A 67,540-nucleotide genomic window follows, 5' to 3' on the forward strand; every position below is an offset into this window, starting at 1 on the left:
TTCTATTTATTAGAAATTAACTAGTTACTATTATTAATATTAATAAGAATATTAGTAATATTCTTATTCTAGAATATTCGCTTAGAAATCAAATTTACTACTCTAGTAATATATCTTTCTAGAATATTCTATACTTACTATAGACTCTTTATAATTACTATAGTATAATAAACTATATAATATAAGTATTTATTACCTAATACTTATATAAGTAAGTATAGCTTAAGGGGTAACTCTTAGTTTCTAAGCTAGAGGTATAATCTTAAGTACCTCTATAAAGAGGATTTACGCTTCTTTATAGGCTTTACTTCCTCCGAAAGAAGACCTTTAATCTCTTTAAGATTAATTACTATATTATTTAAAACTACCTTTATTCTAGAGGTAGGTAGACTACTCTTTTTAAGTAAGTTAATTTCTTCTTAGACTATACTAGTAACCTCTAAAGCTATATAAGCCAAAGCCCGGAATTTCGTAAGATACTACGTTTAATTAGTAGTATACTAGATAGAAATAAGTAGTAGAATATATAGAAGTAGAGTATAGAGGCTTTCTATCTAAGTCTTTTTTAAGACTCTAGCTATAGGCTACGGCAAAGCTCTTATAATAGAAGCGAGTATAAGTTAGAACTAGGCGGTAAAAGTATAAACCCTCTATATAGGCGAAGTAGCGATTACTACCTAAATTATAGTAGTAGTAGCTAATCTTAGTCGTTCGACTATTTAAGAGAGACCGAAGGTAACTAGAGTAAGGCTCTTTATACTTAGTAGTATAAGTACGTTTCTAACCTTTAGCCGTAGCCGTAGGACGAGAAGAGACCGGAGTAGGAGACTATAATAATTAGCTACTTAGTTCTATAAAAGTAAGTATAAAAACTTATAGAAAATAAACTCGAAAGACTTAGAGAGCCTCTACTACTAAGATCCGGATTAAAATTATTCTCTAGACTATTACTACTACTACTACTACTAATACTAATACCTAATAACTCTTTCTTTCTTACTAAAAGGTAATAGTACTCCTTATAGTTACTAGCTTTAAAGGCGACGTTTATCTAAGTAGAGATAAGCTTAATCTCTAGTAGTTCTAGTAGCTCTAAAGGAGTACGGTTTTTACGCTTAATTTAAGTACTAGGATCTTTCTCTAGAATAGAAGGTATAACTAGTTTATCCTAACTAGTAGAAAGAACGGCGACACGGTAAGTATTATATCGCGTAATAGTTACGCGAGTAGTAGCGAGTTACTTAGTAGTAGCGAGTTACTTAGTAGTTTAATATCTCTTTAGTATAGTAAAGACTAATTAATTAATTAATTAGTTAGAACTAGAAATAGGAGGTAAGAATAATAGAGGATAAGAGCTAATTTTAATAAGATCTAGAGGGTAAGTATTACTTATATACTTCTAGGAGCTTACCTCTTTAGAAGCTAAGCTTATATTGTTTACTTAAGAATAATAGGATAAATTATAATTAGTTAAGTTCGGTAAGCGATATAATATTATATTTCTAAGTATAATAGCTAAAGCTAAGCTTAGAAATATACTATTTTAATACTTATAGGGGGTAGAAATATAAAAGGCTAAGAATAGTAAAGTATAGTTAGATAGATAGATAGTTCTTTAGAAGATAATATTAAGCGAGAAGTATTTAGGTTTCCGCTATTTAGCTATATTTAGATAGCTCCTATAGGTTCCTACGATATATAATTACTAGACAATACTAACCTAAAGCTACGTTTAATAGGTAAGCACTACTTTAAGTAGTTTCTAAGCTTACCTAGGGGGTATGTCGTAGACTAGGTTAGTTACGTAGGCAATATAGTTTAGGTGCGCTACAAGAGAGTAGCTCAGGCTACTTACTGGCACGTGCTAAGCATAGGACTATATATATTAGATGCTTAGCTGTCCTAAACCTAAGGGGTTAGACTTATTTAATATACTAAACCTCTATCCTGCCTATATGCTGCGTAATAATAGAAATACTAGTTACCGAAGTTAACTACGTCCCTAGTCTTAAATCTACCTTATTATCTACTAGAGTTCTAACCTCTAAAGGTTAGAAAGTAGAGTTTAATAAGAATATTACTTATATATCTAATAAAGATATTACTATACTAGCTAAGTAGAATAATAACGCTTACTACTTAGATTTAAGTATAGACTATAATAAACTAGAAAACCTAGTTTATAAAGTAGATTCTAGTATTAAGAATCTTAATATAGATTTACTATATAAGAGGTTAAATTATATAAATAAAGATTATCTTATTAAGACTATAGAAAACACTATAGGCTATAAACTAGATAAAACTAGTAAAACCGAATTAGATAACTATAATTCGTATATACTAGGTAAAATAACTAAGAATATTAGTTATAAACCTCTAGATAGTAATAAGGAACTACTAAGTTATTTTGACTTAGATATAGCCGGTCCTTTTAGAATATAAAGTTTACTAGGTAAAAAGTACTTTATAACCTTTACCTATAGACGTACTAGGGCTGTCTTTATATACGCCTTAAAATATAAGTCGGAGGCTATAGATAAGTTAATAGAACTAAATAACTTACTAAGAAACTAACTTAATATATCTATTAAAGGTTTACACTCCGATAACGCTCTAGAATTTAAGAGTAATAAATAGACTAGTTATTATACTAATAACGGTATATATAACAATTATAATAGTCCTTATAGTCCCGAATAAATAGGAATAGCCGAAAGGCTAAATAGATATATTATAGAAAGGTAAATTACTTTATATAACGAAAAGAATATACCTCTATTCTTATAGCCTTACTTAATTAAATCTATAGTATATATTAAAAATCGTACTTATAATAGTACTACTAAGACTATCCCTTATACCTCTATCTTTAATACTAAGCCAGATATTAGTAGTATTAAAATCCTAGGTTCTCTTACTTATACTTTAATATCTAAAGAAGTAAGAAATAAACAAGAACTAGGTAAGTTAGCTAACAAAGCTAATATAGGTATACTAGTAGGGTAGAAGGTATAATAAAAGCGGTCTTCTATTTATAACCTTCTTTAATCTATATTAGGTTAAAGGCGTTCTTCTAGTCGACTTTAGTAAATATCCTTACTTTAGCTAGCTTGTCCTATAAGTACTAGGTATTAGGTAATAGATATTAGTCTCTAATAGTAATTTTATTTACTCTTTAGAAGTCTCTATAAGGTCTTTCTTTATTATCGCTAGGTTTATTAGCGACTAGTATATTAGATACTATTAGCGATTTAGATACTTTAATCTAGCCTTTCTTAAGTACTATTTTAATATATTTCTCTAGTATTCTAGCGGTATCTAAATAGTAGCGTCTTAAGGTTTCTAAGAGATACTTTACCCCTTCTTTAAAGTTAATTTTATAGTCCTATAGTTAATATTTAAGTAAGGCTTAAAAGTCTTCCGGGTTTTTAAATAATTTCCTAAATTCTCTATACTATATAAGTATCTATTACTTACCTTAGTTATCGACTTTCTATAGAGGACCCTCTATTTCTTTAAGATATTCGGACGCTTTAGAGAAGGTAGTATAAACCTCTCTCTAGCCTTCTAGTTACTATAAACCCTTATAGTAGTATTATATAAAACTTAACGTTTTCTTAACTTAGTCGATATCTAGGTTATACTTTATAATCTAGGGTATCCTAAGAATAGCCTTATAATTACCGATAATAGCGATATTAAACTAGACGTTTTCTATATATTCTTCTTCTAGTATTAGGGTAGAAGGCGCTATTACTTAGGTAATAATTCTATTATTATAAGTAATCTTAGTTTTATCTATAACCTCTAGCGAATAAGGTTAGATATTAACTAAGAGTACGTTTATTCTAGCCTTTACTCTTAGAGATATAAAGTTCTTAGTAGTATCTAAGTCTAGTAGAACCCGGATATCTTAGCCTTTAAATTTTACTTAAAATTCGAGTTTCTCTTATCTATTAGTAGTAGCTATAATATTATTTATAGTATATAGTCTCGTTTTCTCGAATATAGTTTCGCTAGTATACTAGTATTCCTAGACCTATTCTATTTAAGTAAAACTAATAAGCTAGTAAGAAACCCTTACTTTAATAATGTTATTAAAGGTTCTATATACTACTTCTAAGGCTTGCTCGTTAGGTTACTAAGGCTCGGTAATTATTCGTTTTTAAAGGCGGTAATCTCGCTACTAGTAAACGATTTTCTAGATATTACTAAACTTAATAACGTCTATAAACTTCTCGACTTTCTCGGCCGGTTACTTATACTTAACGACGTAGTCTAGGCTAGTATAGAAGGTAGTCCGGTAGTAGTCGGTATAGACTACCTAATAAGTTATACTAATAAGAGGTTCGGTACCCTCTAAGTAGGTAGAGACTTTAAAGATTTTCCTATTATCTCTATTCTTATAGGTTCGATAGTCCTCTAGGGCCCTAGTAAATTCCTAAAACTTACTCTTAGTAGGTTATCTCTAGCCTAAGGTATAGTCGCTAGTATCTAACGACGAAGAGGAGAAAGAAGATATAGTAGTATTATTATTTAGATTCTCTTCTATCTCTTAGCTACCGCTAGCCTATCTATTAAGGGCTTAATCGAAAGAATCGGCGTCGAGCTCCGTTATCTCTAGTTATTAGTAGATATCTAGTACGTTAAGCTTAGTTTTAGTAAGTTCTCGGTAGCTTATAGGATATAAGGTATATCTAATAGTTATATTAATAGACTTATTCTTTCTCTTCTAAGGCTAGAATTTCCTATAAGAGCTAGCTAGATAGCCCGATAGTCTATACTTAAAATAAAGTCCCTTGTCCTAGCGTTATTACCTTTTCTTATTAAAGAGCTATCCTTATTATAGGGCTTTCCTAAGGGCTACGTTTACTTACTTAGTATTACTACGTTACTTATAGTACCCTTTATAGTAATGTTAATTTTATATATAATATATAGTAATAAATACTTATATTATTCTCTTTCTATACTTAATTAGGTTAAGGCTTAGTAGTACTATAGTTTAAACTAAGTCTACGTATTCTTATTATTTCTATTCGTTAGAGATAAGAATAATAATATAGTAAGCCTTAGTAATTTAACCGGCATATAGGTGTGTATAGCGCTATTTAATCTAATAGGCTACTTTATATAGTATAGATATCGGCACTTATACTATAGGCTAGTTAGATATCTAAAGATATCGGTAGTTATACTATAGGTTAATTAAATCCCTTAAGATATCGGCAATTATACTATAGGTTAATAGTTTAGCTTTAAAGCTTACTAATAACTTATTCTAAAGTTTATATATAGTTATAAATCCCCTCTATAGTTTTAAGTTCTTTAAGTAAAATATATACTTTTTATATATTATTAAGTTATCTAGTCTTTATTACGCTTTATCCCAAATTTTACCTTTTACACTTTTCTAGTTATAAACTAAAAGTATTCGGTTTATCTCTTTAATATTATACGATTTTCTAGTAGAAGTATAGGTACTATAGCGACTATACTTTAAGTCTTAAGAGACTATATACTCTTTTCCTACCTTTTTGTAATAAGAATAAGATACTATCTTCTTTCTAGTTAGATTAATTTATTTACTAAGGGCTATAATATTAGAACGTTTAGTTATATAATTAGATAGTATATTAGAAGAAAGAGAAGTCTATAGTCTTTAACCGACGTATTTCTTAGTCGTACTTAAGCGTATAGACTTACTAGTCTAAATAGGGGATAGTATTATAAGTAGCGTCGTCCTTAGTATTATAATACTCTTAAGACTAAAAGTCTTAGGATTAAACAAGGTTATAAGAATTAAGTAGTTTCTAGAACTACTATTTAGTAGTTTTATTTAGTTAATATTAGCTATATTTAGGTTAGCGGGTAGGCCCTAATTTAGGGTACTATTACGTAATAATAAAAGCTCGATAGATTTACTAAGTAAACTTATTAAACTTAAAGAAAGAAAGTTCTATATAATAATTATAATTTTCTTAGATAGAAGCTTTATACTTAACTTACTATAGTAATAGTATCTTATTTATTTAACTTACTCTTATTATAACGAATACACCTTCGAGTATATAACCTAATAGTCTTATATATACTTACTTATATACTAATCCGACAAAACCTCTATCTACTATATATAGAATACCTAAATTGTTATAATACTTACGTTTAATACTTATTAAGCCTCGCTAAAGCCCTAACTCTAAGTCCGCCTCTTTAGTAGTACTTATATATACTTAAATATTAAAGTCTAAATTAACTTCTACTTTCTTCTTTATTAAACTTATTATATTCTTTAAGAAACCTTATGTAACGAGTTAGACTCGAAGGTAGTACTTAGTATAGTCTACACTAAAGTTATATATATATACGTAACTTATCTTACTTACCTTATTTATATATAAGAAGCTACGGCTCTATCTCTCTTTCTTTTTTAGTAATTATAAACTATTATAAATAACTCTACTACTTTAACTAAAGGCTTAGCCTATAATACCTTAGTATATATACTACTTTCCTATAATATTATAGTAGTTAAAATATAGACTATACTAATTATAGTACTAATATTAATTACTATAATAATAAAAAGACTTTTACTAAAAATAAAGTATTATAAATAAAATATAGTATAGTTAAAGGAAACTATTTTAATATAAGTAAAAAAGATTAGTTTAGTAATTACTTATATAGTAAAAATATTAGTTTTAGTAATTTTAAAGTATAAAGTACTATAGATTTTAAGTTAAACTCTAAAACTTCTAACTTTTCTAGTAGTAATATTACTTATTTAAGTAATATTATATTAAAAGAAGAAGAGACTACTATTAACTCTTTTTTACCTAGTTACTTTAATAATAATAGATTACTTAGTACTATATTAGATAATAATAAAATAATCTATATAGATAACTTAGAATCTAGAGTTATAAGTAACTTATTAGACGAAAATAGTAACTTGGAGTTAAACGAGCTCGGGACGCTAACACAACTAGCGCACTGCAGGCGCCTGCGCGGTAGCATGGGTAGGTAGTAGGCCAGGCCCTAAAGATCCCCTCCTCCGCACATCCATATGGCTCAACAATGCGACGCGTGGTAGTAACAGGTCTGGGTGCGATCACTCCATTAGGAGTAGGTGTGCGGCAGACTTGGACCCGTTTGATAGCTGGCCATAGTGGTATTGTCAGCGTTGCTGATCTCGAACCTCAAGAGCGATGGCAGCCACTTCCCAGCACAATTGCAGGCACCATTCCGGGCAATGGCAACAAGGACGAATATAGATGGCAAGTGCTGGACTGGTTGTCAAAAGGCGAAGAGCGACGGATGGCAAAATTCAGCCAGTATGCGATCGCTGCGACAGAGATGGCTCTTCAAGACGCCGACTGGAGACCGGCCACAGAAGCACAGAAGGAATCGACCGGAGTTTGTCTCGGCAGCGGCATTGGGAACTTGGAAGAACTGTACGATACCAGTATTGCCTACGAAAAAGCAGTGAGCATTGTTGACGCTGGGGTAGGGCTATTTGCTGAGAGATTTGCTGAAAGATTGCGTAGGGCTACAAAAAAGTATCGCCATTATTTGTGCCCCAATTACTTATAAACCTGGGGGCGGGACACATATCCATCAAGTATGGTCTTCAGGGGCCCAATCATGCCGTTACAACAGCGTGTACTACTGGCGCTCATGCCATTGGCGATGCGTCGCGCTTTATCGCCTTGGGAGACGCCGATGTGATGGTTGCTGGAGGGTCAGAGTCGTGTATCCACCCACTTGCACTTGCTGGCTTTGCAAGATCGAGGTCACTTGCTACATCCTTTAATCATGATCCTAAGTCGGCTTCCCGTCCTTTCGACAAAGCAAGAGAGGGCTTTGTCATTGCTGAAGGTGCCGGAGTTATCATATTAGAGGAGTTAGAACACGCCAAAGCTCGTGGTGCCCAGATATATGCAGAAGTTCGCGGCTATGGCTGCAGCGGGGATGCACATCATATAACTGCTCCTCGAGCGGACGGACATGGCGCTTTCCTGGCTATGAAACGGGCTTTGCGGAATGCAAATATTCCTCCGAAAAATGTCGACTACATTAATGCACATGCAACAAGTACGCCACTTGGAGATGCGGCCGAAAATAGTGCAATCCAACACCTGATGCTTGGGGAGGACGGCAAGGAGAGCGCGTATCAGATCGCGGTCAGTAGTACCAAGGGTGCAATCGGTCATCTTCTGGGGGCTGCTGGTGCAGTTGAAGCTATATTTTCAATTCTTGCCACGAAAGAGGTATGTCTGTATGGGGCTGCATGAGCTAGACACTGACACGTATAGGATGTCCTGCCACCCACCCTCAATCTAGAGAGTCTTGATACTGGCTTCAGGTGCAATTACATTCCTGGTTCTGCACAGCATAAAATTGTCAATGTTTCTATGTCAAATAGCTTTGGATTCGGAGGCACCAACGCCTCGCTCGTCTTCTCAAAATACCCATGATATTTTACGTCGAAATTCTCAGCCCAAGCAATAATCCTCCAACCGCCGTAGCGAATACATGTTGATACATATTTGAAGCAGGCGATGCATGTGGGATGCAGGCTTGTTGCTTGCCTTTGCAGGGCCGCTGACATTGGTTTTATTGCGGCCAGAATTTTAACAGAAAAACTTCCCCAAATGTGCTCTTACATGCTGCCAATGTTTCCCCACTCAGCTCCTCTCTCACTGTACCAACGTCGAAAAACGTCCCAGTCGCGGCATGTGTGTGCCATCGGGGTTCCAATGAGTTGAACATTGTCTGCGTCTCCATATGGACGGAGTGGTACGGGGGTCAAATCGCCCGCGCATTGTATTGTTTGGCGTAGCTGTTCGATGCAGTGAATAACATGCATTTTTTGTAACCCTTCCGGAAACTTGTGGCTACTGTGCCTTTCATAATATTCTGGATTCAGGGCCTTCCGAATGGCGTTCAAGCAATGCAATGAATGCATTACTTCAACTCTAGGCTCTGGTTAGCACTCCGCATATTTTTTCGTAGCTCATCACTTACTCTGCTAGATACGTGTCACTGATGGGGACTGGGTCATCCATTTTCATCGCGATCTCTGGAGGCACTACAAGATATTGACCTGACTAATTTAGCACTTGAAGCAATATATCAACGTAAACGTACCACTTAAAAGCTTTCCCCACGCTTCATCGATTGCTGGCGAAGGGTCTCCTGCGTATTGCGGTGCTGCGGGATCGAAGTCGCGATAAATTTCACCGGATGTGTCATTATATCGCAACGCACTCGTGTAGATTACATCTCTTTTGATCCCGAGAACCGACCTAGCAGGGGCTATCATGTTTAACATAGGTCTTTGAAATTTCAAATGTGACTTACACCATTCCGTCGGATAACTATATTGATACTGTGTTTCACAGCTGTTGTGGCTCCAGAAGTAGATGCAGCTGATGCCGAGGACCACAGACAGCAGCGACGAAAGAGTTAAAGGCAAAACTTGAACCTGAGTGCGTTGAGTACTAGAGTTGTGACCCTCTACAGATGAGAATGAATCTCCAGACAGGATTTCCTCGTATATTGGCTCTTTGGTTGACATGTTTAAGGTATAACGTAATGTCTAAGTTAGAACCTACGTTCCTTTCCAAAAGAGAAAATGGAAATTGATGGCGGCGATTCCGGTCCAACCCGTGACCAATATTTGTTGGAATTGTCTTTCGGGTGAATTGAGCTATGTCCTGCGGCACGGCAATTTTGGTTCAGAGGATATTCTTTCTAAATCTAGTCCAACGGAAATGCCGATAGCTCGGCTTGCAATCATTTTTCTTTGTTCTCCCTATCAATGTCTTACAATTATGTTTCCTTTGCTTGAAGACCTTTTGGCGTCCACACGTACAGATACTGAGTGGCAACCTGTTACAAGACTCGTCATAAAGAATCAAGTGAAGGAAGCAGATCCTCGGTGAATTCGCGATGGAGTTGGAAGAAAGCCCAGAAAATGGGTTTGGCAATCGCTTCGTCTCACGTCAACTGGTTTGACAAGTCGGCAATCGTAGGCACCGAATCCAAATGATGAGCGTACTGATCTCGTACACCGATTCACAAAGCACGTCTGTTGAGCCCAAAAGTGTCGTTCCAAATCTTCGATACCATGCAATCTACGACTTTTGTAATTGATTCACTACCAGGGACTGCTTTGAGGTATAAGTTAGCCGTTCGTCCTCTCTTATAGATGCTTCCTGGGATCTTCATCACAGTCTCGGGCAGAACAGCATCCGGGGATACAAATCCCATTACACTCTTCGTGATCTGTTAAACCGCTACTAGTTATCCGCTCTCTTTCCATATTCTGGGCATTAGACATGTATCTAAATGCAGGTTTCATGCTTGGCGTTTTCTCAGTCGCTCTGGGTGCACCACTATTCGTAAGTGTTCCGGCATCGCTGTTAGCCATCATCACTTTTCACTCAGAAGCATCACACGAACAAAGCCTTGTATAACGTATTTAACTTGTGATGTAGACCACAAACTCACCGTCTGTCATCAACGGTCTGGAAAAGAGACAACCCAACGGATTTCCGTTCACTCTTCTGGCATCAGTCATCGCTTCGTTGACTGATGGTGCAGCAATCGCGCTTCTTGGTGCTCCAAAGGTGGCCGGTGGTCCAGCAGATCCTTTGGCTTTCCTTCAGAACTTACTAGGCCAAAAAGACGCAAACAAAAAGCGTCAAATCTTTGACGATATCACCAACCCTACGGCGCTGGTGTCTCAGGTTACGGCAGCAGCTACGGATGGAGTTGCTCTATCAGTTCTTGGAGCAAAGCCCGTTGCAGGGGGTGGAAGCAATCTCTTGAATTTGCTGCCAAATACAAATGGCGAGCTCATTCCCCTAGGCTTGCTAGACGTCCTTGCTGCTCGGCATGCTGTAACCAAGCAACCAACAATGAGCTCGTTCGTGACTCCTCACGCCGAAACATTCATAGACATCTCATACCCAATAAGCCATGCTGATCACGACGACTTTCCCATCAGCAAGCGAGCCGTATCCATGAATGTCGTCCATCCTCGACAGTTGAGTCAGCTCCCTACTTTATTGGATGGTCTCTCGTCTGAATTAACAGATCCTCTCGCCAATGTAATAAATCAAAGCCTGTAATTTCCGCGAGCCCAGCCATCTGCTGTGTATTCGCTATGGGGAAATGGTTTAATCATTTGATCATCGTTTTACTGTCAACATTTCGCTCAAGTTATTTGGGATTCGTTATTTACAGGGCATATGGCCGGGGCCGTTGATTTTTTTTCTCTTCTTTTCTTTTCTTTTCTTTTCTGGGTTTAGAAATTCCTACGCTCTCCTGTTGGTGTTGATTTAATTTTCCCTAATGTTTTGTTTGTTACAGCTAGTATTATTGTCTTGTTATGGAATTTATCTGGTTCTAAAAAGGTCATCTGACTGACATATATGGTTGCCGAGTCTTCTACCTCGACTTCAGTCACAGAGGCGTACTTTTGACATGTGTACCTAGGTCACAACACCATTCTATATGAGCATGGTTGCCCCCACAATTTGTCTGATATAAATTCTAGCCTGGTGGCTAGTATGATTTTTCGATAGGCATAGCCGATCGGCTTTGTAGATAAACGTAGTATGCTCACGGGGTAGAGTTATACTCACACTCCCTACGTATGGTGACAGTGTGAATTACGACCTATGTGAGATGCCTAAAATTTGCTTCTGATGCTGCCCCGAATGGTGCCAATCGTCCTGAAACGGCTTTCTGACTTTCAAACTACCAACGTTGTGGCAGCCTGAGTGATAAGTAAGGACCTTCACTACAAGATGATTGTTGACACTTTTTCATCTAGATCTCCTCAGATCAAGTACAATGATTTAAAGTAGGTCCATATATCAGTCCAGAAGAGGAAAAGATAAGTATCTGACTGCCACTTTAACCTATGAAGTTGGGTACATGAAATATGAATCATTATTCCTGGATGTGTTGACACTCGGTTATACATGGTGCTGAAAACGCCATCCGACTTCTATTACAACTACAGTGGTGTAACTTTACATTGCAATGGGACTAAAAGTTTACCTCACTCTGTCTGAATTCGATGGTTGCAATTCAACCCTACCACGGATTTAATACGGACATTAGTAAACAAACTGCTAAGGTAATTAAGAGTGTTAATGCTTGTCTGAAAATAATATTCTACATACATTGTTTGTATTGACTATCTTGTTTAAGCTAACTCTGTACTAATTATGGTCACTCCTGTATGGGTTTTTTTTTAACTATCTAATACCAAATGAGCACGAGCTTATTTTCAGAGAGATAATTATCCGTTTTGCAATTTCGTTGAAAATGATGTCTGAATAGACAGCATTGTTTTCCTGGAGGAAACTCTTGTTACTAGACCACGGTGCAGCTAGAAAGGGGTCCAAGATGCTTGATTGTACCTTTGCTACCGCTCGTCTCTTCTCGATCTGATGAAATTGTGAATATATAACCTACCTGCATAAGGCAAAAAGCTCGATATGAATATGGATGGCATCCCAGATGTATATTGAATATCTGTAAGCAAGACTTCGTAATCTAGCGGCTCATCGGTTTCAAAACCCCAAAGTTTGAATTAGAGAATCAATCATATTAGCTCGGGAGTGGAAAGACTGCAATCCCCTGCGACAGTTCGATTTGCAGATGTGAGGATCTGCGCATGGTTTTGGTTCGGCCAAAGCATTTTACTTATGCCAACTGAAAACCGTGAGAATTCAGTTCTAATGATATATCAAAGGAAGTGTTGCAGAATGCTAGGTAGCACTAGAGAAACGTCTAAGAACAATCTAGTGACAACATAGGTAGCCCAGCCGGATGCAGCCTAGGTGTTGGATTTGAACGTAGAATTTATGGAAAAGCTCGGCGCTGTCTTAATTTATTCCATGTGAGATATCTTCCACCGACAGGGAACCTCTCGGCAGCGATGGCGGCTCGGATCAAAAGAGGAGTTCCATTGTGTTAGCCTAGCGGCATCGCAAGTTAAAAGAAATTAATTCAAGTTCTTGATCATTGAATACGCGATTATCACAGCAGGGCTTGGCGAAATAATGGTGTGCGAGGAATCCTGAGAGGTCGAGTATGACATGGGTTGTAGGTTACCATCGAAGGAAAAGTATGGAACTGGTGCTCGACGTGCAACATGATTTTTTGTTTCCATTTATTTTCGAAACCCTTAACACAAAGAATGCAAAATATTCAAGTATTTGTGCAGATTTGGCGTTCGCGGTGTGAACAATATGGAGCCCGTTGCTGCTTGGCTATGGAACACTGGGACGAAATTCGAAGACATCGTTGAGAACTCCAAAATCATTACCTTCGGGCAAAAGATCAGCTCGAACTTCTATAGGCTGCCCTCCATGGCTCATGAAAAAGTTGCCTTGTGACAATGGCAGTTTGGAGCGCAGAGTATGATTTGGGTACCATTGCGCCTGTGTGGGCAGTCAGCCGCGAGGGATTCAAGGGCCTATAGTCTTGCAAGAGAAAGAGACGAAAGACAGATTGGTTCACATACCTGGTAACCTAACGCTAGCATAATCCGGTAACTATCACTCTCGTTTGGCATACCCGCATGCCACGTTCTCAAGTCTCTTAGCATAATGTCTCCCTCCTCACAAGCAGGCTGAAGTGGAGGTCTGATCTGCCTTCTTTCCTCCCGCACATCATCGCGTAGAAATGTCATCGGTTCTCCTACTCGGAGATTTGCGTTTGCGAGCGTGCTTTCAGTCGTAGTAACCTGCTGATCTTGACCAGAAGTAGAGGCATGAGAACCAAGCCAGAATTCAGTGGACCCCGTTGTCCTGTTGAAAGGGCAAAGAGGGATGTTTGCGATTACATAGAAAGGGCACTTGAAAACGATTATTAACATTTCATACACCACGGGATCCAGAAGATATACCTGCGGATGGAAGAAGGTGATATCTTTGTGGACAGGCTGACGAAGGCCATACGTCCTCGGTATAGCGTTATTCCCCGTCATGAAATTCCAGATTGGATTAGCACCCAGATAACTCTAAGATGTCAGCACCTCTATTGCTAACACCGAATGGGTCTTTAAAGCTTTACTGACGCATTCATGATTTGAATGACGAAAGGATTGAAAAAGACATCGTTAAACAAATACTGCGAATCTGCGACAGGCGGTCCCTGAAGAATGTTTGCTTCTTCCATCAGTAAATATCTCATGGCCAGGCATCTACTTACAGTTCACGCCTTGGTTGAAAGGCTTTGCGTTGCGCTGGAGCAAATCATCTGCTTCTACTCTCATATACTCATTAATCTTGTGAATATGCGAAACATTAACCACGGACTTCAACACGACGAATCCATCTTGGTGCAGAGCTTCGAGAGCTGAAGTGATATTCTGTGCGTTGTAAAGAGCGGCGGCCGATTCCTCGGTGGTAGGATAGATGAGACGAGCAGCGTCTGTAGACTCTTTCGGCTCATTGTACGAACTGGGCATGCTTGCAGTTGAGCGAGGATGATCCCAGGTGGAGCTTTATCTGCCAAATTTCTAAATGTCCAGACACTTGAATTATCGCCAAATCGACACGAACAGAGAATATATATCACCGTCCGTGGATGGGGTGTGTTTGGTTTGCATGTGAGAACGCGCTCAGCGGAGCCAGTCGTATGGTTGGCCAAGTAGATAACCCACTCTTGACTCTCCCAAAATTTCATACTCTTCTACAGTTAGGACATACGATAGTCAATATTGGACGATATACTAAGCTTCACTGGTGCTGTCGTGAATTCGACATATCACGCACTAAAATTCGTCGGACTTCAAATCCACAGAAGCATGAGTCCTATCATCTATGGACTTGTAACTCGATTCTAACATGCCTAAAATTTGTGTCTACTCTCCCACTTCCGAAAATAGGGCAAGCGTCTTACCCTCGGATCGCGTCAAGTTCAGGTAGACTACTCTATACAGAGCTGCGAATGTGTTGATTACATAGCCGCACCCCGATCACTAGACCGACTGAGCAATGTAGGTATAAACAGGTCGTTTCAGTCAACAGTGTGCTAAAGGCGTCCCACTAATCGTAAGTGGATAGGATGCATAAAAGCCACCAGTAGGATGGCTCACGTCAATAGAGTGATCTAGCCGAGTATCTGGCACAACTCACAAGAGCGCGGTCCAGCGAGTATTTCAGATGTCAAACACGTCCGATAGGATGGGGAAAGGGCGCTTTCAAGAGACTGCTTCAATATTGAAGCGGGATAAGAGTCTTTAATTCCATCAATCAATTCCGGGAATTAGAGTCGATCACATCCCTGAGCTGGGCGTTATGAAATTCGTAGACAGTATCCGAGATCTGATAGCTTACGCATTTCCATTAGTTGTTGCAACTGGAGACGACGTAGTTCGTTGGACGGGAAATTGGACTCAGACGACGGGGCACACCGTAATCACAGTAAATGGGCTGTTCATCTGGAGTATTCAGAAATACACAATGGTCATAGTATCTATATACATAGTCGACTCACGGAGCTTCTCTTCATCTCTGACCCAAGGCCTCATCTGTAATACGCTGCGACTCGGGAACCTCAGCAGCTTTGCCCTGCGGCTCCAAAGGATATGGTGTTGTATGTAAGGACTCGAGATGCGCGCGATGATGTTCGTTTGCCTGACATATGTTAGTCGTTAACCTCCATAAGTGAACGCTATGGGAATAAAATGATGCCGATCTGGGTTGTCGAGCATAGCTTACAAATGGAAGACCACAGTATGTACACATGCAGATTTGGGGTTTATCAACGTTGATGAATATTCTTGGATGACCCAATGGCCCACCACCGCCGTCGCATGCGACCATTCGCTCATGTGTCCAGCGCACTGGCTGCTGATGAATTAGAGTAATAGCTGCTTGGGGTGCAGGCTAGGTCATCGATTAGTTCGTCTCTGATCAGGTGTACATATGAAGATGGATGGACGGATTGACATACCTGAGCCTCCATAATGGTTTGTTCGAATCTCGGGCCTGACATCGCTTTTGCTCTTGGGTTTTGACTCCTGGACCACGCCACGGCTCGGTTTGGCGCCTGCGTTACCCTCCTGTGTTCTGCATCTTCAGTCTTTTCCTGCAAAGAGGTTGATGTGTGGACCGCCTCAGTTGGAAGCTCATTGGTCTTGGAAACGTTCGGAACGTCCTTCTGGGGGGTAGGGTCGTTAATTTCTTGTTGATCGTTGGCGGAAAACGCATAGCTTCGCCGTGAAGCAGTTTGAATTCGTTTCGAAATTTGCCATGCGGCTCGTGATCTGATTGTGGGAAGCATTGGTGCGGAGAGCTCAAATCCTGCGGCTTGGTCGACGTTAAAGCTATCTCATTGTCGTCCTCCTTCTTGGAGCTGGAACAGACGGGAAGCTAGAAATTGACTAAGCGGCTGCTACAGTCTAGACCACCGAGGTTGTGCCGGCGCGGGATGCTCGATGATGCATTTACTGCTGTCCAAATCAGGGTCTGATTCTGCTTCCCATTTATCATATATTCTTGTCAAAACCCAACCCAATACCAGAATCTCATGAATTGGAGCAAACGATTTCCTCTCTGGTTCGACACTGACGCCGCGGCTATTCAGACTGAGAAATAGGTCAAATTCCAACTCGGTTCGGATTTTCCTCCACACACGATCATCATGGCAAGCACCACGAGTACGCCGGGGAGTGCCCCGAAGGCCATGTCCTCGCGCCTGCTCACAATGAAGTTTATGCAAAGGGCAGCTGCATCGCCGACGTCTCCTTCGCCCGTGGTTCCGGACGAGCGCCCACAGAAACGAAGGAAAAAGGATGCAGACCCATCGGCTGTGGCCTTCGATGTCAACGCTCTCGCAAATAATCTGGCCGTCCAAAAGGCGCTCGGGGAGGAAGAGGCAATACGGCAAGCTGCGCTTGATAGACAGGCGGCAGAGGCTGGCGACACGAGATGGGTATTGAATTTCGAGGACGAGAAACGCCCTCTAAAGACGTATACAACGACACTACAGGTTGTTCCAACCGGTTTCGCGAACCTTGACAGCTTGTCGGCCCCACAGATACAGTCTTTGAGTGAGGAAGACGTACATGATAGACCATTGCTTGTAGGCCGCCGAAGTTTTGGGAAATTCAATCGGATACTTGAAGTATGTTGTTTCCCAGCATTATTTTGCTGTTATATTAACATCTTTGCAGCGACAGCAAAATCCCTCCTTAGATGACTCCTCGGATTCCACATCCGAAAATGAGGACGAGGATGCAAAAGATTTTTCAGCAAACTCCGACGATTCATCGAGCGATTCCAACAATCCTACTGATGCCTTGCTGAGGGCCTCTCAAGCTGAAGCGGCGCAACGACTAAAGTCAGAACGTAAAGCTAAGAAGAAGGCGGAAAAGAAGAAAGGTGAAAAGCTAGCTAAGCAGCGCAAGAAGAAAGAGGTTAATATCAATGGGTTGTCATCACTTTCCGGCGAAAAGGCGTTTTCTCCTACCAAAGGACCCTGCTATAATTGTGATGGGCCTCATCTAAGAGCAGATTGCCCAGAAACCAAGAGAGTATATCAAGGAGGAATAGACGATAGTCGACCGAGAAAATCTCTCCGTAAGCGCTAATGCGAAAGCCATCTTTAATTAATTAATATATTCGACCCACCCGCCTCAAGTTGAATTATGATTCAAACAACTACAAGAGTAAATTGATTTGCCAGGCACAATAGCACAGATTTAAACGGGGTATTTGCTCATAAGTAGCCACCGGGCTTTTCAGCACGATCAAGTTCATGATGGAATGAGCTGGGCAGAGATCATCTTTTTTATTAACAATCAGCTATGGTATCAAGTGTATCCAATCTCTTCCCCGCCACTGAGCTACTCTGACTTAGAATACTCCATCGTCAGCGTCACTCCTCTTCGACATTCACACACTAGATACGTTTACCCTCCACACTTACCAACCAACCCCAACTCCACTCTCACCCCCATCTGTCTCACCATATCTCACGTCTCTGCCTAGAGTGCCCCAAGACAACAACTGAATATCCCACTTTCCCTGTGCCCAAACATAAACCATCGGAAATAAACAAACAAACAGACTAATACCTCAACGTCCGGAAGAAGACACAGGTGAGGAGCAATTAGACTTCTGACATCGAAAATTAGGCGAGGAGGATTAGGGGGAAAGGGGAACAGGCAGGCCAGGCAGCAGAACCCCGCTTTGCGGCACGATAAGAATTGTTATCGTCACCTAATTGCGGTATGATGATCGGTTGAAGTTGGTCGGTGGCGTTAGAGAGATGTCATCCCGAGGTTTGGTGGGTATGGTGGTTGAAATACGAGATCTAGGGATGTCTTAACGTGTCAGGTGAAGATGGTTTGTGAGGTCACATGGGGCAAATTTTAAGCAAAAGAGCGCGGGAAATAATATGATTCCATTCGCGAGATCTATCTAAAACCCAGATATTCTTCTTTTCCTGTTTAGGATGTACTGTGACCCAAAAGATCCCGAATAACGTAAATATAGTTCCAAAATGATCATCGCAATTTCCAGAAGGACGCCATCTATAGCGGACCCTTAATGGAAGTTACAGATACACAAGCAGTACAGAGTATTTCCAACATCCTTTTCCAAAAGGCAAACAAAATCCAAGCTTAACCGAGATCCTGAGATGGGAATTTACTCCCATCGATACATGCCATCATCGTAAGCAACTCGGTGGCGTCTTTGAGCCGGCCCGACACTGGATCGTCGCTTGGGAAGCTGTCGCTCCCTCAATCGACGTTTCATTGCTTCCTCTTCATTCCCCGTGCGATCCGTTCCCACGGCAAGAGCGCCCATCATATAAGGTAACTCCTGATCCACCACGGTCTGCCGGCGAGATAAAGGGACCAGTGGAACAGCTGGTCTGGCGTTGATTTCCTCGTCTTGCCGTCTGAAGAACTCTTCTTTGGCCCTTCTCTCTTCCTTAGCCCTTCTGGCTTTCAAATCCTCGCGAAGTTTGCGTTCGGCCTCACGAGCGTCTAATTCCCGACGGACTTGGCGTTCAGCGTCTCTCTTCTTGAACTCGCGGGCACGAGCGGCGGCCTCTTCCTCTTCGAAGCGAAGACGGGAGTTGAAAGATGTGTGAGACGAGGACGGAGAGTCCCATGCTTGGTGTTGGCGTGGGCGAGAATGTTCCCGTGACGCGCGGGGGGTTGCTGGGCGGCGGTCGCCAAAAACGGGGCCCATGGAGTGAGGGTTGCGACGGAAAGGTCGCTCGTCGACAATGATGGGACGATCCCGGGAGGCTTCGTGTGAGGTACGATATGTAGGTGTGGCAGGCGATGAAGGAGCAGTGAAAGTCTGACTAAAGTGTTGAGGTGGAGTCCTTGGGGTTGGTGGGGAATCCACGATCACGATGCGTTCCTTTCTGTGCTGCCTAGTAGGTCTCAATGGTGACAAAAGACGTTTGGATGGTTTACGGCGGTGACCAGCAGATTCGGAAGAAGAGTGTCTGTGGTGAGAGCCATGTGGCGAGTGAGGAGGAGTTAGAGGACGGTGCTGAGCGTGGTAGATCACTGGGCGGAGACGCTCCTCTGTGGTTTCTTCACCCCAATTGATGTTGCGAAGTGGTTCCTCAATGGTACTGTGTGTTGAGCATGGCCGTCCTGGCTTGCCATATTGGCAGGTTATGAGGCGGCGAAAGGGAATCGTTTCCCCGTCCGGGTAGCGGTCCGAGTAAACGTGTGTCACGCACATTGTGTTCGTTGAAGTGTTTATATGCCTTTGAATGGCAACGTCGACGGTTCTGTTTTTGGTGTGTGTGGTGTACGAGGTTGGTTTGGTATTCGAAGATTGGTTTCGAACGAAGTTGGATTTGGATCTGTGTGGGAAAGAGTCCTCTTTATGAAGTCGTCCCAAAGGTTGGTTGTCAGTCGCCTGGATCAGGAATGAATTGTAATCGGACGCCGGGATCTAGTGATTGCGCGAACGACATGAAGGACTCATGCGGAAAAGGAGTGGGTTTATAGTGTCGCTCGAGGGGGGGATGTACTTGTTGCGGACGGAGGCGGTGATATCAATCGGTATATATGAATGCGGTTCTGTGAGATGTTTGAGTTCACCGAATGGTAAGGCTGAGCAAAGCTATGGGTGAGACGAGGATTGCGGATCGGATGAAGCTGTGTATGAGCGAGCGATGTATGTGAAGTGATGTGCTGGAGCAATTGACAGTGATGAATGAGAATGGAAGCAAATTGATGGTGGGGACTGAGGAAGTCTTATACAATTGACATGGTGCTTTAGTTAGTATCGCGCACGCTCTGACAATGTCTCTCTGTCTGCCTAGATGGTGGCCGTATGACTGTGAGGTTTCGCTGGGGACATACAGTACACACCTGGACCTGGGTATGCAGAGTGGATCTCTTGGGACTGGCGGCCTGCCGCACCCTTGCCGCTCGAGGAGTCGTCCCAGTCAGTGGGCCGGTCACCCAATTCATGAGCTTCCTGGTGGAGGAGGCGGCAACCCAGGTCCACGCAGGGGGGGAAAGGGACGAAGGAATGACAGTCAAGACCGTCCTGTGCTCGGTTTGGCTCACCTCGACCCCCGGACAAGAGCTGTCTGCACAGAGCACAGAGCACAGAGCACACCCGCACATTGCTTGAATTGAGTAGCAGCAGCTGACATGCCTCAGGCAAGTAATTCGTAGTCTAGCTGGTCAGCCACACCCCACACCTCCACCAATTCACAGCCCACGAGGCGGAGCAGACTGAGGCGTGTGAGGCATGTCTCTCTCTGATCACTTGAATAATTCAGAATGAATAATTCAGAAGAGCTCATGCGAGTCTAAGGCACAGCATCTTGCAGCCTCCACACCGTGAAACTGTCTGTTTCGGCGACATCGGAAGAGGGAAACAAGCTGTGATGGCGAACGGAAGGTGTTGGTAAATGGATGGTCTGAAATTGCTGGTATATTCTTCACTGGCGCGCGTGCCTAGAAGAGTTCAACAGACTAACAGACTAACAGAGAAAAGAGGCCTAGCTGGCTGGAGAACAGGACAAAAATAGCTTCTTTGCAACTCCAGGAGTTCTCCTGTAAGAGGGCGACTCGGCGGGCCGGCGCGAAGTGTGACTTGCTCAGAACAACCTACTAGCCTACCTAGGTAGGGCTAGGTACTGTACTCCGTACCTCACTCGGGTCACTGGGCTGGATGGCCATGTTTCGTACGACCATTTCGCGCATCTGCGCATAACCTTTGCCTACCCCTAGATCTACTTCGTAAGTAGGTATTCTCACAGCCAGTCGATGATGACAAAACTCGAGAGTTGCGACAAGCGAGACCGACCGACCCACCGACCGATTTCCAGAAGCGGCTCCGGTCAGACATGCCCAGCCGAGGCCTTTTTTTCTCATTGCTAATTCCACCGCCATCATGATCATCACCACCTCTTCAATCCTTCCCGGCGTCTAAACATGCCTACCTACCTACCTACCTACCTTACCTACCTACTTACTGTGCTTTGTACTCCGTATACTATTAATTGCTTTTGTTGGCGTTTTAAGCTTTGGACGCTTGCGTGGACCTCGTACTTCGAGCAAACGCCGTCAGGTTACGCACAACCTGCTGGTTGGAAATCGGCTTCCTGCCTTTTACTCCCAATGTTGCGCATACTCATGCATTACTTCAGAAACATTGCAGCTGCTGACAAAATGTATTGTTCACTCTCCGAGTCTCCACTCCACTACACTACGGATCTAGCACTCTTTCGCTGCAGGAGGACCTCTTCACTGCAGCGGATATGTACCTACGCTCCAGGGCTGTCAGATCTTTGTCAACACAGCCTCTTTTGGCTCTCGCTAAACACCAGCCATCATGTCGATTTACCGGCGACGACGAATGAGAATCTACAGCTTCACCGAGACGTCAATTTTGGTTAGCAATTTGCAAAAGATGATTGAAGGACCATCGCATGTGGCCATTGCAGTAGCTCCCGTTGATGATATCGGTGGGATGATATTGGCACTGCGGCTCTCTGTTGTGGGACGCAATATCTTCTCGGTCATAAATCACCATCCCGCAATCTGGATTCGGAAGATGCAGACTGCAGTCTCTCGTTTGCACTGATGTGATCTTGACCACACGATTTCCCCGTCCAACCCACCCATATTTCGAGATGTCTCCTCACCGAAAGAGGCTTGAAGGTTTGCCTGCAACGAACCTGTCCTTGCCCCCACCGTTGCCACGCCAAAATGCCTACATATTTCAAAGCATGCAAACGACAAGGGCAAGACGGGAACACAATGTCATCACTAGTTTCGTTTGTCAGTCGCGTGTCCTTGAAAACCCTTGAAACTAATTTGGATTTCTCATATTAGTGATGCGGCTGTGGCTTGCGGCGGACGGAGTAGATGTGCTATGGGTGCTGACCGTGGAAGATTCGGTCCAATGATGCTGTATGCTAATTTGCAGAAGAATTGAGTGGGAAACATAAATCCAATGTCTCGATATTTAGAACTTGACTTCTAGCAAATAGAAATGGGATGTGCATGCAAATCCCAGGCCAATGGCAGACGGCTTCTTGTCATTGACGCTCGATATAACCACTTCCTCGCTCGCAACAAAGGCCAATACCCATACCTATGCATCCTCGATTGCAAAACCAAGGACACCAACGGACTCGCAAACAAGCGACAGTGAGAAGGCCAGTTGTGTGGTCACGATATCCAGCGATAGCGGCATCCCGAGGCCTGCCTGAAATTATGACTCTTGCAAAGGTCTCACTATGTCAAACACATGACGAATCTCCACACCCCCAACCATCGAAAAAACACCAGCATGATACCAGCAACACGTAAAGATGGAAACCCCGCGAATCTTGGTGACACCCAAAGAATTCAGAGTCCTGCCAGGACTCCGAGGGGGGGAAATCTCGGATGATTTCACGACAGGATCCCCTGACTTTCAGCTGGTGGAGTCGCAGTCAGCCTTACAAGGCGTACTCCATTTCGCTAAAGACGTTTGGCGAACCCCTTTAATGTTCCTGACAGCCAAGGTTCTAGGGAATTATTCTGATCCGATTTCGTGTTGCTTCTGCATATCTCTATCATTTTAGCCGTTGATCGAGGTGGTATCAATAACAGTCTTCTTTTGATGTTGTGTTTCCCCAGCGACTGCTGATCTGGTAGTGAAGCTGAAACGGAATCTAAAAGGATTGACAAGATGACTTTAGCGAGATTCTGAAACCGGAGATCGTGTTCTTTGTATTTTTGTTTGATATCCTTTACCTTGCGGCTCAGCGTGGCTGTGGATCTTCTCTGCTCTCCTTTATCTTTTCTTTATTCTGCGATCGTATGTTGCATATGAAGTATGAATTGGTGCATGGTGGGATAGCATGTAGGAAATTATGCATCATTGTTCCTCTCCAAATGTGGCAGTGTTGTGCTCATATGCAGATGATCAACCCTTCTATAGACGAGGATGATAGCCGGCTTTGATGCAGCAGAATTTTATAACTGCTCTTTTCGTCTCATAATGAGTAATAGAAGTCTAGCCGAGATTTTTCAGTGGCTTAACATAATGGTTGATTGTCTTTAAGTCACTTGAAATATCTGCTCGGAAAACCGTTCATCAGAGTTCATGGCTGTTAGACACGAGTGTGTTATGGTGCCACTCTCCGTCGGAATTCTTACTGCTAGGTTTTTAGATTTTGGGAAGGTGCTGTGTGCCTAGATAACTTGTTAACAAGTCAAGTGGCCGTCTGGCTTCCATCACCATTTCTCGCGACTGGATGGGCAGTATTTGCTAAGTCAAAATCCAGTTGATCGGTCATTTTAGCAACTTACGTGCAAGCTTACACACCTTTACTCTTCTTATACCGTCGGTATTTTCGAGTGTCTATGTTCTAGGTCACCTCCTTTCCAAAGACACCCAATCTTTTAAATACCAAAGGACCTAAGAGCGATGAAAATTGGTAGTGTTTAGAACACTGCCTTAAAACCTTGCCTTTATCTAGTTTTTTATTTCCGAATTTCCCAAGCTGAACTTGCTTGATGCTTTATTTGGCAAATATCCGAACGAGCTAGCGATGCCTTCCCCAACATTCTCACGAAATCAAACAAGCGTCTAGCACTTATTGTCTGCAAAAGAACGAGTTGTGTTATATCTTATCATTCAGATACGTAAATGAGATGTAGTGTCTTTACTGCTATAGGCGATATCTGGGGGCTTCAAGTCTAGCGGTTGAACACTGCTAAACGTGTAGGATGTGATTTCAGAGATATCAAATAACAATACATTCAGGCTGTTGGATGCCAATTAGCAATTCCCCAACGGACTTGTTAATCTGATTGTGGGATAATCCTCTTACATATCTTTAATTTTTGAATGATTGATGCTTTGATTCATGAGCTCAGAAATTCAAGCCTACGACTTATTCTCTGCCGCAGCTCCTCTTCTGATGGGGCAAAGTTCATATCATCAAGTTATCTCCCGACACACGATCAGGTGAGATGCAGGTCGAATCATTCCGTATCAAAAGTCAATTGCCATATTACTGGGGTGGGAGACTTCGAAGTCAACACACACGCGCGATGTTAATACTTCAAACGGTTTATAATCCTCTCAAATATGTCTCAGAGCGAAACGGCATGTATTATCATCAGACACTATGTGGATCAAAACAATAAAGACTCTAACACTGTAACTAAGACCTGTGGAGACTTGACTCACTCGAGTTAGGAATCTCTGCAATGTAAGCATTTCCTATCAATAGACTGATGTGGAGGTGTCCCCGAGTTTGAAGTCAAGCGTGTTCAAAGTTTTGGCAATACCAGACCGTAAACGTCACACGCGAGACCGCTGAGAATAGAGTGTATCATCCATTTTAGGATAGTCTATTTTTTTATTATGGTAAGGTCCCTATCAATGAAGCAACACCGGTGGGTGACACAATTCTCTGCGCACCCAAGAACTTTGAAAGCAAAAATCTTAACCCTACAACTCAATATCGTAATTCTGTTAACATAGACTTTATCTACAAGGTATAGGCTATAGACTAGTATAATAATAATTATGCTTGGATATTATTGTTCGGTCCCAATTCTAGTGGTTGTTCCTGGACTGCGCAGAGAGATATGTCACCCAATAGTGCAATGCTAATAATATCTGGAAGCATGATAGCTGACGACAAAGCGCAACCCAAGTAGCTGTAATTATAGGGAAACTCCTGTGGCGATCGTTGGAGCACAACCATATAACATGAATAAGAGGGCCTGTCTAAGCAACAAGGCACCCTATCGTCCCAAGGAGATGTTTGATCTTGGATTTCTCGAGTGATTCATTTACGTGTAGACGATCCTACATTGGTTCTCTTTCTAGTAAGTTTGTTAACACCAGAGGAAAAGTGTTGTCATGTAAGTATAGTAGTTCATCTGTGTTGATTTTGTATGAGATGATGCATATTAGGGTGATATTTTTGTTGGAACACACTTTCAGTTCTTTTACTGAACAGGTTCTTGAAGAGATAGGGTTGAAAGAAAGAACCAAGCTTGAAATGTTCTTTTACCAGTTCCTAGTTTGCTAGTCAAGTGAACCAATGCTGGCTTTGGAATTCCAGAAAAGGGTTCGAGGATTCAATACATTTAATGGAGCTCACGGCTGTCCAAGAAGATAGCATACCGCCAACCCTTTGCGGGTTCCCTATGAAGTACACGAGATAGAGCGATAAAAGAGGATGTACTGGATTTAGGGACCCCGTTGTCATGATAGAGTAAACAGAATTCTAAGTCAATCTAACACTTGATATGAAAATTCCTCCTACTGAGACCCCAACCCTCTCCATGACAACATGATTACGAATTGAGACCTGACAAGAAATGAAAACGAGAAAAAGTCAAATATGAGACCACCCAGAGGACAACCGTACAGTACGGATAGAGATGACATTGTATCATTATAAGAAACTGTAAAAGTCGGAAATTGGGCTTTGAAGCCTAAATTTAGACGCCTGACTGAAAAATACTTTGCGCTCTAGAACCATGAATCTAGATCATACACTTCATAAGACAAATGAACATTCGGCTACCCACAAAGATTGCTACTTCCAGAATGGTGTTATCAGATGAGTAGGATCTGCCTGCTAAGGCGTCCCTTCAAATAATTTCCATCTCATTCAGCGACACCTCATCACAGGCCGACAAAGTGGATGAAGTCACAACACTAATGAATCTTAGCGGTAAGAATCTCATTTCAAGTTTATCAAGTTAAGGAGCACCCTAAAAAGTCCTCACCCACAAGGTCCTGTACCAGCTCCAACTTCGCGAGCCTACTCCAACCATCCTTCCTCTTGTCCCTTCTTAATAGCTTCGTCCTGCTCTTTAGTAGCGTCATTTGCCATGCTGTATACCCCCTCGTTCGATTCCCCGCCACATGAGATATACTGCCACACGCCATTTACATGACCGGCTTCCTCATTCACAAAGTCCTCGAAGCCCATGTTTGCGATTTGGAGATTCACGAAAACAGTATGTGCCTCCTCTGCCTGGGACTGTTATTAGCTTATTTTTACTGGACAGAACACCAGTGACAAGGTATGAGGTGGATCTGAGGACCAGCCCAATCAGTCGAATATGGTGAGAAAAGAAAAAGAATACGTATTAGAACAAGTGGGATACTCACTGGTGCTCTGACAGCTTTATACTTCACATTACCCATTAATCTCGCCTCCCTCTCCTCCTCATCCTCTTCATCTTCATCCAACTCGAAATTATGCTCTACTAGCAAGACGGTGTCATTTTCCAAGGCTTCGTCGTCAAGCATAGCCCATGAGCTGACATCAAATCCCGCCTTTCCGAGAACTTCCTCATTTTCAGACATGAAGTCATAAAGCTGATCGAGACTCCAACCTTCAAAGTCGCTGTTGAGCTCCTTGAGTGGTGGGAGCGTTGGAGGGGTGGCCTTAGCGAGAGAGGCGTCTTTTGAGGTTATGATGCTCCAGATTTGATGTTCCGGGTTTGTGTCATATTCATAGTCAAGGAGCAGGACAAATGTCTTGTTTACTTTCTGCGAGTTTTCGTGTTAGTGGTTTAAACCCGTCGCTCGGGTAGGCAGTGTAGACCTTGATATTTGGCTTGGTAGCCGTGATGAAAACCGGACATTGGTCTCCCATTTTGATTGCGTTTCGGCTGTTAATGCGTATCAGACCTGAAGACAGTGATGTTGAAGAGGACAAGACGAAGCATTTAAGAAGTTTTTGGAACCTAGAACTGCGCGTAAACATTTGCGTAAAGAAATTCTGCAGCTTCGTGGCGAGACGGGACTTGCTCGGTGGGACAACGATGAATGATCGACGCGGGGTACACGCGAAGTCACGACTGAATCGGACTGATGCCTTGATGTTGCCTGTCGATTGCAGTTGGTAACCTGATTTAAGACTTTTTGAGTAGCTGAATTATTTCATTGTCAAATCATTACAATGTATTCGTGTCTAGATTTCCACTAATATTTTTACATGAGCTTCCTTATTGTCAATCAGCTGCTTGAACCCCTGGTCTACCACATGCTCGAGTGCGATTTTTGCTGTGATCATGTCGCCCGGTTTCATCGACCCTGGAGTTATATTAGCGCATATCTTCTTGAAGGATGCATAAGTTGGTCTGCCTCTGCGAGGGAGTTGGTCAATCGAGAACAGGATAAACTTACCATTACCTAGGGCTTCAATAACGTCTTTAAAATCCTGTTTCGCGTGTCCTAGACAAGCCACATAGCTGCCCTCCTTGAATACTAAATCGTTTGGTTGGAACGGTACGGCCTTTTCCCAAATAGCCACATTGACCACTGTGCCTCTGACTTTGATGCATTTGCAAGCGGCCGTCAAGCCCACAGCTACGCCGGCACAGTCGAACACAATGTCGACGCCATCTCCGCCTGTTTCCTCTTTGACTCGCTTAATTACATCGTCTTTGGTCGGATTCAATATGACGTCTGCACCAAAGTGCGAGCAAAATTTCTGACGCGAGGATGAGATTTCCGAGACGATGATCTTGCCGCAACCTTGAGCTTTTAGGGCATTAATGACAGCGATCCCAATTGGTCCCCCTCCCAAAATCAAGATAGTCGAACCCTTTTTCAGTGGACTTCTCGAAACAGCGTGCCATCCAACCGCCAACGGTTCTACCAGAGCTGCGATATCAAGTGGGACGTTGTCTGGAAGAGGAAGCACATAATCGGCCGGGATCACACATGCGTCGCTCAACCCACCGCCCCAACCAGACAGACCAACGAATCCTCCATGATAACAGACATTCTGCAGACCTAAATGGCACGCGTTACAGGTTCCATCGTAGATTGTAGGTTGTATTGATACATGTTGACCAGGCTTGAAGTTTGTGACGCCCTTGCCGACTTCCAAGACAGTCCCCGAGAACTCATGTCCAAAAGTGATGGGAATTGTCTCGCCAGTTACAGGATGAGGGGTTTCGGGGGCGAAATTCGGGCCACCAAGGTATTCGTGAAGATCTGAAGTGTGCGTTAACATCTCGTCCAGCATGCAAAACGTCACAGAGCCAGTAATAGCAGTTTGGGCACTAGCATACCAGTTCCGCAGATTCCTACGAATGCAGGCTTAACCTTGACCTGTCCCTCACCGCATGTAGGCTCCTCAATCTCCTCTACTCGGATATCTCCAATACCGTGGTATCTAGCTGCTCGCATGTTGAATGTTGTAGGATAACCTGCTTTATCAAAGGTACATACTGCCCAAACCTTCAAAATGGCCAACAGGAGGTTTATATTCGTCGACGCCAGACGTCGGTGGTGCCATACCCCTCACGCCACTATACGTGAGGCCATAAGTTGCCCAAAAGTTGGCGAGCGGACAAACGGTTGCATCGTACGATCGCGATAAGCCTTATGGTGAATCATGTGTGGCCAATCATAGGAGTCTAAATGTCTCTAACAGTGTTTAGAAGAAGGATTGGCGCCGTGAATGAGGGGATGGCATCGGAACGTGCGCTTCTAAAACGTTCGGGAAAGGATACCAGAGCTGAAAGAGAGAGCACTTCAGGCGCGCCGAGAAAGCGGAATTTCTCCATGTTTTGATGTGGGGATGATCGACGCAAATGCCAACCCCGCACTGATTACTGTTTTAAGGAATCAAATGTTATGTATTCATGGACTTTGCGATTTGGAAGGCGCAAAAGAAAATATGTTAGGATGTATTATACAATTCATCAATAGTTTAATTTGTAGGTTACTAACACTTATCTCGTGGTTCTCGAGCCCCGCAGTCTATAGAACCGTCCATGGCAGCTCTGGACAACTTATTTCTTGCCAACCATCATTGTTATAAGTATGGAACAGCAAGATACGGCCCATGTATTTCAATACATTCTGAGCTCTGCAGAAAGTACTGGCTCTACTACTCTGCTTTCAACGTGGAACTCACATCCCATCTGGTAGCCGAATATTGGAGCCGAGAGCTCCATCGACCCCACAGGATCAACGACGTTGCAATGGTTGCGTGGGTTTCCTTCGTTTTCAGATATTGTTTTGTCTTCTGATATCGACCTTCATACTTTCTTCACATTTCGAGAATATCGTTGATAAAACTGTTACACTTTCTACCTGTCTTAGGAATAGCACGGGAACCGACGGTAGCCATGTATACAGCATCCGTATGTAAGATTCTACATCATTTCTCTTATGCAGAGTTGCTGCACTCTTTGCCTCCTTTAGACTCGCCTTACGCGTCTGTTTGAACCCCCAATCGATGCTTGAAATATGAAACCGTATTCTGCACACCTCGAATCGATCATTACTGACATGTCCAACAGTTCGCCTTTTTCGAGGCATTATGGGAGGTCGGTCTTACCCCGTTCCAAGAGTGGGCTTCTCTAACTCCATCTTCGTTTGTAGGCAGGAGTCACACATTGTTTCGTCAATCTTGGCTCAGATCATCCTTCGATCATTGAAGCCATGGTAAAAGGCCAAAATGAAAAGAAAGGCGAATTCCCTCGGATCATTACATGCCCAAATGAGGTCAGATAACCCTTGTCTGTTCCCTTTAAATCAGTGTTCAATCTTATAACTTCCCAGATGGTAGCCCTTTCCATGGCCGATGGATTTGCCAGACTAACACGACGTCCACAATGCGTCATAATCCACGTCGACGTCGGGACGCAAGGACTCGGAGCCGCAGTTCACAACGCTTCCTGCGGTCGTGCTCCAGTTTTAATTTTTGCTGGCCTCTCTCCCTACACCATAGAAGGCGAACATCGCGGCTCCCGCACTGAATATATCCATTGGATCCAGGATGTACCGGATCAGAAACAGATCGTTGCGCAGTATTGCAGATACGTGGGTGAGATTAAGAGTGGAAAGAACGTGAAACAGATGGTAAATCGTGCCTTGCAGTTTGCGACGAGTGAGCCCGCTGGACCTGTGTATCTGTGTGGTGCGAGGGAGGTTATGGAAATGGATTTGGAGCCGTACACATTGCAGCAAGAGCATTGGGGGGCGGTAGAAGCCGGCGCGTTGAGCGAGGGAGGCGTGAAGAGGGTTGCTGAGGCGTTGATGGCGGCGAATGAACCGCTGGTCATTACAGGTTATAGTGGACGGAATCATGATGCTGTTGGTGCCTTGGTAAAGTTAGCTGATATGGTAAAAGGACTTAGAGTTCTCGATACGGGAGGAAGCGACATGTGTTTTCCGGCTAATCATCCGGCATGGCTTGGTCTAAGATATGGAGTGGACGAGTCGATAAAGTCTGCAGACATGATTCTAGTTCTCGATTGCGGTACGTTTGATTCGTATTGATCAATATTTTGCTAATGGCAACCAGACGTTCCCTGGATAAACACACAAAACCACCCGTCCACAGCCTGTGAGATTTACCACATTGATACTGATGTGTTGAAACGTCAAATGCCAGTCCACTACATCGCAGCTCTTGCTCGGTATACAGCAGATGCTTTCACGAGCCTAACGCAACTTACAGATTACATTTCCGCTTCCCAGAACTACACCAAGAAAGTTTCAACGTACGATGTTCGCTGGGAGGCGCTCCAAACTTCTTACGCTCTTCGTTTAGAAAACATAGTAGCGGCAGCAAAACCAAAGGAAGGAAAGTTTGGAACAGGCTACCTTTGCTCAACGCTTCGAAAGATGTGTCCACAGGATACAATTTGGGCCATCGAAGCAGTGACGAATAGCTTTTTCGTAGCAGATAACTTACAATGCAGTGTTCCAGGCTCATGGATTAACTGTGGCGGCGGCGGTCTAGGCTGGTCTGGTGGAGGAGCTCTGGGCATTAAACTTGGATCCTCATACTACTCAAACCCAAAAGACGGTGGGAAATTCGTCGTCCAGATAGTAGGTGACGGAACCTACCTCTTTTCTGTCCCAAGCAGTGTATATTGGATATCCCAACGTTATTCAATTCCAATACTTACAATCGTTTTGAATAACAAAGGATGGAACGCTCCAAAGAAATCGTTACTGCTCGTCCATCCAGAAGGACTTGGTTCTAAAGCCACGAATGCTGAGTTGAATATCGAGATCGCAGGTCCTGACTTTGGAGGGATTGCTAAAGCTGCAGCTGGTGGCAATTGCTATACCGGCAAGGTTTCGGAGGTTGATGAACTTGAGAAGGTGCTCGGAGAAGCTATAAAAAGTGTACAAGGAGGTATTACAGCTGTTGTCGAGGCTGTTGTTGCGTCTGGCTGTTAGAACGCCGCAGTGTATACAACCGACGAGAAATGGCAAGTAGAGAATACCTGATCCACGTAGACTTTTGGTGTTGTCAGGACGATTGGACATATATCACCAGTCGTAGCGCCGCCAATTGGAGGTCGTCTTCGTGTACTATCAATTGGTCGTCTTCGTATAATACTATATCTGCTCGTAAGGAACAAGATGATTTTTTGTGTTCATGTTCTCGGTGTTGTGTAGGATTTTGACACATCATAGAAAGTTGTCTCGACCGTGGAAAGGGGTCACAGGTGTCAATGGCGGAGACAGAGCTTAGTGTTGTTTGGCCCTCAAATCAACAAGAAGCTATAGTAGAAAGTCTGGCCAGAACGATGCGCCTCGGCTTTCCTAGGTAAGTGGGTAAACTCCGTTTAAGGAAAGTGCTAGTTTTAGTAGCCTGCTAATTTCACGGTAGCAGCCATGAAAAGTGCGAGAGATGCCACTACCTCAGTATTTCTGAAGACCCATTGTGAGGCTGGCAAAACTATCGGGAAGTTCGCTCATGGTGAACAATAACACACGTCGTGATCATGCTACTGACATGTTACACTGTATGTCGTAGAAATCGGCTTTACTCCACATTCATTGTCCAAAGCGGGCCATCGCTTGATCTTTGTTGCACTTCGTACAAGGCCAGATCAAAACCTATCGAATGATCTTGAGATTCTAGGTTCAAACCCACGTCTGAATTTAGCCTGTATGCGGATGCGAAGTCGTATGGGATTTGTTGCATGTCGCTGTCAGAAGATGAATGTCTCAGTCTCAGTAGTCGTGCACCGAAGTGTCTGTTGATTGTCCAGGCGCTCATAAGTCTTTGGTACGGCACTCCTGTGGGCGGTAAGTTGGTCTGGGTTTGGTCCATCGCTGCATAACAAGCGACGGTCGTCAAAGAGCAGCTGTCCTCTCGGCATCCCAACTGAATGAGGGGGTTCTCGCGGGACAAGGGCAGCCAGCTGCAAAGGAAGAGAAGGAGATTCCAGTATTACCCAAAATTTGTCCGAACTCGTGATGTGGAAAGCAACACCACTTACCAAAAAAGCAACGCCCCGGCCATACGGTCGTTAAAGGGTTTGCTTCTTTAAAGGATGTACCGGTAGCCTCTTTTCGTGAGGGTGTGTGGTCAACCACTCAGAGGAAGAGATGTGAAGCGGGGAATAGTGGGTGTGGTGCCTAAATAATCTGCAATACCACTATTCCCAGGCGTCAAGAGGCTCTTGGATACGAATGTAATGCCGGTCGAATAAGTTGTGCTCCATGAGATCTAGCGATCCAGTATCCATGGCTGGCTGAGGAGGTTGGTCAGTCGGAGACGTGGTTCCAGACGAGCAACTAACTATTGCTCTTTGGGGCAGAGCGACTACTCCCACTCTTCAAGTCTACTAGGTACTTGTCCATCGTTTGCTTCACTTGCCCAACCACGTCCCCGGGAGTAGCTAGGTAGGATCCGGGCTGACTTACCACTGCCACTGCATTTATCGAATTGCAATTGCCTGTAGCATCACTGGCGTGCTTGTTCGCGGTCGGCCTTTCTCTCACTTCTGTTCCATCACGCGCCTGTTTTCCCAGACTTTGCGTCCACTTCGAGGCCAGTTGGCGGCCCGTTAAGGAAATTGCGTGCCCCGCCATGAGGAGTGCCTTTCAGGGTCCTCTCCGCAGAGGCGAATCCTGGGGATATCTGGGGAGAGAGTGCATTGCGTGTGGTGTGGTCTGGGGATCACTACTACTTTCCAGGTTCTGCTGTTCCCTATGAGATGGTTGATCCTTTGCCGTGTCGGAAGTTCCCCGTGGACACGGCATACCGAATCTGCGGATGAGACGTGGGACAGCATGCGCAACAGCAGCCTCATCGCAGAGATTTCACGGCGTACAGTCGTTGCGTACGTACGGATGAACTATGGCCATGCGAAATGAGCAGGGAAATAGCGACAACGGCGGAGCTTCTTTAGTTCACGAGATGAAATTGAGATGAAAGCGGTGCGGGTGTAAGATACAGCCGCGCTGAAGTTCGTGGTACCTTAGCTTCCAGGTTCGTCCGAGGAGTGGGGAGTGGGGAGTGGCTGGTATCTCACCGCTCTCTAGCATTGCTGGCAGAATCTGGGCTGGCGCTGGCTGGCTCGCGATAAGCAGCAACCTTGCTTCTCCTCCCTCTCAGAGTCTCAGCCAGCCGATAAGCAAAAGAGCGCTTGATTCAGAACTACTGTACGAGTCCTCCGTACTAACTGTTGAGATTTGCAATACTTACGGAGTGCGCTATGTATTTGAACCGCTCACCCGTCGTCTCTATTTTCGTTCTCTTTCTCCCTCTCTCTTCTCCTTTGATTATTCCTCTCCTCCCAATATGTGCCTTTCTTACAAAGATCTCTTCGTCAATCCGCCTTATTGGCCTGCACCTTAGCCTTACGCGCGACCAAAGTGACAAATCTCCGGGTTGATTGTATCGAATCTCGACCTCGCAAAAGCCCAGACCACGACCCCTCCATCGCTCCGTCAAAGCTCCCAGAGTCCCAGACCTCGTCAAGTGCTCGAAGTCGGCCCTCTAAAGCCGTCAACCTCCCCACCAAGCGAGGAAGCGGTGCTAGACCTGGCGGACCCTGACTACCTAGGTACAGTCCGATCATACAAAGTAAGTTTAATCTTGAAGTCGTTCCGACGGGGGGCGCCCTCGCAGCGAGCTCGATCGTGCTTTCGTCCACCGTTCGCTGGACTGAGATCGTGCCGTCTAACACGTGCAGTTCTCGTCCGAGGTCAAGACTCAAACAAACCTTTGGCAGCTTCCGGCCTTTCTCGTGCTTCACCAGCGGCCCTACCCCGACTCACGGCTCTTCATCCCAGCCACGATTCACCACATATCCGTCACCACGATTCACAACCTCCATAAAAGGACATCTCGACGGACGGAAGAATCCCACCTACGTTACGCTGCACTTTGAACGCTGCATTTGCATTTGCGTTTGCGTTTGCGTCTGCAGTCCCGCCACAGGTACCGCCTCCCGACTCCCGAGACAACACATCCACAACCAAAAACACTCTATTGGGATCCACATACAGCACGCCGCCCCTGCCGCTGTCACTCTATTTTCGAAATCTTTTCCCAAGCATCTGACCAGCAATCTCACGATACACTACTGGTAGGGAACATGCGCACCTGGCGACAGTGTTTGGAGCGTAAACGGCCTTGGCCGAGGCTGTCGCTCTGATACCCTCGACGACCAAATCAACCTCGATACTACAAAACCCACCACGTTCCCTCGTTGAGCGTGATGTCTCCCTCATGTGCTCAAGGCGCAAGTGGTCGATCATCCGAGACTGAGAACATGCCGCATATACACGACTCCGCCGACACCTTCTCATACACCCTCCCACCCCGTCCCAACCCGTCAGAAGACGCGGGTCTAGCAATCGACGTTCGGAATGAGGATCCCAATGCCTCACCACCCTCTGCCGACAGCCTGGATGTCTTCACTATCGGACCCATCACCGCCCTGAAACTTCTTTGTGCTGGTATCGAAGCTTTGACGCGAATTACTGGTGATGTCCCACCAACACCACCCCCGACGTTCTCGACGCCCCCGAATATGCGTGGTATGCAAGCGGAAAAAGAGAATATTATAAGGAGCAATTCCTACAAGAACCTAGCAGAGTTGCAGAAACGGCCGAGGACACCTTCAGACTCGGGCTCGGATATTGATGGGGTAGTGCTGAGGAAACGAGCCCCCATTAGCAGTCCAGAGATTGCTCCCACCGAGCCACATATAATCATTGGTGACAATGCGGAACCGCTCAACGTCCAGCATAGCGCCATCACCCGCAAATTCTACTCGAAGCATCCTCCTCCGATTTCGCTCGAGGATTACTTGATGAGAATTCACAAGTTTTGTCCAATGTCGACGGCAGTCTACCTTGCTACGAGCTACTATATCCATAAGTTAGCGGTCGATGAGAGAGCAATTCCAGTCACACGGAGGAACAGCCATCGGTTATTACTGGCAGGACTGAGAGTTGCCATGAAAGCGCTGGAAGATCTCAGTTACCCACACTCTCGATTCGCAAAGGTCGGCGGGGTCAGTGAAGGAGAACTTGCGAGGCTCGAAATCAGTTTCTGTTTTCTAACAAACTTCGAATTCAGAACGACCAAGGAGAAACTATTGGATCACGCCATTAGTCTGAAGGAGATATCGTCCTTGCAAGGATCCATGAATTTTATACCAAGGATGCCATTGAAGAACAAGCGGCGGATGAATGGTTGAGGGTATAGGTGTCGAGATATTCTTTTTATAATCAGCACTTGCTAGGTGCAGGCTCGCGCATGAAGTGTTGGCTTACGGGGAGGGCGCCTAGGCAGGCTCGTATTACCCGCTGTGGGATTTTATGATACCATGACAGTATCATATCGTTGGTGTGGACTGCGTGTGCGTGTTGGTGGTGGATCTAGATTGACACAGTTACAGAGCAGATACAGGTGCCATCGCTTGGCTATGCATTGGATCATGGCGTTGGAAAGGTTTGGTGGTAGGTTTTGATGCATTTATGTATAGCATACTGCATGATCTGCGGGTTCAATTATACTAGCGGATTGGGAACTGGCGTAGTTTAGGAACCGGAGGTTTTTAGCATTGGGTATCGTTTTTAGACACTTTAATGTGTACTCTTAATGGATTATTCTATTTACTACTTTTGGAACATTGAAAATCAGCATCTTCATCATACGCTCAGTATCGGGATCACGTGGAGTGACAATCGTAATCTCAATGAATCCGCTCCTGAAGAGACAAGCGTCCCAAGCTGGTAGGTATCTTTTCAAAGTTCAAACTTAACCTCAGTCAGTTGGCGGTGCTTTATGCCGCTTTTACCCGCAGGCATTAGATGTGGTTACCCAAGAGGCTCCCAAAAGCTCTCACACTCATAACCCCACTATGTTCATTGACCTCACGCTCGAGCTTATCAACATCCCACCTTAAACACCTTCCTCATAGGTCTGAAGCCGCACACCCAGTGACGACCTTAACCAAACGGACCTGCACAACAACCACAAAGAAGAGGAAACTGTCGACATCGAAAGAGTCCTCGTCTGCAATACTTCGCCAAAGCCAGAGCAAGATTCAGACTCGCGCAGACATGGCGGACTATGAAGCCATTCTCAAGGGTAAATATCCAGCCAAGGCGCATGCTAGAAAAGTGGTCGAGTATATGAGAAGTAAGAACAAGGATGTCAGCGGCGTTTTATATCTCGAAGGGCAAAAGACCAAAATGATTGAAGACAACGATGGAGAGGCTCCCTTCCGGTCAGTTTTCCACCTTCCACATTCAAACCGCATCTAACTACCATCCTCCAGACAGCGGCGATTCTTCTACTACCTAACCGGCTGTTCGCTTCCAGACAGCTATTTAACATACGACATCCAATCCGACAAATCAACTCTGTATATCCCTCCAATTGACGCCGACTCCGTTATCTGGTCTGGTCTGCCCATGTCAGCAGAAGAAGCACTCTCCCTGTACGACATCGACTCCGTTCTTACCACCCCCGAGATAACCTCCCTCTCCTCCTCCTCCATCTACGCGATCGCAGATCAGGTCTCTACCTCTGTCTCACCTGTAGACACAAAGCTCCTCAAAGAAGCGATTGAAGAATGCCGGGTTTTCAAGGACGAATATGAAGTTGCGCTTATTAGAAAAGCAAACACGATTTCCACCCTCGCGCACACGGAAGTGCTAAAGAGAGTGAAAAATGCGAAGAACGAGAGGGAACTAGAAGCCGTGTTTTTAGAACGTTGCATTGCGAATGGATGTCGGGAGCAGGCCTATCATAGTATTGTGGCTTCAGGTACCGCGGCGGCAACCTTACATTACGTGGATAACGCAAAACCTCTAAATGGAAAACTAAACTTACTACTTGATGCGGGAGGAGAATATAATTGTTATGCTGCTGACATTGTACGTGGTTCCCTTACCCCTGACCTACACTTCTAATCTACCAATAGACACGAACCTTTCCCATCTCTGGAACGTTTAGTAAAGAATCCCGCCAGATTTACGACATAGTCCTACAAATGCAACACGTATGCACGAATATGCTTAAAGCTGGTGCTCTATGGGACAAAATCCATCTTACTGCACATGAGCTTGCTATCGAGGGACTACTGGCATTGGGAATCTTGAAAGGAGATAAGGAGGAAATATTGAAGGCTCGGACTAGCGTCGCATTCTTCCCCCATGGACTAGGACATTATCTAGGGATGGATACGCATGATACAGGTGGTCATGCGAATTACCAGGATAAGGATTCCATGTTCCGATATCTGAGAGTGCGAGGAAATGTTCCTGCAGGGAGTGTCATTACTGTTGAGCCTGGAGTAAGTCTTTTCCTACTAGATATCCTATATAGATATCATACGTTCTGTCCTCTAAACAACGTTCTCTACCCCTGGCCCTGTCGAACTTCACTGACACACGTAGATTTATTTCTGCCGCTTTATCATCGAGCCATACCTCAAGGATCCAGCACAGTCGAAGTATATTAATACAGAAATTCTCGACAGATACTGGGAAGTGGGTGGTGTGAGAATCGAAGATAACATTCTGGTTACGGAGACAGGATATGAGAATTTGACGACAGCGGTCAAGGATGTGGATGAGATGTGCAGCATTATCAATGGTGGTTCGTAGGTAGAATATGAAGTGATGTACGTTGATATCGAGCTCGAGGCTTTTCGAGAGTCATGATTGTAGTCAAGCAAGCAACTGAATGCAGCAGACTTAAACTCCCCTATTTCATAGAACGTAGGTTTCACTTCGTGTTCTATATTTTTCCTTGCATTTTTTCCATTTCCGGATTCTGGATTCACAATTGTAAAGTATTTGGATATTAATTTGAGACCACCCGCTAATTTTATATCTTTACCAGTCAAGTCAACAGAATGTGGTATCCATACCATGTTCAACTTATGAACGCAATTTTTTCCCCCGTTCAACCGACGAAGGATTGTTAGCTGGAATTGCTTCTCTGTGCGAGTTTTGACGAACTAGTATTTGAAGCTTAAATTAGACACTCGCAGCGTGGGGCAAATAATAGTCAGTTGTGCAGAATCGAAGACGTTCTTCAGATTCCGTGACGTGTTTTGGATTGCAGGAGACTCGCTTGCGAATTTTACTGCTGCTGGGAGCGTTGTCCAGTTGCGTACGATCTTTGTGTTATCTGTATTCATAAGCTGCCCGGTTGGCTGCATGTAAAGGTGAGTTCGCAGTCGAATCGCTTCACAGTACCCTGAAGTGGCTCCCCAACGAGGATGAATCTAACTGCTGGTGCTCTTCAAATCGTCCAAAGCTTATTCGCTTCACCCCGAGCGGCTAAGACTTTGATACGAACCCACACCTCCACATGCTAAAAAAAGTCAGTATCTCAAGTGAAGTCTTAGGAAAATGCGGGTTTCGGTTATAGAGTTCTCGTTAAACCCTTCTCGAGGTGTGACCGTATATTTTCATCGACTCGAGGTAGGGTTCTCTACCTAATAGCTGCTCCCATATTTAGCCCGTATAAAGTAGCCTTATTTCGAGGGTTCTCATTCGTCGTTCTGGACCAGACCTACACACGAACACAAGTTTGGGCAATGAGAGTATTGCAAGATGAGTAAGGTTGACCTCGTATTTCCAGAAACTGGGAATCGGTGTTGGCATTTGATGAAGCTGACGATGATTTTGAAAGTAAGACTGCAACTACACAATCATTGCCCTGATAGGAGGAAGAAGTCCGCATTGGGTTAAGTATGGGAAATATGAAGAATATGTCATCTTAAATCGCTCAACCACCTAGTGTGTTGATATTGTTGCCTTTGGTGCTAGTATTGTCGGCACGAGAAAGTACTTGCACATTCCATCGACGACCTAAGATCATTAGAGCAGGTAAGACACAAATGTATACCTACACTACCTACCTAGGTACCTAAAGGTCCGCAAGTATGTCTACGAACCCCAGGTGCAAGGAAAGCGGACAACAGAAGCATGGAACGATCAAAGAATAAAAACAGGGGGTAGCACTCGCTTAATCTTTTCCAGAACGGTCGAGACCGTCGGGTAAAATACCTTCCTGCTGCCTTCTTCCACGTTTGGTCGTGCCTCGGAGCTTTCTCGAGAGGTTTGCGCTCGTACGGCGTATACCAGGGGGTCGATCAAATAATGCTCGTCTACTGTAATCTCTTCAGACCAGCACCTGGGAATGCGTATCACCAGGCATCTAAATTCGGTCAGCTGGGTCATGGTCTGTACGTACGTACTCGAGGACCTGAGAACTCTTCAACTCAGGAGTGTTGTTTGGAAAGCACTCCCTGCTGTCTGTGCAATGCCAATCGAGGTCGAGGGTAAGCTGACGATCACGTATACAGAGTCGCATCGAGAGCACAGTGGAGTCTCGATTATTGGTGCGAAAGTAACCGGTACCCTGCGCAGACAAGCTTTTTAGTCAACTCAAGGGTCCTTTTGGTGGGGCAGGGGAAGTGTCCAGTCAGCCCTGTCTTGTTCACATTTTTGCGGGTGGGTGCGTTTTGTGTGAACGAGCAGTGCCCCTTTTGTCTTCGAACTGAGGGGATTCAGGTTATGGAGAAAGCATGTTTGAAGAATTGTGTCTTGTTGGAACGAGAAACATGCGTCTGCAGCATTTCCCCGTGTTGTCTGGCCCCTCTCTGGAAAAGTGCCTTCCTTCAAGGCCGAATCGTGTCTCGACTCTCGTGATCATTTCGAAATCACTGCGTTTGTCACACCAGCGGGCGCAGCGAGATGAGCATTTTGGATGAGCCTGTGCCGCCACAGCCTCTGGGTAAAGACGGTCTGCTCAACGCACGCGATGAGTGAGCGATGCTAGACATGCTACGGAGGGACAGTCTGCTCAATACCCTCCCGCCGAACATGATCTTTCTGAATACCTAGGTACACCACGATGATGGCGCACGACCAAATTCCTTTTGGGGGGGAGGGCACATAGAGCGGCCAGCTCTCCCCATCTTCAGCAGCGTGCCAGAATGGCAGAATAATAGCGGCAGGATTCGAATGCGTTCTGGTCAGCGCCCAGCCGAAGGGATGCAGGGAATTGGCCCCATTATTACGGTGCGTTGCTTGTTTGTCCCCGGATGCACCGCCAATATCCTCGACCGACCAATCCTCCCCTAATAAAATACGTGCTGTACCGCTGGGGCTGGCAGCTGGCGGATCTCTTGCATGGGTCAGGAATCCCCTGAGCCGTAATGGACGCAAATGAAGGTCTCGTTACGAGATGGGAACGGGACCGAGAAAGGGGATTCCAACCAACATCGGCGCTGATATAAAGACAAATCCCTTTCGTCGCGCGATCTGTCAGACCGGGCAGCCTCGTCTCGACCATCTCGACCGCTCGAACTTCGACTTTTGATCTCGCCCACCGTACAAGGGAAGAGCAGGTGAATTCTTCGGCATCGCGTGCTCGAACAGTGGTTCACGGAGTCAGGCGAAACCGGACACATCCCGCTTGCTCAGGTTGGCTTCAACTTCGACGGAAAGCTTCTTGTTGGTTCCTCTTCTCCTTCTGATAGCGTCGCTCCTTCAATCGTTCGGATTCGCTCGATCAGTACGTCTCTGGTGGTTCAACCTTGAATCACCTGCTTGTGCTGCACCGCACACACCTCAAATATGGCACACTCTGCCCTCGATATCCGCCAGATGTGGCGTCCGCCTTTCCAGTTTGCCCTTCTGTTAGTCGCGGCGACCATTCCAAAACTGTGTCATTTATACAGCCATTTGACTTCTCTGCCGCCGTTGCTATTTATTCTTTACTTGCCGACCTTTTTGGCGTTAGACGCGTTGAACGCTGTTCTCTTCTGGGTCGTGGTGCACCTCACCGCACGTAGGTGGGCTGCGTGTGCTGTGACGGTGTTGAAGACGTTGTTATGGTAAGTCAAGCTTCATCAGTCCTTGTTGGGTGTTGGCGCTTACAGTATTGGCATTCTAGCTCGGTCATCCTTGGAGCCTCATCGACATGGATTGCATTTTTCTTCGAGACGGGAGGGGAAATCAAGTGGGGAGCTGCAAGAAGCATTGCTGCTGATCCAGCGGGCTTGAAAGTCCTAGCGTCAGGAGGAGCACACGCACTTGTTGCTGCTATCGTGACTGTGATGTTAGCTCGGATTATCTCGAATCCGCTATATAACGGGACGGAGAGGCTTTTTGGTTCGGCTGTGAAGACTTTATCTGGAGGAAGGTGGAGGCTGCGAACGTCGTCGAGGGAACTAGGTGGACCAAATGCGCTACTCGAAGATGGATCACAATACCAGCCGATAACGCTCTCCTACGACAGCGACCTCGAATGCAGCTCCGGCGAAGCCGAAGAACCTCTACCTTATGTCACGGAAAAAGACAGCACCCCATCCTTTATGTTACGATGGTTGGCTAGAGCAAAGTTCCTCGTTCCAATTGGAACGGTTCTTGTTCTTCTACTTGTACGGCCGAAACATTTCCCTTTCGGACATATGTCCAACTCACTTCCCTTTACGCTCTGGGAAGTACTCAGCAAGCCAACTGACGAGATGTGCTTCGGAAGCTTGTCAGGTGAGTTTCCAGCTTTTCCTTTGCCGGATTTGGTGGCAGAGATAAATTGGGAGCCTGCGAATGGAGACTTTCCTGGATGGGAACCCAAGGTCAATCGAACTTTTGACAAGCACTTGGAGCGCCCATCATGGTTACCCGAAGAACCTATGCATGGTTTTGAGCGATGGTACAATGAGTCCTTGTTCGAGGGGCCCCATGGAAGAAAGGGTCATCATGATCACGGCGGCCCTCCTCGTGGACCAGGACGACGACCACCGCCTCGGCATCGTGACGGCTATTTCTCAAAAGGTATCAACTATGACCCAATTACGGATCCGCTTCGTCTCTCCAACCTAGACCAAGGCCTCATCGATTCGATTGCGGCTACTTTGAAGGAGCATAAAGTAGCCATTAAGCATGTAGTTTTGCTATCCCTCGAATGCACCCGAAAGGATGCCTTTCCATTCAAGAAAGGTTCTCATATCCACGACGTGATTATGAAGTCCCAAAGTTCGAACTTTACCGCTGCAGAAGTCAACAATCAATTAGCAGAACTCACAAGAAACGCCGAAATCCTCACGGGTGAGACAAGTGGATTTGGAATTGGCGGCCCCGAATATTCCTCTGCGAGAGCTGGCAATTGGAGGAACTTGAACAAAGACAACGGAGGAATCAACGTTCAGGGTGCGCTAACAGGAAGCACTTCTTCCTTCAAGAGTAGCCTTGGTAGTCATTGTGGCGTTCATCCCCTGCCTGTTGATTTTACTGTGGAAGCCAGACAGCAAATCTACCAACCTTGCCTACCATCGATCCTTGCCCTTTTTAACCAGAACAAGGATGGTTACAACAAAGAGCGTCCGGGAATAGGTGGACGAAAGTTTCGTCGTGAGTCTATGGAGGATCGTCCATGGAAATCCATATCTGTCCAGTCTATAACGGATCAATATGATCACCAGGATATACTCTATGACCATATGGGGTTCGAAGAAACCATTGTCAAAGAGACTTTGCTCGCTCCGTCAGCTCCGCACATCCCAGTTGAGAAAGAGATAAATTACTTTGGATTCGCCGAAACCCAAATTAAGCCGTATTTGCGAGATATTTTCGAAGCAGCAGAATCAAAGAACGAACGTGTGTTCCTTTCTCACTTTACGAGTACTACACATCATCCATGGGCTCTTCCCGAATCTTTTGGAGCGTCTATCGACTATGTCCAGCCATCCCGATGGCATGGTGAAGGGCCCCTGAACAAATATCTGAACACGATCAGATACCAAGACGAATGGATTGGAGAGGTTATGGATCTGCTGGAAGATGTCGGTGTTGCTGATGAGACTTTGGTTGTCATGGTTGGTGATCATGGATGGACTTTCGAGGAAGAAGCTGCCTTCCATGGCACATTTGAAAATGGGCATATTGCTAACTTGCGAGTGCCACTACTATTCCACCACCCTTCATTGCCTCGCCTACAGTTGAATATTAACGCTACCTCAACCTCGATTCTCCCTACGATATTGGATCTCTTATCGAGCACGTCATCACTCAACAAGAAGGACACGGAAATCGCGAATAATCTTGTTCACCAATACGAAGGACAGTCCCTCATTCGACCCTTCGTCACCAAGAAAAGAGGTCGCCAAGCTTGGAATGTTGGGGTATTGAACGCAGGAGGAGCTGTCTTGTCGGTGTCCTCGGCCGCAGTTCCATACCGACTCGTTCTCCCAGTCTGCAAAAATGGAGTCTATCGATTCACCGACGTATCGAAAGACCCAAATGAGTTGAATCCAATCGAAGAGTTCTCCGTCGAAGCCTTGTCCAAGAAGGTCTCTAAAACCTACACGGAAGAGGGCGAAGAAGTCGGTCAATGGGTCGGCGACGCAGCGAAAGTTGGAAAGTGGTGGGTCCTCGAGCAGAGAAGACGCTGGAGGTTTGGGGGTGCGGCGTTACAAAATGATCGAAAATCCGATGAAATGGAGGGAATGGGGAAGACCGTGAAAAAGCATTGGTGGGAGACGTGAGATATTTGAATTTCTGTGAACAACATGATACCCACCCTTTCAGCATTTTGCATTTAAGGATGTTGGGTTGTATTATTTTTCCTTTTGAAAATTGGAGTACATGTTCGGCATCTCGCTTGTAGGAAGTTTGGAATAGCCAGGTGTTGGGGATTTTGCATAGATATATATTTCTTCGGAAATTTTGGAGGGCGTTTTCCAGGGTATGTAGTTTGCATAATTTCGGTCATGATCTGACGGAGGTCGAAAAGCCTAGTTGGCAACAATTATAGTATACATTAAATAGAATCTTTTGTGCCTTGTGCCGGGATTGGGGTTTTATGTATTCAATCAGTGACTTTTCAACAATCAAACTGGAAATTATGACATGCTAACGAGTTCAATGAGAGTGTTGTTTCTCTATAATGATACAGTGCAGTTAAAGACGTATGATCTAAGTAGCTTGAGGGGAGTCAGGGGTTGGATGTATCCTTGGAGGGGTTATAAACTACGCTAGTCGCGTCACGTCGCGTCAACCTCACTTCCAAAAATTACCCCACCATTTCACCTCGACTACGATCTTCCACTGGACCCAATAGCACCACAAGATCTCTATCGTCCCTATAGTTTGATATATCATTTCGCATAGTATTTCCCACGCTCGCGAAAAACTATAATGACCGCACTCCATACCTCACAATCCCAAGCACCAGACGACATGGGCCTAGAACTCACACTGATAGTCGCTGCGACTACGAAGATGGGTATTGGCTTCAAGGGAGGGTTGCCGTGGAAGGGACTAAAGAAGGAAATGGCTTATTTTAGGAGAGTTACTCTCGGAGGTGGAGAGGTGAGTTTGTTTCTTGATTGACGGGCAGCTGCGACGAAGGGAAGGGAGGAAAGGAAGTGGTGTATGTGACGGTGGGATATTTACGAGGACTTACATGCTAATGGCATTGTGCAAAAGAGTCAGAACACAGTAATCATGGGTCGCAAAACCTGGGACTCGATACCACCTAAGTTTCGTCCTCTAAAGGGAAGAAGGAATGTGGTGATTTCTCGCTCTTTATCGCCTTCCTCCACACCGGCGTCGACTACTCCAGAAACCGCAGACGGCCCAATAATCCTCCAATCTCTTCCAGACGCGATAGAGTTTCTCCGAAATACCCAGAAAAACGAAAAAGTATCTGGGAAGGTGTTCATCATAGGCGGTGCACAAATATATAAATCTGCGCTGGAGATGAAGGAGGCGAAAAGGGTGCTGTTGACGAGAGTGCAGGGGGACTTTGAGTGTGATACATATTTTCCCGAGATGGGTGAAGGGTGGAGTAAGAAGTCTGGGGAGGAGTTGAGAGGGTGGACGGGAGAAGGGGAGGAAGTGGAGGAGGAGATTGAGGAGGGTGGTGTTAGGTATAGGTTCGAGATGTGGGAAAGATAGCCGGAAGGAGACTGAAACGTAAGGAAAGGTGGGTGGAATAGTGGCTGGTCATAGGTGTCAGCAGCCAGAACTCGAATATCTAGAGTCGCAAAACAGTCGGACTATCTGCTGTAAGTTCAGCACATCTATGCCAAACCACCAACGTGCTAAGATGCAATCTCTTGCCCTGGGATAAGCACATTAAAGCATTTGTAACATACTCTGAAATAAGCCACTGTCCTATTTGGATGTATCGATATATTGGGAATGATCCTATTTTACCTACATGCGCATTCATCCAAAATTCGTCCAGATCATCAACTAGTTACCAAAGCGTCCGACAAGTTTTCGCACTACATGCAAAAACTTTCAGTGTTCGACCTCATCCAGCTTTTAGGTAGTTCGAGACTGTACGAGATTTGGAAATAATCAAATAGGTTCGCGACATCGTTATTCGATAGGTTGGTGATTTGCACAAGCCCATTCGCACAAGCGTACTTGCCCCCTAAACCCTCGCTTAATTTTCGTATTGAAATTTATTGCGACACTTGCCTTCAACTAAGCTAGGAATGTACTTTGAAGGATTTTAAAGGCTTCACAATAGATCTTAAGATTTTCATAAAGTTTCAAATTATTTGGTACTAGCTTGCAGACTATGATGCTTAATGTGGGTAAGGGAGATTGCTTCGTACCGGTTTCGTATATGATCAAGCTTTCGCAGAAATAGCACTTTTCCAAGATTCACTTTTACGTCGAGCGAGCTTGCTTTAATCATTCGAGAAACAATATTATTCTCATGCTGTTATGATACACATTAGCGAAGTTTTTACTCTCAAAAAGCAAACAAACAACACTTATTTATCGTCGGTGCATAATGACTGGGTCTACAACTCCGACTGTGTATTGAAAGCATATCATCATAATGAATTGATTGCATAGTTATAGAGACCATTATGCTCATGGGTGCCGGGTTGCTCAAGGGAGTCAGGTTTCGTTCTTTGTTTTTCGAATATCATTGTCAACACAGCTACTATAATGACTAGCGAATCATGTGAGAAGCTTTCAGTTACTCATTCTTAGATAGAATGTAAATTCAGGGTTTGTTCTGTTCACTTTAAGCGAATATTGGTACATGTGTGTCATCTCTCGCCTTTTCTCTTTGGTGAGTGGTCTGCAGAGTTGATGACTATCATAGCCATTTCCACCTGGTAACAATTTCAACGACATATGGCTTTTCCCACATCTTTATGAGTATTGTTTTACGCTTATCTGATCACAACTTCCGTTGGACGACGTACTCCAAGCAATATTCAAATCATCACAGTCATTTCCCCCAACAACAAAGCTATTTCCAACAAGGTCCAGTAAGAAATGTGTTTGCAGAACCAACCGTCTAAAGACACATCATCTCCCATTGTAAAATTTCTCCTGCAAACAAGTTGCTGTTATCATCTGGTCAAGTTTGCTTGGGAGTTAGAAGTCTTCGTGAATGTGTCTTCAAGAGTGAATAATCCGTTGAGTATGCGGTTTGTGAATCACTGGGGATGAGAAGAAAAGGGTATAAAAAGAGCAGAGGTTGGAACTTATCTGCTTCTTCTTCATCTGAGAAGCACTATATTCTGAAACATAGCAAGACGATACCAAGGACCATACAACAAAACAATGCTGCATTCAAATCGAACTTCTATAAACAAATTATTTTATCTAAGATGTGGGGTAAAAACCAAAAGAATCAGAAAGGGCCTCGCCCGGTAAGAACAAGAACATGGCGTATAGAGAAATGATTTAGTCTAACCTCCTGTAGCCTGACAATTTTGATAATCCCGACCATCCAGGAAGCTCAAAGACCCAGGGTGGTGAAATTCGAGTACCTAAACTCTTTAGAACTCCTTCGGATCGCAAGCGCCTTATTGACAGGAAAAGGGCAATGAGCTGCCACCAATTGGCTTCGGAACGTATTTCAATACTGAAGAAACTATCTGAGGCACAACATGAGGTGCAAAAGCGTCAAGATGAGTTAGATGTCCTGACAGCTGCAATGAACGGGAAAAATTGCTAGCTCTTGATTTTCATACATTACGTACCTTATGCATGGCCGTATTGCTTCATTGTTCTTCCATGATGAAGGATCTCGCAATGCATGTTTAGGTTTTGTAAGTTCGAGCATTTAGAAATAAGGAGATACTAGCAAGTGGAGAATTAGAAGCGCTGCATTTTAGCGCCATTACGTTGCCGAAGTGAACAAATACCAATCGATGTTCGCAGCGGATTGTTTCTGCCAGCTCAGATAATCCCTATTGGTTTCAGGCAACATGGCAGGGTGCAACAATACAAATTTCAACGTTGTGCCGGCTTTCGTGTAGCTGCATTGCAGCGTGGTTACAAAACTTGTGAACCGACCAAGCATTATCATCTTAAACGGCAATCGACAGGTAGACTCGACAAACATTTGACGAAGCCTTGTTTTGACCGCTACTTACAAATAATCAACTCACCCGCACCGACGAGTGCCATCAATTCAATTGTTCTGCACTTCTCATGAAACTTTGGTATTACGCCTGATAAAATTCAAAATGAATAAACTTTGCTCGGACGATGCCATAGAAAAAGGAGAAGCTATCACTGCAACCCAGGAAGAAGCAAGACAAGGCAGCCGATTAGGATCTGACTCTTCCGCCGATTCCAATTTAGGTGAGATACCAGCCGGGGGTTTTGACCTAGTAGAAGCTAGTACTTTTGAAACCACTGAGTCTACTATAATAACAATGTCGAAACTAAAATATGACGACAGCAAACGCGCCACAAATAAAGACAATCCTAAAACTATTCAGCCGAGTTTTCAAATTGACTTACCGTGATGATGATCCAAACGGGGTTATAGTTACTGAAACGAAGAAGTGTAAGTCCACCCGACGCAATGTGCTCAAACAGCGATTGCTGACGAGATATATAGTGGAAGAAGGACCGACGGGGTATCCGCGCCTGGCGAAATACCTCGACAGTGCCGAGTCTTTCATGAATTATCGAAAGTTCGGTTACCTTCAAGCTCGACTACTTCTCACAAGACAGGAGGAGTTGCGGCGACTTGAAAGTCGGCTCGATGACAGAGACATTGAGGATGAGAAAGTGTGCGAGGGTTATCTTCACACATGTGATACAGATCTCTACCAGGAAGAAAAAAATGAAGCTCATAGACGAGATCCAGCGTAAATTCCAAGCTTACGGTATGGTACGACTCTACACTGGTTCAACGAAAAGCTCAGAAGAATTCCTAGCTAGCTTGATGCTTACCGCAAAGGAAATGGCGCTGTTGAGCCCCCCAACAGCTCGAGCTTGGCACAGTATGGAAACCTACATGGTACAAACGCGACCAGTAAAAGAGCCCGAGGAGTTCATAAGGTATCGGGAAGATCTTGTGAGCCTGAAACCAGGTAGGGAACACTCGTTCCTCGATACAGTGGTAGAGAAACTCCTGTTTAAGGCTCGAGGATGGAAGATGGTTCATGTACGATGTCCTTTCAACCAAGTTATCAACATTTCTGACAACCAAAATAGAAATTGTTTACGACACCGGTCATTAAACCCATAAAAATACATGAGGCACCGCTGACGGACTTAGATTTTACGTGAAAAGGTAGACATGGACAAGGAGGATGGCTCTGGAACTGTCCTTTTCAGCAGAGAACGAATTACAATGGTAGTCTCGCTACTGCTCACAATCACCATCCTCGTTCTTCTAGTGGTTCCCATATACGTGCTTTCGCGCTTGACAGAAGCCTCAAAGGGAAACGAGACAAGCATGACGGTCATAATATTCATCTTGCTTATCTTCACCTTGCTGTTCTCAGGAGCACTATGGCTCTTCACAAGAGCCAAAAGGCACGAGATCCTGAGTGCCGCCGCAGCGTAAGTCTGAGCTAGACATCTCAAGATGCATTGAACTGACAAGATATTAAGATACTGCGCCGTCCTTGTGGTTTTTGTTGGCAATGTGGGACAGATTGCTAAATCTGATGGAAGCTGATTCGAAATGAGACCTACCAAATATGCCGAGAAGTGGTGTTGAATGATTTTTTGATGAAGATAATGAGTTATGAACTTGGAGTGACAGTATTATTATACCAGATGCCGAAATGAAACTGAGATGGTTTTCTAAAATGGCTGCATCAATCCGAGTCCCCTGTGAAATTTACTGATACCACCAAAGCTTTGTGACTGAAGGTCTCTAACACGTTCTGTAGTTGTATTTCAAAGAGCTAGGCCCGGGGTGGTTCCATCTTTCCAAATTCCCAGCGAAAAGCAAGACAGAGAGTAATCAGGTCAAATTCTTGCAAGACTAGCAGCAACGGAAAGTTCTCAACTGGTCGCTCGGATACTGTTGCCTGTCGTTACACCCTGACATGCTCAAATTATGTTTGTTCCTCGACAGTTTCCATAATCTCTTCCCTTCCCTTGGAAATATCATTCACACATCGTAATCAATTACGAACGCCAACAAGGGTATGTTATGTCAAAAGTGAGGAATTTAGGGAATGAAAATGTTGATGTCCGTCGGAAGGATATCAACACTTGATATAGGCGAAGAACTCCAGAAAAAGACATAAGAAAGATCTGGGTAGACGAGAAAACTATCCGGATCAAGCTTCCCCTGTTGAAGCAGTGAGTATTAGTCAGGAAAAAAAGGTGTCGAGCAGATTTGTGTTATGCGTGATCAATCGCTTCATAGGTCAAGGGTATTTCAAGATTCTAATCATTATTATACATTCGTAAGACGCTTTTGTTTTGCTGACATGTCTAGTCTTCATCCCAGTTCTGTATCAGACGTTAGTGATGTTGTTTGCTGTCACACTTTGATTGCATTCAGGCACTTACAGCATTTGGCCCTGGAGGCTTCGGCCCACCGGCCGCTCGAGCAACGATAATCTGATCTACGGACAGCACAGTCCTTGCAGCCTCATTGGCGAGCTTGATTGCCCAACTCTTTGCAATCATAAGATCTAAAATGCCCTCATCTTTCGCATCGAGTGTTCCTGTGTTGTCCTCGTTCTATTGGCGTCAGCAAAAAGAAACATGAAAATAAAGTGTCATCATACCTCAATGTCAACTCCAATCGTCCAGTCATCTTTTTTGTGATGAGCGGTGTAAAGTCTACTGAGGACCTCGGTAGCATCCAGACCAGCGCTCTCTGCCAGTGTGCGGGGAATCACTTCGAAAGCTTCTCCGAATTTGCGGATAGAGTACTGTGCAATACCAGGAGTCCTATCCCCAAAGGCGCCTATCCGCTCCACTAGTTGTAATTCTGTAGCGCCAGCACCAGGGACCAGTCTTGGATCTCTTGTGATGGCTTTCACAACGTTGACGCCGTCATCAACAGCCCTTTCAATATCATCAAGATGATTCTGCGTTGCACCTCTGATGACTAGAGTCGCGGTTTTTGTGACCTCGTTTTCTTGTCTGAAGACAGTGACTCTGTCTCCACCAATCTCGAGTGTCTCAACAACATCAATAGTTCCCATCTCATCGGGCATCGGTGCTCCTAACCTCGCCAAAGGCGTTGCGCCAACGACACGACATAATCGCATCCTATCGTACTTGCTGAGGATTCTGATGACAAGAATTCCAAAACGGTTCAAGTAATGCATTGCAAGTTCTCCCACCGTTGATCCAGCAACTACTACTCGTAAACCCGAATCGAATAGCTCTTTGATGGCAGTTTCGAGCTGGCTCTCTTCACCCTTGGTAAAATCGAGCATTTCCTTCGCATTATGCAACAAAACCGTTCCCTTCGTCTCAGTTTGACTCGTGTCGATTGGGCATGTAAAGACGCCAACCTTCGCACGTACCACCTTCTTGACTGATCCATCAGGTTCCCGCCCAAAGACCATACCCTTGACTACTTTACTCTGATCCAAACTACCACCCATGATTTTAACCACACGAATGTTATCGACATTGAAATTGATTGGGTTCTTTGGAAGAACAGCAAGAACAGCCTCCGCGACCATATCCGCCAGAAAGTCCTCATGTCCGTTCTGCTTGCTGGCGATGACTGTCCGGATAGCTTTGCTCAGCTCGGACTGGGATCTGATATCCTCCACTTTGTCTACTACCAAGTTCTCAAGTTCCTCAAGAGCAAACTTCTGTGCCATTTCGTAACCTCGAATGACATCGCTGGTCTTCAGCCCCATTCGTAATAACTCTTCGGCTTTCTTAAGTAATTCTCCAGCTAAAACAATCACGAGATTTGTGGCGTCTCCCATCTCCGCTTCTTGCTGTTGACTTGCCATCACAACTAATTTGGCAGCTGGATGGACAACATCAAGTTCTTTCAGAATAGTGGCGGCATCAGATGTCAGAATCATTTTCTGCAAATGATTTATGACAATTTTGTTTCGTCCATATGGACCCAGCGATGTCTGGACTGTGGATGTGATCGTTCGACAAGCATCGATATTACGGAGGACGGCGCCATCTTCGGAATCATAGCTACGAAATCAATTAATAGCTTCTCGGTTTGGGAGAAATGTAGACTCACTTCTGATATCCTTTCTTAAAGAGATTAGAATTTGGCGCAGAGGGAATATCAAGAGACATGTTGGTCGGCTAGGTGGGATATTTGGACTGGGAAAGTCGAGCTGTGTAGTCTTCGAAATAGCTGATCTGGAGCCGCGACGTGCCTGGCGGTTCAAAAATTCAAAGCTCACGCGAATTTAAGGTTATTAGTCAGGAGCGGAACGCTGCGAGGAGTGCGCAGGTGGAGACAAGAGGGCGACGACGGAATATTGTTGATGCGAAGACAAGGCTACGCGGTTGTCACACCTCGAGCTTCGACAATCACCGTCACAGTTCAATTATCTTCAAGCGTCAGATTTCTACAGACGATCGACTAGATCCAACCAGATCTCAAGAATCTCTTGCACCACCATGGCGCCTCCGTCTGGTAAGTCGAATTATTTCTTTCCCATCAGCTACCCATATTCGAAACCGAACCCGACGCCGCCAACCTCTCGACCTACAGCAATAGAGCTCCCATAGAACATGATTATCTACATTCGATATTTCAACCCAATGTCCCTACAAACCTGCGGCATGGAGAAATATGCAACCAATTTATATTTGCGATCTGTAGAGTCGAGACACCCACGGTTTTTTCTGGTGCCTTCCGGAACCCTGGACTGACCAAGGTTATATTACATCTCGTCGCACCGCACAACCGGCTGGTTTTTGGGCAAACATGATCTAATTGAAGCAAGAAAGCCACGCGGAAAGGCTACCGCTAGCCTCAATCGTTCAATTAATCCCCTTCGACCATCTAGTTCACCGTGCTCCCTCCGATGTCCTTCCGACTCGATCTTTTGACCTCTCATACGTCGAATATAACTGTTGGGCTGTCACTCATTCTGACATATCTAGGCGTTATACCCCCACCTCTTGCACCCTCGGTCGAAGAAGCGTATAGGCGCAAGTGCATTCAGCTTAAGCAACGAATAAATGAGGTAGACCACGATAATGAAAACTCGCGAACTCGTGTCGTACGTCTAGAGCGAGCCGTCCAAAAGATACGATTGGAAAGAGCATACCTTCTGGAGCAGCTCGCGAAGCGCACGAGCACAAATGTGGAAGATTCAGAGGGCAGTCCCAGTCCACCTCCAACTGTAAGCGGACAGTGATACTCAAAATATGGATATGTCTAAAAGCTTATACAGCCAAAAGAGAAGCCTCTCCGAACAAAACGCGGCCACCGTAAACCGTCATTCCTGACGAATCTTGGTGATGTCGCTGGGGGAAGCGCCTTTATCCAAGGACCAACAACAGTGTCCCCATCCTCCGACGCATTCTCACATACACACCAAGACTCGAACACAGTTCGCAACTCAACACCTCAAGCAATAGCCCAAAAACGGATGCTCCCTACCAACGGTGCCGTTGGTCCGTCCCTCGGCACTCCAGTTCCAACTCCTCGTAAACCCAAGAACCCCTTCGAACTTTATTGCAGTGACCACCGGTCAAGACTCATGGAATTAAACAGCAAAGGCATCTCACAAGGTACATACGATGTTGATGTTGAGCTCGGGCGTGGATGGCGGGATCTCAATGACGAGCAAAAAAGTGATTATCAAGCTCGTTTCGACAAGGTCAAGAAGGGTGTTAGCGACAAGGCTCCAGCTGCAGCACTACCGCGCCCGACGGCAGTGGATGCAGAATCACAACCTGCTAGCACTACGGCAACCGCAGATGATGCTGATGAGGATGTCGACATGGCGGAAGATGGCGATGAGAACCCCGCCGTGGTACCAGCCGCTAGTGGATTCACTGCTGTTAACAGTGGTTGAAATGCCTCACTATCTGGCCATGGCTGTGACAAAGAGTATTGAATTTTCATAGGCAAGAATTGGTGGTAAATGCGGCGTTATACGGCGAGTTTGGTGTTTTTCGTGGCATGGTACTAAGATGGCGCGCGGTTCTACTTCAGGAGCCTCTGAACTGGTTGGGGCTTGATAGATATTAAACTTAAAGCCTAGCTTTATTAGACGATCAGATAATTGATAATGTCATACAAACATCATTTGATGTAGTGGACTGAAATGATCTCTGCTCTCCTGAATTCAACTTCTATCACTGACAAACCCCGGGTGAGGTTCCTAGCTGAATCTGAACTCCACAAAGAACTGAAGGTTACGATCAAGAAAGTCACAACCATATTTGAATCGAACAACAAATACAATCACATAAAAACACTTCCAATATCTGCTTTTATCTATCTCCTGTCGAATTCATCGCTTGCTTGTAAGACTGTTTGCTGGGTGCTTAAGACACTTAGGTACGAAGGCACGGGCCAGCCGAGCCAGCATTTCGTCATTCGGTTCTCAAGATTGGCAAAATATCTTGAAGCAATCCACATTGTATGGTCACACAACAGCCCTCTCTTCTGTCCTTCTCCATTCATTAGCTCTTCTCCCATGGAGCCCGTCCATTTGGATTCATAAAGTTGTATTCTATCAACCATCTGCCATTGCGCGATGGCTTTTACCGACGACACCACCAGCAGTGAGAGAACTCCTCTAGTCCAACCCAGAACTCTTAATTCCTCGGAGACCCAGCGCAAATCTAGTAAGAATGTTACTTTCAATTCGACACCATCAGTTATGGCAGCTTCGACCTCGACCAATGCAATCCAGCCAACCGCATCTACTTCTACCGGCAGCATTGTTCCTACCCAGCCACAGATGCTATCAAATCTTAACAGCAAGTTACGAAGACGAAATAGCCACGGCTCGCCGCTCATTACATTACCAACTGCACCAGTCCCCAAGATTGGACCGCAGCGAACAACGAAGAACACGCAAAAGCTTAAGCTCCTGCCAAACCCTGACTTTGGGGAAGATGGACCTGATGAAGAGAGTGGTCGCGATGTGTACTCTCAGTACACTCGGATCAAAGACCCAACTGCTAGGAGAGATGCGGCCAGATTGGGAAAGGCAGATCGAGATCGGTTACCTCGAGTGACAGCGTATTGTACGGCGAACAAATACCAAATGGACGCGTTACTACGGTTCCTCAATGGGAGAGGAAAGGCCAAGCATGCGAAACCGAAGCAGATTGATGAATGCATATACACCCCTTACAATTATGGGAAGCCAACTTCTAGTCGTGCTGCAGAAGTGCAATCTATGCCGGCCCAATTACGAGAGAGGAGGCACTCGGATAGCGCAATTGAAGTCGTGGACAACAACAATCAGCGGCGAGAAGATCTAATTGATCTTCACACTGAGGGAGGTGATACTAGTCTGGACAATGGTGAGCACGAGGTACCTAACCGGATACATTCAGACCTCGTTGCAGCACGTATCGAGGAGGAAGTGCTTCCGGAAAACAATCTCGATTTCGACATACAAGTCCATACTCCGGAAGTGTTTCTTTTCGAATACGGGGTGGTGGTCATTTGGGGCATGTCTTTAAAAGATGAGCAGCGTTTCTTAAAAGAAATCGCGAAATTCGAGAGTGAAAAACTTGCGCCGGATGATATGGAGACTGAATGCTTCAATTTTTACTATACCCGAGAATACCAGGCCCGTATCTACAATGATTTCATTACCCTGAGGGACAAGAAGAATTACATGACCAAGCTTGCCATATCACACGCTTTGGCGCAGAGTGTCAAGGTATGTCGCAGTTCTGTCCCGTCCAAAGCATTGACGGTATGAAGCCACTACTGTTAAATTTCTGACTATTTTGGTAGACTTCACTTTTCGAAGCGCTCGTGGATGAAACGATCACTACCTGCAAAGATATTCCTACGCAAATCGCTCTGACAGGTGCGATATCACTATCACGAACACAAATTAATATGCAGATCGGCGAGCTGTTTATTCTCAGGATCAACATCCATCTCAACGGTTCCATTCTTGACACCCCAGAAGTCTTCTGGACCGAACCTCAGCTGGAGCCTGTTTACCAGGCAGTACGAAGTTATCTGGAAATGGATCAACGAGTCAGCCTTCTGACAGAGAGATTGGATGTCATAGCAGACTTGTTGGCAGTCCTGAAAGATCAGTTGAGTCATGGACACGGAGAAAAACTCGAGTGGATAGGTAAGTGACATCTTATTGCATCTGTACCAGACCTCAGGTCACGAGCAATGCTAATCGTGTCCGACATAGTTATTGTTCTTATCGCTGCCGAAATCCTGGTAGCGGCTGTGAACATAGTAGTTGATCTGTACGCCGGTGTAGATTGAAGTGTATATTATTCCATCAAATATTCATCGGCGTGTATATATCCAGCGTGGCGTTTTGGGTTTCTAGCGGCATTTGGAAAGCTTGTGTATTCTATTGCTTTGTATATAGACCTGGGGCAATGCACTCGCGAAAGTGGAGCACCGTGTGAGCACTAGAAGTTCCTCAACTATCAATACACTGATATTGCGCTAGTGAGCTGTAGTGGGTTTTGTGGTGGGTTTTGTAGATACTTTCCGGTGGAAGTTTCGTAAGAATGGATTGGCTCGAAAATTTGCCCTTGGTGCCTGCTTCGGAACTACAGGAAACTGCACATTTAGGATGTTTCAGTAAGTCGATATAGAATCTTCGTCCTCATGTAACAGCTTGTTCTGTTCATATTGCCCTATAAAGTGATACTAACACAAAGCTAACATACTTAGTATGGTATCAAAGTCTAAAACAGGCCCAATGCAAACATTATAGTACGCAAGTTGCTTTCTGGGCTATGGAACCTCAAATGTGATGGACAGCTGAAAGATGTCGACAAGCTTCACAATTTGTATTCCAGTATTCATCGAGCAAGCATCTATCACTTTAACGAGGCCAGAAACTTGAAGTTCTGTACACTCGCGGTCTCCTATTTAAAACATCAAGGACTTCTGTCGATTCCTACCCATTTGAACACGAGTTGTACTAGATTCTAGTTTTGGATACAGTGATATCAGCACGCTACAACGCAACTCCAGTTCCCACTGATCCAATATTGGAATCAAGGCTCGGCCTCCTATTATGTTCCTAATCTTCGCCGGTCAATTTCATTCAAGCTCCAAGCCAACTTGACAATTTTCGAGCGATGGAAACCCCGGTCGACAAGGCTCGCAAAGTTCTTCACCTAAATTACACAAAGACGCAAGGACCAGAAAGCCTCCCATGTTGGGAGATTGTTTATTGACAATCATTGCTCTGAAGTTGACTTGCCAGCTTAGGAAATTCTACAGATGTTCAGCCGCTCGCCAAAAGTATGGCTCCTGTCTGGTATGCCTTCAACATAGCAAAAGTGGCTCGGCTTCTTCTGCTATATAATAGAGCTCTTCAGTTTATAAAGACATTGGTATCGGAGCACATGACAAAATAGATCAATATGACCGCGCATAGGTCAAAGATCGTCGAAATTTTCACAGGTACCACCCAAGTCACTTCCACCACCTGGTGCCAACACCTCTTCAAGTTCAGCCTCAACTATCCAGGCAAAGAATGAGAACAAGAAAAAGTTGACGCAAAATGTTGCAGATGAGGATGATACCTAGGATACGTGCGTGCCTGACGCTAACGGGGGACATTTCAGAAGGACACGAACCAAAAATGAAGCCGAGAAATATAACTGGGGGAGTCACGCCAACAATCAGAGAAGTTACAGCAGAATGGGTCTCAATGAGAAAGACACCGCGGCTCAAGAAGATGTTCTAAGTCAGGAGAAGAATAACCAGGCTGAAGCGCTTAGACTCTCGCGGCAAGGCGAGTTGACCGGAATTCAAGTGTTGAAGACGAGGACAGCACACGAGAGGATTGAGAAGGAATTTGAATAATTAAGGGGATTACAGGCGATCGAGCAAAAGAAAGAGCAGCAAATACAGCAAAAATAGATAGATATGGAAGTTTCTCGGGAAGAGTTTCATTTCTGATTACAAGCTAAGTGTTGGCCAATCCCAGTTTCATGATTTTGACCTAATCCGTTCTGAATTTTACAGGCGCCCACACTGCAATATAACATCGCATGATGGTGGTTCTCCCAATCGCCATAATACATCCAAAGTTTGAAACAAAACGCTGCGAGGTTCAAAACGTTCATCTCGCCATTCATAATCTTGTGAAATAAATTGGTTTTGTCGTCAGCCCTGTTTCGGAATAATTGCAAGGTGGACACGTTCTTCGAAAGGAACCCACAAATTGTGGGTCGATGTACTTTATGTTCGAAACACTTTCCTTTATTTGGTTGGCTCTCAACAATTTTCGGACATGTAATGGGACGTTTGTTCCCTTGATCGCTTTCAGACCGTGAATGAAGCATTTACTGAGGATTTCCCGCATGGTTTGGGAAGGAGCTGCCCTTGAACCATGGGTTGTCCCCTCTTTTAACTACTATCAGACGGAGATTTTAAGAGGAATTGTGGTCGAGAGTTTGTCGACGAACTAACAAAGATGCTTGTTCATTTGCCAGAACGGACATGTGGTGGATTCTTCTTCATCTGAGGCTTGAAACAAGCTTTTATTGCTGGAGTTAATCTACTTGGGAGAGTGTCTCAATCTTAGGTATGTGTATATAGTAAGTGCATTTCTCCCGTTTGATTTTCTTTGCTCATCACGGTTATCACCACCTTCATTCTCTTCCCCACATTCATTACTGATCATTACGATCCATACATTCTTTTACCATCACTTGAATACACATCTTCATAGATTGAAGCAGGCATCTATTCAGGAATTTCATCCCATTAACCACAACCCAAGAAAAGATCTTCCCGCTGCGCGATCGTTTACTATACTAAGTTCATCATGCCATTTTCGAAGATTGCCACTCTTGCAACTGCAGTTGCATTTGCATCAAAGGTTGCCTGCCATGGCACCGTCACCGGCATTGTTGCGGATGGCGTCTAGTACGTCTAGTTTACTCTCAAAACAAGTCTTAGACTAACTTTATATCAGCTACCAGGGTTACAGTGCCAACTTCCAATATATGGCGGCAGAGCCCGTAGTTGTAGGATGGAGCACCCCACAAAACCAAGGCAATGGTCCAATTACTCCAGACGCATACGCTACCTCAGATATTATCTGCCATCTGGGTGCAACTAACGCCCAGACTTCGGCCAAAGTTGCTGCTGGAGGAACTGTTGAATTGCAATGGACAGCATGGCCTGAGTCTCACCACGGCCCAGTCATCGGTAGGTGGCATCGATACTCTGCTGATTATGGGAAACTAAATGGCAATAGACTACCTCGCACCTTGCTCCGATGGGGATTGCAAGACCGTTGATAAAACAACTTTGGAGTTCTTCAAGATCGATGGAGTTGGTCTCATCGACGACACAACCGTTCCAGGGACCTGGGCTGACGATCAGCTTATTGCCAACAACAATACATGGGCAGTCACTATTCCTTCTGATATCGCTCCTGGCCATTACGTTCTCCGCCACGAAATCATCGCTCTGCACTCCGCCGGAGAGACCAACGGTGCTCAAAACTACCCACAATGTTTTAACCTCGAGGTGACAGGCTCAGGAACTGCCACACCCTCTGGAACTCTTGGAACCGCCCTGTATACGGCGGATGAGGCTGGCATTTTGGTGAACATCTACCAGACAATTGCTAGCTATCTTGTGCCTGGTCCTGCATTATACAGTGGAGCTGCCAATAGCTCTGAATCTGCTGTCCCAGCTGCAACAACCGTAGCTGGCGAAGTTCCATCTAGCAGCGCTGCTCCAACATCTGTAGTAGCCACCAGCACTTTACCAGTATCAGCTGGCATCATTGCCCCAGCTGGTTCATACCCAACTGGAGCACCCTACAGTAACAGCACCGCAACAAGAACCAAGAAGACCAAGTCTGCTTGCAAAGCAAAGACAAAGGCCAGTACAGCTGTTTCCGTTCCAACATTCGCCAGCAGCGTCACCATCCCAACTGCCTCTTCCACACCAACAGCTGGATCAGACGAGTCAAGCTCTACAATTGCAAAATCTGCTACGACCTCCTCTGCCACTTCAAGCAAGATTCCATCCGGTACAACTCTTGACACAGTCCTCGCTTGGATCGCTTCCTTCTACACCGAGCACAAAGATACAGCGTATTCTGGTGCATCTGTGGCTCGCCGTCAACATGCTCGTGCTATTATTCCTCGACGAGTCCCACAATAGTTTAAAGTCCCTGGCTTTGGTCCCGCTTGCTTTGACTTCGGTACTGGCGGCACTTCGCGTTCGTATTGTCCCGTCAAAGGGCAATGCAAGAAGCTGTCCTGATGATCGTCGGCGTTAACGGCTGCTTTTCCGTTAGGAGTTCTGAAGAAGACATCTCGCTTTGTGTTTCAAGGCTTCCTAGCATAGTTGGAAGCCCACATGGCACTGGAGTGCATACTCTGCGGACCTTGCAGTCCTCTTTTCTTAGTTCCTCGCTCGGGCTTTAGCGGAGGGTTCACACTCAGCGATCTTTGATCTTCTCCTAGTCCGATCGTATGCTCCTTTGACCGAGGTACAATATCGGCAATTTCGTTTCTTGTATATTGTTCTTCTACTTTTTAACATATTCCAGCACTGTAGTGTTGATTTTAGATTCGGGACTCTGTACATATTGAAAATTTATCCCTTGAGATTTTCTTCATTGCAGTAAAGTCCATCTAAGCACGGTCTTTCTACAACTATCGGCGATTTATTCTCTTGCATATTCTATATCCTTGTTGCATGTCTAGTAGTGTGTGCCATGTCGTGTACGATGATACGAGCTGTTCAAACCCTCACAGTGGACAAGACAGGTAGATATTGAAGCACGACATTTGCTCAGGACCGTTGACCAAATGTACAATATTTTGTCAGTTCTTTTAGTAAAAACGACACCCTACACTTTGCTTAGAATATCATCGTAATTAGTTGTGCTTAACTGCTTCAAATTTTCCTAACGCTAACAGGTTAGTGAGCAGGTTGTGCTATTTATTTTGCCCCCACCGGCCCGCTAGATGACATGCATGCACAGCAGAACTTTATACTATACTCTTCGCCCCTTGTGAAAAGTACAATGGAAACCGGTTTCTCACCGGTGTGTCAATCAGAAATACAGGAAGCATCCACTGGATTTTCGTTGGTTTGCCACTCTACTTTCCTACCCAAAAACAACAATGCTTCAACCGACAGAACTTACACCTGATTACTCAGAGTTCCTCAACGTCTACCGCATAAGCTTTTAAAGCAGTGGGGGCAGTAAGTAATACCCCAATGCGCATGTCATGCTTTTTAGGCTTCGCTTGCAGCAAGGACTAGCTGGGCGAGGTGGAGTCAATAATTAGTTTACCAGATTATCCGATTCCGTTCAATGTTTTGCGGTAGGTGCCTCGTTTGACACGTTTTGGCAGGTATGCATCACACGGCAGCCATGGTTTGCTGCCCAAGTGTAGAGTTCCCCAATTATGGCCCAATTATTATCGCTGCTAAAGTCGGCGGAGGCCGATTTCAAAAGCGGAAAGGACAGCGACAATGTACGAAGTAAGTTCTATAACATTCTCGCTAGTTTCTACTCGTCAAACATGGCCAATATGTTGCCAACAGTAGCTAGGATTGTTGTTGAATTTGAGTTTGTTCTTATTTTAACCCACACTGAATTCGTTCGCTGTGCGTTTCCCTTTTCCGACATCGAAAGTTGCTCCAAAGCACGTGCTAATGCAGCGTAACTCCAGGGCCATGGATGGAGAAAGCAACTTCTTGTTCGTAGAACCTAATAATCAGGTGCTCGGCATGATTCTTCCAAATCAAAGTCTACGATGGCTTCAGTAGCAGCCTTCTTACCGGTCTTTACTTTCCACGGCCAAATAGTTGTCAAACAATAGTTCCTCAGCAATGACAATTCAGCTGGTGTTCGAGGCCCGAGCAGTCATCTGGAGCATCACCTGGCCCATGCTGTATGTATACAGCCAAACGATCGTGGAGAAGAACCAAGTATTCAAAAGTTCGGAAATCCCTCAGCTTGGACGTGAAGTAAGCGAGACTAGTCAGCGACCTTTTCCTCTTTCACATGTCCGTCTCGGTAATCTAGCAACGGACTCTGACAAGACTCTCACTATCGAATTTACTACTTGAGTATTCTCCTAAACTCCGCCACACCCGCTTTGTCGGGTAAAATTGACCACTGCTGTTCATCTCGTGCCTGTCCGTGGACATCGCTTTGGGTCAGCGACTCGTGAGCCGCATGTTCGAGCAGTCAACCACGCGAATCCTCCAGTGGGGTAGCCTTCGAAGTCACGACTCTGTCAGCTTCTGGACACGATCTTGAGCCTTCTTTCCTCCTCAGAAGAACAAGCGTTGGCGAGATACTACCGCGCCTAATGAGTCCAGCCGAGTGGTCAACAAGGAAATCTAGGCCGTGCGATCCAGGTCATGGACTCTGATTCGACAAGCTTTCAATGCCTACAACTCGGACGGAACCGAAGAGCTTACATGCTCGATGCAAGACATATGGTGGATATCTCGATTCTTCGCAACTTTTTCTCAAAAACAGAAAAGCTAACTTGAGTGGCGCTAGCCAGGTCATTCCAGAGCTTCACAATGCAGGATGAGGCAATGTTTAGCAAAAAGCAGGTCAAAACAGCCTTCCGTGGCAGAGGTCTGGATTGAAGTACTACGAGCATCATCAAGTATATATGCCCGACCTTTCCTCCTCTATTGCAATTCCTCATCAGCTTCATCAGCAGCATCATCAGCCTTTACATTCTCTTCAAAGCCACTTTTTATACATTCTTTATCCAACAATCATTCAGACAATGCGTCAATCAATCGTTCTTGCCGGCTTTGTTGCCGTTGTATCGGCTTCTCCAGCTGCTGAGCTTGTCCGTCGTCAGAACATTGACTTCGCCGCAGTCAATGCTGCCCCTGCCCCTCAATTCGTCGGTCCTCCAGTCACTGCAACCTCCCAAAACATTGACTACAACACTGCTGCTGTCACAGCTTCTGGCGCTGCGGCGGCAACGGCCATCGCTTCCAGTGCCGCAAAAGCCGCCGAGAAGAGATCTGTTGAGGTTGAACTTACCAAGCGTACATTCTGCTTTTGGCCATTCTCCTGCGGTAGCGGTGGTAGCAGTGAAGGAAGCACCCCAAAGCCAGTCACTACCACATCCAAGGTCGACTCAAAGCCAACATCAACTACATCCGTACCAGTTGCAATTGCAACATACGACCCAGCTCTTGAGTGTGCTGCTCAAGGAGATGGTGAGTTTATTTTTGCCCTAAATATTCTGGATTTCATCTAATCATCATGCAGGTTACGGACCAAAGCCAGACCCTGACACCCCAGAAGCTTTCCTTGCTTACCAACCATTTCACGACGAGGCCCAGGGTGCCAAAGTCCCCTCCGGTTACACTTCCACCTTCACCGACTTAAACGCTGCTGTTAACGCCAATACCTACCTTGGCCTTACTACACTTCAGTCATATGATGTTGCTGGATGTGCTTCTCTATGCGACAACAAGGACCTTTGCACTGCTTTCAACATCTACTTCGAGCGTGACCCAAGCGTCAACCCAGCTGCTCAGTGCGCCAACCCTCCATCTATTACCAACTACAAGTGCACACTTTGGGGATCTGGTGTCACTAAAGAGGCTGCTGTTAACGATGGACAATACCGAACTGACTTCCACGTTGTTATCACTGGTTCCAACGGATACTCCAAGGTCGAGACTACCACCCCAGTCACTCCTCCAGGATGGCAAGAGCCTACAAAGTGTGGTAATGGACACGTTGGACACAACCACCCAACCACCTGCATTGGCACCCACTTCTACCCTGGACCATACAACCCTCTTCTCTGCGCTTCTTACGCTGTTGCCCAGAACGCTATCAACGTGAAGGCCAACCTCATCTCCACCGTCCTCTCTTGGTTCGGCTTCAACCCATACAAGGTCAACTTCTTCAACAGCTACATGCTCAAGAAGGATGGCAAGCCTCTTGGAACATACTGCTCCATCTACGCCCAAAAGTACTCCTCCGCTCAAGCCAGCTACGACCCAGGCTTCCAAGGTGGTTTCACCTGGAGCATTGAGAGCTCTTGGTCATGGAGCATCAAGGCCTAAGCCAATAATCTACCATGCAGTCGATGATACCGATTTGGAGAAGCACACAGGAGTTTAGAGTCGAGACACTCATTTAGCATTTACATCCACTGGTAATCTGGATCTTTGGTAATTTTTAAAACAGAAAGGCGGAGCTTGGGAGGTGCAAAGGGCATATTCATGTACATACATTATTTTCGTGGGACTATTGAATAGTAATTTCTATTGTTGCAAAGCAACTCAAAAAAACTGTTTCCTGAATTGGATGATGTAATGCATAGTGAATTCAGGGGGTCTCGCTTAACCCCTGGCCATATGTTAATTTTATGTGTTCGATCTTAGTGGCAGCCAGAACGACGATATTATTCAATCATGTGGGCAGATTACCATCCATATTGTTAATTTAGATGACCGGTTACCCTGTGATTTGTCTATGGTTTTTAGAAAATAAGCCGCTCTAGATTGTGTTCAAAATGTACTAAATAATAAGTGAACAGGATCGTAAGGGAGTCCATTGGTTAGTGATTCGACAGCCCTGTGTACCTCTCATGTCTACCACAAGTCGAGTCGAGTTGAATTCATCTCCAGTCATCTTTTACAATGATCTATCTAATTTGCTGAAAAGTATATACGAAATGTCCGAAAATTTGTCAACGCAATTGAGGAAACACACGATAAAGTGTCAACCTGATCGATGGAATACAGAATTTCATCAATTTATTTGAGTAAATGTCGGGCTTCTCTTACTCCACTAACGATAACCTGGTGTCTACACGCTCTGCTATAACTATGCTGGACGATACTTATATTATTTCTCTGAGAAGAGGACCTGTATGTCTTGGAACTTTTAAGCGAAATACACGATAGTTTCATCCTGATCGAGAAGACATAGTATTTTGTCAACAGAATCGACCAAATATCCAGTTCCGACTACTAAAGCGATTCCCAATGAATCTAGGTATGTGTCTCCTACCACTATACTAAATAATTAACACAAGATCTCTCTACTGATGCTCTCTACTACAAATCACAGGCGAGTAATACTGTATTCTTTAAATTGATATGCAAAGTTCTTAGTTTGTTCCTGTTAGCTTGGTTTAGACTACTAACTTCCAGCCGCGAGTCCAGATAATTCAGCCAACTTCGACCGTAACCAGTTGACTTATCAAAAGAGAGGGAGTATGCATAAGGAAAGAAACCGGAAGGAGACCGGAAAATGAAGCGGCTTCTTCGTGTCCGGAGATAAGATAATCATTGAAAGTTGCCATACGTACTCCTCAGCCTCCGCTAGAATGGTACCTTTTTGTCCATAACAAGCCACCAAGCTTGAATGTATTCACGACAAAGACCTTGGACATACGCAACGTCTTATTACAATCGATATTGGACATACTGTCACTGTAAAGAACCAACATACATCAAAGTGTTCGAAAAGGAAAACCCTAACTTCAAATTGTCGAAATAAGTAATCGAGTAATCGCGCCGCCGCCATATGATATTTTTATGCTTTGACACCCCCAACCCCTTTTTCAATTTGTGACAAAGCAGCCATAACTCCAAAATCACCCGTCGAAATCAATGCTTTCCTAAACCAGACTCCTATGCCATCCCCCTTCATATCGCTCTTTCCCGATTCCGCCCGCCTCATTTCTCCCCCACCTCAGTAAATCCTTCACCGCCACCACCCACATCCCGCATATAACACTCATTGCACTCCCTCTTCAGATCCTCATGTTTAAAACTCATCGTCCGATTCGGCGAAGGCCTCCAAGTCTCGATGGGACTCGTGGTGTGTTCGCCTTTGGAATCGCGTCTTTGGTCTGGGATGGAGATGGGAGTGGGTTTGGTTTCGGAAGAGACTTTTTCGTTTGTGGTAGACATTTTTTGTGGTTGTTCTGATGATAGTTAGAATTGGAAAGAGCATGGAAAAAGAAGTAGGACTTACGATTTATTTCTGTATTCTGTGATGTTTATTCACCAAACTCTCCACCCCTCCTTGTCTTGCTATATACTCCTTTGTCACACCAACATCACACCACCTCCACATACGATCCCTTACCGAGACAGGGCTCATTACTAACACTTCGCCTCACCGCACCGCATCCACGACATTTAATTGGCTGTCTTATATTGTTATAGAGGGGTAAATTTCATGATTGGTGATAGTTCACGCGGTTCTGGGTCATGGCATGTAGGTGGCTGTCTTTTGATGCGGGGTGGCTAAGCGAATATGCAAAGGATCAAAGATCCATCTACTGTACTCGAATAAGAACAAAAGATAATTGGTTATAAATTGATTCGCTTTCTAGGATTCTAGAAGACAAGTGAAGGCGCTATGAATAAACACTCATCGACAATATACCGACACCAACACCTTGAATCTGATAAAGACAAAAACATACTCCTCGCTATGCTGGGTATGAAAACTATAAACAGAAAGTATACGATATCCAGGTCTGCTGACCCGAGTACATAAGTTGATTGCCAATTTCCAATCCGGCACTAGAAGATTCTGGACAGGCTGTAATGGGACATTATTGATAATTAAGGCGTCCGGGGTCTCTTCCAGTAATATTGCTTCACGTGAGTTAGCATGAATTCCCCTGTGTCTTTGACACAAAACACATACCTTGTGCTGCTTCCTGCAATTTCTCAAACTTGGTTTTCGCATGCCATTAACGACTGCGGCTCTGCGTGTTTCATCTGTATCTGCGTCTGGTATGTAATAATACTCGCTTTCAAGAGCCTTTCCGGCGGCATCTTTTCCTTCTCGACGGATTTCACCGATACAAGGTGCTGCATTCAACATCCTGCACAGTTCTTGTTTGGTCAAACCTCTGTTTTCGGGGTCGCTTGGGCTACCGCCCTTTAGGTCGGCTGGGAGATGGGTCATGATGACAGAGAGTGGTGTGGAAGAGAGACGGGAGAATGCGAGTTGGTTAACAACGTGATTAACAATCGGTACTGCTTCTGCTTCATTGGTCATTTCTGAGCTTGATCTGGGTTCGGGAGAGTCGGACGATCGATGTGCGGGCCGCCCTTTGCGTTTCGGCTGTTCTGGCGAGTCGGCTGCGGTAAATGATTCCAGTCGATTAGTGATGTTGGCACCGAATGGACCGAATGAATGGACAACCGGATCGTTCTCTTCATTTGGGTCTTGTTCATCCTCTAGGTCGCTAAGTTCACTTTCTTGACTTGAGTTGAACGGGGCCGGGAAGGAAGTGGCCGCTTGTGTGGATACCATAGACTGATCAACGGTGACCTCTGGTTCAAGTTCTGGAGAAGAAGCATCTTCATATACTTGAACGACATCTGGCTC

The 67,540-nt window shown here is 44.8% G+C and overlaps 24 protein-coding genes across 24 annotated transcripts in view; 16 read left to right on the forward strand and 8 right to left on the reverse strand.

The window, feature by feature from the left end:
- Window positions 1–7,086: 7,086 nt before the first annotated feature.
- On the forward strand, window positions 7,087–8,486 carry GLAREA_06101 (Thiolase-like protein; the record flags this gene model as incomplete). Its single annotated transcript, XM_008081515.1, has 3 exons — window positions 7,087–7,494; window positions 7,557–8,279; window positions 8,325–8,486. 3 exons carry the CDS (start codon window positions 7,087–7,089, stop codon window positions 8,484–8,486), a joined length of 1,293 nt encoding a protein of 430 aa, XP_008079706.1.
- Window positions 8,487–8,671: 185 nt separating this feature from the next.
- Window positions 8,672–9,589, reverse strand: GLAREA_06102 (uncharacterized protein; the record flags this gene model as incomplete). Its single annotated transcript, XM_008081516.1, has 3 exons — window positions 8,672–8,987; window positions 9,037–9,115; window positions 9,160–9,589. 3 exons carry the CDS (start codon window positions 9,587–9,589, stop codon window positions 8,672–8,674), a joined length of 825 nt encoding a protein of 274 aa, XP_008079707.1.
- A 763-nt stretch (window positions 9,590–10,352) lies between these two features.
- Window positions 10,353–11,147, forward strand: GLAREA_06103 (uncharacterized protein; the record flags this gene model as incomplete). The annotated part of the gene is made up of 2 exons (XM_008081517.1): window positions 10,353–10,415; window positions 10,512–11,147. The coding sequence occupies 2 exons, from the start codon at window positions 10,353–10,355 to the stop codon at window positions 11,145–11,147; spliced, it is 699 nt and encodes a 232-aa protein (XP_008079708.1).
- A 2,157-nt stretch (window positions 11,148–13,304) lies between these two features.
- GLAREA_06104 (Clavaminate synthase-like protein) lies at window positions 13,305–14,506 on the reverse strand (the record flags this gene model as incomplete). The annotated part of the gene is made up of 5 exons (XM_008081518.1): window positions 13,305–13,475; window positions 13,559–13,891; window positions 13,943–14,056; window positions 14,110–14,204; window positions 14,248–14,506. The coding sequence occupies 5 exons, from the start codon at window positions 14,504–14,506 to the stop codon at window positions 13,305–13,307; spliced, it is 972 nt and encodes a 323-aa protein (XP_008079709.1).
- Window positions 14,507–15,548: 1,042 nt separating this feature from the next.
- Window positions 15,549–16,326, reverse strand: GLAREA_06105 (uncharacterized protein; the record flags this gene model as incomplete). Its single annotated transcript, XM_008081519.1, has 3 exons — window positions 15,549–15,677; window positions 15,762–15,929; window positions 15,997–16,326. The coding sequence occupies 3 exons, from the start codon at window positions 16,324–16,326 to the stop codon at window positions 15,549–15,551; spliced, it is 627 nt and encodes a 208-aa protein (XP_008079710.1).
- A 360-nt stretch (window positions 16,327–16,686) lies between these two features.
- On the forward strand, window positions 16,687–17,635 carry GLAREA_06106 (uncharacterized protein; the record flags this gene model as incomplete). The annotated part of the gene is made up of 2 exons (XM_008081520.1): window positions 16,687–17,169; window positions 17,219–17,635. The coding sequence occupies 2 exons, from the start codon at window positions 16,687–16,689 to the stop codon at window positions 17,633–17,635; spliced, it is 900 nt and encodes a 299-aa protein (XP_008079711.1).
- A 1,060-nt stretch (window positions 17,636–18,695) lies between these two features.
- Window positions 18,696–19,757, reverse strand: GLAREA_06107 (uncharacterized protein; the record flags this gene model as incomplete). Its single annotated transcript, XM_008081521.1, has 1 exon — window positions 18,696–19,757. One exon carries the CDS (start codon window positions 19,755–19,757, stop codon window positions 18,696–18,698), a length of 1,062 nt encoding a protein of 353 aa, XP_008079712.1.
- A 6,565-nt stretch (window positions 19,758–26,322) lies between these two features.
- Window positions 26,323–28,709, reverse strand: GLAREA_06108 (GroES-like protein; the record flags this gene model as incomplete). Its single annotated transcript, XM_008081522.1, has 5 exons — window positions 26,323–26,538; window positions 26,676–27,059; window positions 27,508–27,605; window positions 27,699–28,514; window positions 28,592–28,709. The coding sequence occupies 5 exons, from the start codon at window positions 28,707–28,709 to the stop codon at window positions 26,323–26,325; spliced, it is 1,632 nt and encodes a 543-aa protein (XP_008079713.1).
- A 947-nt stretch (window positions 28,710–29,656) lies between these two features.
- On the forward strand, window positions 29,657–31,724 carry GLAREA_06109 (thiamine diphosphate-binding fold (THDP-binding); the record flags this gene model as incomplete). Its single annotated transcript, XM_008081523.1, has 5 exons — window positions 29,657–29,671; window positions 29,831–29,857; window positions 29,913–30,035; window positions 30,093–30,792; window positions 30,838–31,724. The coding sequence occupies 5 exons, from the start codon at window positions 29,657–29,659 to the stop codon at window positions 31,722–31,724; spliced, it is 1,752 nt and encodes a 583-aa protein (XP_008079714.1).
- A 3,281-nt stretch (window positions 31,725–35,005) lies between these two features.
- GLAREA_06110 (uncharacterized protein) lies at window positions 35,006–35,992 on the forward strand (the record flags this gene model as incomplete). The annotated part of the gene is made up of 1 exon (XM_008081524.1): window positions 35,006–35,992. One exon carries the CDS (start codon window positions 35,006–35,008, stop codon window positions 35,990–35,992), a length of 987 nt encoding a protein of 328 aa, XP_008079715.1.
- An 868-nt stretch (window positions 35,993–36,860) lies between these two features.
- Window positions 36,861–38,411, forward strand: GLAREA_06111 (Creatinase/aminopeptidase; the record flags this gene model as incomplete). The annotated part of the gene is made up of 4 exons (XM_008081525.1): window positions 36,861–37,027; window positions 37,079–37,679; window positions 37,727–38,098; window positions 38,202–38,411. 4 exons carry the CDS (start codon window positions 36,861–36,863, stop codon window positions 38,409–38,411), a joined length of 1,350 nt encoding a protein of 449 aa, XP_008079716.1.
- A 2,988-nt stretch (window positions 38,412–41,399) lies between these two features.
- GLAREA_06112 (Alkaline phosphatase-like protein) lies at window positions 41,400–44,311 on the forward strand (the record flags this gene model as incomplete). The annotated part of the gene is made up of 2 exons (XM_008081526.1): window positions 41,400–41,659; window positions 41,719–44,311. The coding sequence occupies 2 exons, from the start codon at window positions 41,400–41,402 to the stop codon at window positions 44,309–44,311; spliced, it is 2,853 nt and encodes a 950-aa protein (XP_008079717.1).
- Window positions 44,312–44,963: 652 nt separating this feature from the next.
- Window positions 44,964–45,725, forward strand: GLAREA_06113 (Dihydrofolate reductase-like protein; the record flags this gene model as incomplete). Its single annotated transcript, XM_008081527.1, has 2 exons — window positions 44,964–45,137; window positions 45,255–45,725. 2 exons carry the CDS (start codon window positions 44,964–44,966, stop codon window positions 45,723–45,725), a joined length of 645 nt encoding a protein of 214 aa, XP_008079718.1.
- Window positions 45,726–47,413: 1,688 nt separating this feature from the next.
- Window positions 47,414–47,763, forward strand: GLAREA_06114 (uncharacterized protein; the record flags this gene model as incomplete). Its single annotated transcript, XM_008081528.1, has 2 exons — window positions 47,414–47,455; window positions 47,509–47,763. The coding sequence occupies 2 exons, from the start codon at window positions 47,414–47,416 to the stop codon at window positions 47,761–47,763; spliced, it is 297 nt and encodes a 98-aa protein (XP_008079719.1).
- A 514-nt stretch (window positions 47,764–48,277) lies between these two features.
- GLAREA_06115 (uncharacterized protein) lies at window positions 48,278–49,728 on the forward strand (the record flags this gene model as incomplete). The annotated part of the gene is made up of 7 exons (XM_008081529.1): window positions 48,278–48,395; window positions 48,496–48,603; window positions 48,658–48,832; window positions 48,876–49,209; window positions 49,260–49,277; window positions 49,324–49,610; window positions 49,662–49,728. 7 exons carry the CDS (start codon window positions 48,278–48,280, stop codon window positions 49,726–49,728), a joined length of 1,107 nt encoding a protein of 368 aa, XP_008079720.1.
- Window positions 49,729–50,498: 770 nt separating this feature from the next.
- Window positions 50,499–52,298, reverse strand: GLAREA_06116 (GroEL equatorial; the record flags this gene model as incomplete). The annotated part of the gene is made up of 4 exons (XM_008081530.1): window positions 50,499–50,516; window positions 50,577–50,750; window positions 50,798–52,190; window positions 52,240–52,298. The coding sequence occupies 4 exons, from the start codon at window positions 52,296–52,298 to the stop codon at window positions 50,499–50,501; spliced, it is 1,644 nt and encodes a 547-aa protein (XP_008079721.1).
- A 330-nt stretch (window positions 52,299–52,628) lies between these two features.
- GLAREA_06117 (HMG-box) lies at window positions 52,629–54,037 on the forward strand (the record flags this gene model as incomplete). The annotated part of the gene is made up of 3 exons (XM_008081531.1): window positions 52,629–52,644; window positions 53,118–53,359; window positions 53,411–54,037. The coding sequence occupies 3 exons, from the start codon at window positions 52,629–52,631 to the stop codon at window positions 54,035–54,037; spliced, it is 885 nt and encodes a 294-aa protein (XP_008079722.1).
- Window positions 54,038–54,724: 687 nt separating this feature from the next.
- On the forward strand, window positions 54,725–56,442 carry GLAREA_06118 (uncharacterized protein; the record flags this gene model as incomplete). Its single annotated transcript, XM_008081532.1, has 3 exons — window positions 54,725–55,867; window positions 55,945–56,296; window positions 56,366–56,442. 3 exons carry the CDS (start codon window positions 54,725–54,727, stop codon window positions 56,440–56,442), a joined length of 1,572 nt encoding a protein of 523 aa, XP_008079723.1.
- A 254-nt stretch (window positions 56,443–56,696) lies between these two features.
- GLAREA_06119 (uncharacterized protein) lies at window positions 56,697–56,945 on the forward strand (the record flags this gene model as incomplete). Its single annotated transcript, XM_008081533.1, has 2 exons — window positions 56,697–56,769; window positions 56,863–56,945. 2 exons carry the CDS (start codon window positions 56,697–56,699, stop codon window positions 56,943–56,945), a joined length of 156 nt encoding a protein of 51 aa, XP_008079724.1.
- Window positions 56,946–57,563: 618 nt separating this feature from the next.
- Window positions 57,564–58,008, forward strand: GLAREA_06120 (uncharacterized protein; the record flags this gene model as incomplete). Its single annotated transcript, XM_008081534.1, has 2 exons — window positions 57,564–57,631; window positions 57,771–58,008. 2 exons carry the CDS (start codon window positions 57,564–57,566, stop codon window positions 58,006–58,008), a joined length of 306 nt encoding a protein of 101 aa, XP_008079725.1.
- A 967-nt stretch (window positions 58,009–58,975) lies between these two features.
- GLAREA_06121 (uncharacterized protein) lies at window positions 58,976–60,330 on the forward strand (the record flags this gene model as incomplete). The annotated part of the gene is made up of 3 exons (XM_008081535.1): window positions 58,976–59,076; window positions 59,126–59,361; window positions 59,411–60,330. The coding sequence occupies 3 exons, from the start codon at window positions 58,976–58,978 to the stop codon at window positions 60,328–60,330; spliced, it is 1,257 nt and encodes a 418-aa protein (XP_008079726.1).
- Window positions 60,331–62,936: 2,606 nt separating this feature from the next.
- On the forward strand, window positions 62,937–64,242 carry GLAREA_06122 (uncharacterized protein; the record flags this gene model as incomplete). Its single annotated transcript, XM_008081536.1, has 2 exons — window positions 62,937–63,381; window positions 63,434–64,242. 2 exons carry the CDS (start codon window positions 62,937–62,939, stop codon window positions 64,240–64,242), a joined length of 1,254 nt encoding a protein of 417 aa, XP_008079727.1.
- A 1,623-nt stretch (window positions 64,243–65,865) lies between these two features.
- On the reverse strand, window positions 65,866–66,102 carry GLAREA_06123 (uncharacterized protein; the record flags this gene model as incomplete). The annotated part of the gene is made up of 1 exon (XM_008081537.1): window positions 65,866–66,102. One exon carries the CDS (start codon window positions 66,100–66,102, stop codon window positions 65,866–65,868), a length of 237 nt encoding a protein of 78 aa, XP_008079728.1.
- Window positions 66,103–66,765: 663 nt separating this feature from the next.
- Window positions 66,766–67,540, reverse strand: part of GLAREA_06124 (uncharacterized protein) — a gene marked incomplete at both ends in the record, with an annotated part of 1,621 nt that continues 846 nt past the window's right edge. The window contains 2 exons of the mRNA XM_008081538.1: window positions 66,766–66,798; window positions 66,851–67,540. The exon at window positions 66,851–67,540 is cut by the window's right edge and continues 846 nt beyond it. Of these exons, the coding sequence (XP_008079729.1) occupies window positions 66,766–66,798; window positions 66,851–67,540 (723 nt within the window). The remainder of the gene's footprint in view (window positions 66,799–66,850) is intronic.

This window comes from Glarea lozoyensis (genome assembly GCF_000409485.1).
Source record: "Glarea lozoyensis ATCC 20868 chromosome Unknown GLAREA15, whole genome shotgun sequence".
NCBI classification, from domain to species: domain Eukaryota; kingdom Fungi; phylum Ascomycota; class Leotiomycetes; order Helotiales; family Helotiaceae; genus Glarea; species Glarea lozoyensis.